Here is a 72,089-nt window from a genome sequence, read left to right as displayed (position 1 = left end):
TAGATTAATTATTTGTATGGTTTGGATATATCTAGACCTTGTTTATCAACTTGAATGCTTACGATATGACATAAGAAGACTATGTGATTTGGTCTTTCATTTTTCTGTTTTTTTTTTAATTTTGTGCCCACCCATTTGTATCTAGGTCAAATCCTAGATTTGATAATGATTTAAACAAGTTTAAAATATGAAATGCAAAGCTAAGCATGGATCCTTCTTAGTCACTCTAAAATGAAGCTTTTGGGAGGTTTTTGAAATTTCCATGTTTGAAACCCAAAACCACTTCTCTTCATGCTTGACTTCATAAGACAGAGTTTAGGGTTAGGGGTTAGATACATGATTTGTATGATTTGAATATGTCCAAACCTTGTTTATCAACTTGAATATGCTTACTATATGACATAAGAAGACTATGTACTTTGGTTTTTCATTTTTCTGATTTTTTTAATTTTCTGCCCATTTGAATCTTTGTCAAATCCTAGGGTTGACCATGATTTAAACAAGTTTATAACATGAAATGAAAAGGTAAACATGGATCCTTCTTAGTCACTCTAAAATGAAGCTTTTTGGATGTGTTCTTGAAATTTCCATGTTTGAAACCCAAAACGACTTCTCTTCATGCTAGACTTCATAAGATCGACCGAGTTTAGGGTTAGGGGTAGATACATGATTTGTATGGTTTCAATATGTCCAAACCTTGTTAATTTATCAACTTGAATGCTTGCTATATGACATACGAAGACTATATGATTTGGTTTTCATTTTTCTGTTTTTTATGAATTTTATGCACATTTGAATCTTTTGGTGAAATCCTAGGTTTGACAAAGATTTAAACAAGTTTAAAATATGAAAATGAAAAGGTAAGCATGGATCCTTCTTAGTCACTCTAAAATAAAGCTTTTGGGAGGTTCTTGAAATTTCCATGTTTGAAACCCAAAACCACTTCTCTTCATGATTGACTTCATATATAAGACATAGTTGCGTGGAGGTTCAAACGTAGGACTAAACTATGTAAGATAAAATCAGATGATCGGGGATCGCCAACTACGGAGTACTAGTTTTTATTCCAAATTGTATCCATAGTTAGTGATGTATATGTGCAAAAAAAGTAAAGTGTCCGTTTTGTGCAACAATCACAGCAATAAGTGGTGTGTCGTGCAATTTCCTCGGGCCCTTACTAAGGGCCTAGTTTGCTTTTTCTTTTTTTATATCTTGAGATACTCTGAGCACTCCCTCCATCCCAAAATTACTACTACTCAGTACTGTACATAGTACCCCCTCTATAGGAATCTGATTCCACGGAACTTTTTCGATCAGTACATAGTCTCCTCCTTAATTCCCATGCCGACTTAACTCCCCCAGCGAGAAAAATCTCCTCTTCGCTCTCTAGTCTCTACCAAGCCGGCCGCCTCGCTACTTCCCTAGCTTCCTCCCTACAGCACACCTCGCCCCCGTACGCGAGCTAGGTCCAGCCGGAGATGGGGCATAGCCGCCCCCGCTGGAAGAATGCTCAGAGGAAGTCCGGGCAGGAGGACAAGGGTGACGCCATCCCGGATGAACTTCTCGGGCTGGTGTTCCTGCGCCTCACCTCACCTCTGGATCTCGTCCGCGCCGCGTTCACCTGCAGGAGCTGGCGCAAGGTCATCGCGTCGGAGAACTTCCGTGTCGTCTCCGCTCTCCACGGCGCGCCATCCTCCATAGTCGTCGGCCACTACCACATCAGCTTCTCCCATTGTCACTATCGTCCGTCTGGCTTGCTGCCCCACTTCGTTCCCTCTTCCTCGTCATGTTGGGCCGGGGTCGCCACAAATAATCTCGCGCTCGACTTCCTCCCACGGGCGCCAAACGGCAACCTCAGCTTGGAGCTCGCCGACTCTCGGGGCGGCCTCCTACTCCTTGCGGACATCGACCACACCGAACACGGGAAGCCTTTCGAGCAGCCTTCACATCTCGTCGTCTGCGATCCCCTGGCAGGTTAGTACGTGACGGTCCCTCCACCCCCTGCTGTTTCGAGCACAACATTCGTAAGCTTGTTCGTGGGCGCCGCCCTCCATGGCGAGGACGCTGCGGCGCGCATCAGTCTGTCAAATTATAGGGTAACGTGCCTGATCTATCATGACGGCATCTGCAAGACCTGCGTGTTCTCGCCTGGCCCTGGTGGCCACGCTTGGACCTCCTCCGGCGCCACCGTGCCTCTCGACACCACGCACACAGGCCTGTCGGATATCCTCTTTGTGGGGTGCAACGCCCGTTTCTTCCAGTGGTACGTGTTCGGTGCGCTCGGAAACTTCATTCTTGCTCTCGACAGAGAATCCGGTGAGCTCTCACGCTTCCAGATAGCTCGAGACGAGCACTGGCTTCACACCGTGCCGATTGAGATGCTGGGCGGGCCCTCGCGCGTGCTGAATTGGTACGTGCTAGAGCTGCCGTGGCCACCTACCTTCCGAGCTTGCTTATCCTAGGATTCTGGCTTCCTGGGTTGGATTAGTGTCGGCCATGGTGCTGTCGACACGGTCTGGAGGTTGAAGACGAAGGGCATCTCAAGGATTTTGTTGTAATTTCGTTTTTGTTAAGGTGTTTTGTACTATTTGATGTTTCTCTTAATGTCAGAGGGTTTATTTGCACTAGTCAAACTTGACATAGCTGTACGTTTTGAAGATTACATTTAACTTGTTCATCATGATCCGAACTTCTAACATAATATGGTATAGTACTAGAATAGGAGGAGTAACACTTTTCGCATTTGGGCCAAATATAAAGTACTACATCCATTTCAAGGAATAAGGCGCACGCGTAGTCCAAGACGTATATTTTGGTCAGATTACCATGACCATTGAATTGACAAGACAATACACACAGCATTGGGGCGTGCTCGATGGTGCTAGCTACAGACATGTGATAGGCATCGCGGAAGCGTCGCAAATAGAAAACAAATCGTATTTTCTGGGGGAGTGATGTTTTGGCTCCTGGGTGCGTATGCTCCCTTTAGTTTGAACTGCAACATCTATATATTTTGAAATGTCAAAAACTTCCAAACAAAAAATTAATCTTTTCATCTTCACATGCTAAGAGCGCATAAAGTCTTTCCATAAAAAACTAAATTGTCATTTGGGCTGTGTAAAAAAGATAAAATTTATTGCTAAAAATAAAGCTGTTTGTAATACTTGCTTTTGTCTTCTTACATCAACCACAAAAAGTATCGGCTTTTCACGAAACTACACGAACACACATAGATTATCGAGGAGTACATGCGAATTTTTTTGTTAGAATTTTTCGAAAATTAAAAATACTATGTTTTTTTGGGTCGAGGTAGCATATCCGCCCAAGAGCCGAATTAAATTTCCGATTTTTTTGGACTGACAATTTCATCGGGAAGACATGGATGCGCGCAGGCGGCGTGCAAGGCAAGGCATCGATTTGACCGGACGTACTTAGGGCAGGTCAGGCTGCCAGCGTACTTTTTTCGGGCAGGTGAGGTACCAGAACTCGAAGTCCTCTTCAGCGTCTCTCTCTCTCTGTCTTTTCTGAGTGTACTAATGCGTGTTCATACTGCACTCTATCAAATGTTCACGGTCAGCGAGAAGACCCACAGCCCGCTCTACCCGAAGGGGATTCTCTGGCTTGGCCTTTCCTGACTTTGGGTCATTGACAGCCGGGTCCCCCAAATTGTGGGATCTGCATTTCAGGGACTCAAAGTTAGGGAAATGTTTGAGATGCAAAGTAAGAGAATATTTACCGGTATAATTTGTTGATTAGATGATCAAATGGTGGAATCACAACAGATGGGAGCAGTACATGGTGGAAACCGCAAAATATCCGTCCAAATGTTTTTTTTGTGCAACATACGAAGTATGCGGTGGTGGAACTTGAGGCCAGTGACTTTACTTACTCCAAAATGCAACTTTACGTACATGAGCCATCAGATCAAGATCCAACGGACACATTTGATCCAGAATTTGAAGTCACAATTTAAGTTGCTCGGAAAAAATCGAAAACATTACAGTAAGATATATATCTTTCCTTAAGTATTCTGGTAAAGTTATACTACCTCTGTCCATAAATAGATGCTAAAAGTTTATCTAAATTTGAATGTATCTAGACATGATTTAGTGTATAGATACATCAGAATTTGAATAAATTTTTTGCATCTATTTATGGACGGAGGGAGTACTTCATTTCAAAATTGAGTTTAATTTTAAGTTCAAAATCTGGATCAACAATGTGCGTTAGATCTTGATCGAATGACTCACGTACAAGTCGCAAGTGAAGTCACTGGATCTCTGTCCGTGGTGGAATCTGCAATTCCCTCGCCTATATATATATACAAGTCGAAGACTATGACCCTCTATTCCCATCTCCTTCCCATGCTCTAAATTCATATTTCATTTAGAATCGTTGGGCATGGAGGTTCCCCCTGGTAGCTTTAGAGCTCTTTTTGACGATGCTAAATTGAGAAGACTGCTCACCTGCGGTTTGTGCTCTCAATCCGCACAACCTCCATTTTGGCAGGTTAGTACTTTCTTCACTAGGTTCATCCAGTTGTATTTTAATTTGGGCCAACAGTCGTGTTAATTTCCTTGTATTAAGCAGTGCTATTCGTGCAAGAAGTTTGCATGCGACATCTGTGCTAGGAACCTGCCCGGTGGCGCGTGCCCGGGATGCCAGGGCGTCTTCCAAGGTGAAAGTCCTCCATTTGAAAGTATGGAATTTTCCCGTGAATGTGTTATGGAAAAGAATGGGGTGAGAAGAACGTTCATCTGCGGTTTGTGCTCTCAAATCACACGACGTCCACTATACCGGGTTAGTACTTTCTTCACTCGGTTGCACCCAGCTATATTTTTTCTTTGGGCCAACAGTCATGTTAATTTTCTTGTATTAAGCAGTGCATTCGCATGGTGGAGCGAGGGCATATTGCATGCGGAAGCTGCTTAAGAAACCTGCCTAGTCTCGTGTGCCCGAACTGCGACGGCATCTACGAAGAGGAAGTAGATTTAATTAGATTTGTCTCCTTGTTTAAGGTGGATTGCAGCAACGATGGTTGCGACATGAGCGGCGACTTGCTCGAATACTTGCAACACGAGGCGACGTGCCCGCATGCGCCAACGAGACGGTAGGTGGTTGATCTTGCCGGTCTCGATGGAGAAGATGATCGCGCTTCGAGGCTAAGATCTGAGCTCGGTGGAGAAGGACCGGATGGAGTTTCCTTTTCTAGATCTAGAGTTCTTTTTGTACTTTTAGATATCCTGTCCGTAGTTTCCTTTTACTTGGAGGGTCCTCCTTGCAGTCTGTAATCCCACCGTCATCATAATATAAAAGCAGTGTCGCCAGGTCCTTCGGGACTTTTCTGTGTTCAAAAATGAGTACTCATTTTAGACATATCGTCTATTTATGTGTGCGATGTTGTATCGTCTATTACCGTCATTAGTTTGAGCGTGTCCATGTCCTAGAACAAAACTTCGGCATGATGTACTTGTATGTTTAATTGAATTCGACCAAGTATAATGTGGAACCGGTCATTGTGAGCATATGGAGATTGCGAACCGGTAATTGATAGGTGGTACATGCTCCTATATTAATCTTGTTTATCTAATGGTAATTGTGATTTATGCGGTACTGAATTAATTAGTTTTAGTTATAAACAGGGACTCTTTGGACGGGGGCTCCTTTTCGAACTAGATAGGGGAGATTTATGAAGTGCTAGAAGGGAACAAATTAGTACATGAGTGTTTTCCGTGAAATGGTAAAAATTTGTAGTGGCAGATTGCCGCCAATGCAATTTTTCACGTGGTTGATATGGTAGGATGGACATTTCCAAGATTTCACGAATTATTTCGGTTTGTGACCATATATTAAATTAGTTTTGGGCTCATTTCCATTTAATCTGAAATTTCAACCGAAGTACACGAAGTACAATTTAAAAAGGGGAAACTATATATACATGATGTGCACTAAAGGTGTGGTACCCCCCAAAAAATGACCAAACATATGCGTTGCATCCAAGTATGTAACACCCATATGGCAAACAAAAGCATTGAGTAGTTGTTTGTGATGTATGTAATCTACATGTATATAAAAAATACCAAACATGGCACACCAAAATATTTTTAAAAAAAAACTTGCCAGATTTTGGCACCATGCATGTTGGAGTTTTTTTTTGACACAATCCTTCTTGGAGTTCGCGTGGCTCTCTTCTGAAGTGAGAGGTGAGTTGGTTAATGCTAGAACCATGGCAAACTTCCGAATGTTAGTAATTTAGCATGGACTCATCATTTGTGATGAACTACCTAGGAACAATGCCAAACATGACACACCTATGTTCTTGAGAATATTCCCTTTCACCGATTTTGGCACCATGTGTGTCTTTAAGTATGTTTGCATGCCTTATTGATTGGATATTGAAATACCATGTCAAACTGTCGATACATGGAAAATTCCTTTGCTATAATCAAATAAACTTCGGGCTCCTTTGATTCAAAGGAATATGGAGGGTGTAGGAATATGAAAGGTGCATGATTGGAATGTTATGCCAAGTTGAATCCTATAGGAACATGATGTGTCTTTGATTGTGGGAAAGGAACTTTTCCATGAGGTATTAGCTAATGTGTTTTTCCTATAGGATTTGCACTACAAGATTTCGATAGGAATAGTTCCTATGAATCAAATGACTTGTATAGGAAATTTTCCCATAAGAACCAAATCCAACATAATTCCTATGTCAATCCTATGAAATGAGCCCGATTCCCATAGGATTCAAGTAGACATGACATCCCAATTCTATTATTTTCCTTTTCCTATACTTTCCATTTCCTATGAACCAAAGGAGACCTAACTACTTGGCCATACTGAAACAATTGCCAAATAAATGTCGTGCATCCTATGGCCCCCGTGAGTTTGACCTAAATTTGAAATCATGGTAAAAGGTGCTTAAAATAGGAAAATAAAAGCATGGAGTCAACTTTTTTTTTGATGTACTAAGGGAAAATACCAAACATGCCATAATGCAAACTGTGTTTTAGAGAGAAGCCCTTCAAAAAAGTTGGCATCCACTTGTTGATTTTACTATCGACATGACAAAATAACTGATCAGATGACCAAGTGGTGAAATTTGCAACATATTAGACCACCACATGGTGGAAACTGCTAAAAATAGTGAAAACTGCAAAGAAAAAGTTAAAGTGGTGGTTTGTGCAGCATATGGAGGATTGAGTAGTAAAAGTTGGATGTGCACTACCGTGGGCCTGTGGTAATTTTTCGATAAAGGATGCTTTATTACTTTTGATAAGCAATTACATCCAGCCTCTGCACAACCAGGGTGCACACAGCCGTTTTAGGGCTCCTTTGATTCAAAGGATTTGCATAGGAATTGTGTAGGATTTGGTTCCTATGGGAAAAATTCCTATACATGTTGTTTGATTCATAGGAACATATCTTTTCCTATAGGAATCTTGTAGTGTAATTTCTATAGGAAAAAAACATTAGCTCATACCTCATGAAAAATTCCTTTGCTACAATCAAACAAACTTCATCTTCCTATAGGTTTCAAGTAGACATGCCATTCCTATCCTATACCTTTCCTATTCCTATACTTTTCCTATCCTTTAAATCAAAGGAGCCCTTAATAGTCTTAGGATCACAAAAATGTCAAACTAAAGGAGAAAATAGGCGAAATACACATCGAAACGATGAATCATATAACGCCTAAAATGCGGGTGGGGCTTCAATCCATAGACTATGCTGCCACCCATGTAGGGATAAAGTATCCCTCGCCGTAGCCTCCAACCGTTTACAGAAATACAACCCATTTGGGCCTGTGGTAATGTTCGCCTATTATGATGATGGCAAGAAAAAATTGATGTTTTCTCTGCTGAAACTGTCCCGAGCTGATTTGACGAGACAAAATACAGCTACACGGCGTGCACGGGACAGCTATACAGTACATTAGCTTCTTCACGGGTCACACGCCTGCACCACAGGTGCAGTAAGTGCAGCAGAGACCAGAGAGAGAAGGAACGCCCATAGTATTTTTGATTTCAATTCACAATGTTTTTTTCCTTGCCTCTCCGTCTTCTTCACCTCCATCTTCTCGGTGTTTTCAAGAGTGATTATCAAAAACTCGTGGGGAAGGGAGACGCAAATGCCGCACCGCATCATTAGTAGCAGTATACCTTTCTCTCCTCGCCCCGGATGGCCGCCCGCCGCAAACATTCCTTCCATAGCGCTTGCCGTCTCCTCCAACCCCCCCCCCCAGCGCACTTGCATCCGCCATCCACCTAAATCCATCGCCGAGTACCTTTCTTTCCTCACCACCGCCGCTGCGCCTATTCCCCTGTCCAGCAGATCCGCTCCGCTACCTGCTACACACTTCGAGCAGACGACTGCGGCGTTGCGTGTGTCGCCGCCGTGTCAGATGGAGGCGGAGCCGCTCAACTCCCGAAGGCGGGTCGAGCCAGATTGGGCAGAGCCTCCGTCGAGCCTCGACCTCGTCAGCCGCCTCCCTGACGAGATGCTGCACATCATCATCTCCCTCCTGCCCATGATATCCGCTGTAAGGACAACCTTGCTCTCCAAACGGTGGCGCCACCTCTGGCGCTCCGTCCCACTTAACCTCCTCGTCGACGACAACGACCTCATCAGCCGCCTCCCCGACCAGATTCTCCACATCATCATCTCCCACCTGCCCACTATATCCGCTGTAAGCACAACCTTGGTCTCCAAACGGTGGCGCCACCTCTGGCACTCCGTCCCACTTAACCTCGAGATCGACGACCAACTCGCCAAGCAAAACCTCAAACGCATCGCCGCGGTCTCCAGTATCCTCGCCGCTCACCCTGGCCCCGCCAGAAGCGTATCAATTGACCCCTTCAGAAGCACTTGCAAGGTCGACACCACGCTCGACAGCTGGTTCCGGTCCACCACCCTATCTTGCGTCGAGTACCTCAGATTCGATGGTGGAACAGTGATGCGCTCCTTCCCGCTGTCCGCGCTCCGCTGCGCGCCCACGCTGCGCATTGTCAGCATTTGTACTTGCTATTTGCCCGAGATTTATGCCAACTCCATGCTTCTTTTCCCCCAACTCAAGAAGCTGATGCTCTATGACGTCTACATCTGTAAGGCGGCGAACATCGACCGCCTGTTCAACCGCTGTATTGTGCTCGAGGCACTTCACCTTGAGGGGGTCCACGGGTTCACCCACCTCAACATTCACATGCCAAATCTTCGTACAATTAGTGTGGCTAGCTATTGGAAACGCAACACCACCGAACTTATTCAGTTAGACACGGTGCAAATTATGGATGCATCTTGCCTCGAGAGATTGGTCATATGTGTTCATGATGTTCCACTACTAATCCAGGTCGCCAACGCACCAAAGTTGATGGTGTTGGGCTTTGCGTCGTACCCTGGCTGCCAGCTTGTTATTGGACGCATAAACTTTTTGGTAGAACAGCCTTCTTCTTGTTGAATTAACTCACATTTTTGTTATTTTTTTGACATATGTACCATTGTCCTGTAGAGGATGATGCCCATAAGCTTGGAACATTCTCTGTGCACAGTGAAGAACTTGGTTCTAAAATCTGACGGCCCTAGTCTGAATCAACTACTTGCATTTCTTAGATGCTTTCCCTGCACGGAGAAGCTATATATCAAGGTAAATTCGTTGTTGTTAACTGTTTACCACTATGAGCAAAAAGTGTAGAGTTACATGGAGTTAACCTGTTATTAGCCTAGATTAGTTGAACAATATTTTGTACTAGAAGAACATCCACAATGGAGTTATATTATGTTGGTTCAAAACTAAACTTCTTGTCATACAATGTGTTGTATCTTGTGCATCTGTGAAGTTTCATATAAACACATGATAATATGTGATCTGTGTAAAAAAGATTAGACATATGTAAATAGTGTGACTTACTATTTACACATCATTTGTTCTTTTTTGTGTAGATCACATATTATCATATTTTTGGATGAAACTTCACAGAAGCACATGATAGAACACAATGTATGTCCAGACTTTTAGTTTACATTTTTTTTTGGAAACTTGGAAGTGTCAAAAGAAAAATGGGGTGCACCCGCAACTAGTTGCGGATTGGAGTTTCCCATGTTGGTAACCTTTCCCCAACTTTACAATGACAATAACATATGTAAAAAAGTGCATCTATCAAATTGGAACGTGTCAGGGGATTATGTTGTTCCACGGTCCTCAGTTAACACATGATTCAACTCACCTGAGATATTCATTAGTTGACAGCTATGAAGTACTTTGTTATTGTACTGACTACTTAATTTGACTTCTTTGCAGTTTTATAGAACCGGCGATAAGGTTCATGTGCTGCATAATGAGCCAGCCTGTCCCATTGAATGCCTTGATCTCCATGTCAAAGAAATTTCGATTTCTGACTACCGAGGAAGGAGAAATGATGTTATTGTCTCCAGGTTCTTTATGCAGAACACTAGAATGCTCAAAGTAATGAAATTTGGTGTAACAAATTATCACAATAAGATCTGGTGGGATACCCAGTTCAAGTGCCTAGACCTGAAGAACACCGCTTCTAGAGATGTTGATTTTCAGTTTGGATATTTACCATCCTTAGATAAGTTCAGCTCGGACGGTGTTCGTAGCTGCTTGATACATGACTTGTCAGTGGCTATCCCTTTGCTAGAGAGATATATGCAAGATTTGGGCCAATTTCTGCATAGTGTTACTTTAACTCCCTATATTTTGTACTGGTCTGAACAATATACTTCATCACTTGGTTAATGTACTTCAGACTTGATGTTATTCTTGTGAACATGGTCTAATATTCTAATGCTTTCGGGATGTATGTACTACTAGTGATATATATAGAAGCTAGCAATTGGTTGACAGAATCTACTAAAAAAAGCCTGTAACGGATGTTCACATTCAGTTCGTCAATGCTATATCATGTATGCTTGACGAAGGCGATAATAGAACCGCCGCAGAACACCGACTGAACAAAGATAATCAAAGATCCACATCTTGGGAGAGGCAAAATTCTTACAGATTAGGTGAATACCATAGAAGCCATTAACTTCAGACCACACCTCATGTGCATCAGCGTCCTCTTAGTTTCAAAGGCGGCAGGGGATCGAAAAAATGCAAATAGCCAGTAATTACTGTAAAAAATAAACCCAAGAAAGGAAACTTTTATTGTTCATAGAGGCTGACATGTGGGACCCATGAGCCAGCAGCGTCTCAAGGTTTCAAAGGCGCCATGTGATCGAAAGAAAATGGCAAATAGCCTGAAATTATTGGTCAAAAATAAATCCAACAAAGGAAAGGTTTATTGTTCAAAGAGGCTGACATGTGGGACACATGAGCCAGCAGCGTCCTCGACGTTTTAAAGGTGGAATGAGATCGAAAGAAAAAATAAGCCAAACTTCAGTTGGTAAAAAAACAAGAAAAAACACATTTATCGTTCTGAGAGGATGACATACGGGACCCATGAGGCAGCAGCATCCTCAACGTTTCCAAGGCGGCATGGGATCCAAAAAAAAGGCAACTAGTCAGAAATTAGGGGTCAAAAATAAATCAAAGAAAGGAAAGGTTTATTGTTCACAGAGGCTGACATGCGGGACCCATGAGCCAGAAGAGTGCTCAACGTTTCAAAGGCGGCAGTGGATCAAAAAAAGAGGAAGTAACCACAAATTAGGGGTAAAAAATAACTCCAAGAAAGGAAAGTATTTTTAGGACGACATGCGGGTCACATTTTGCAGCAGCGGTCTCAGCGTTACAAAGGTGGCACGGGATCGAAAGAAAAAGGCAAGTGACCAAATATCACGAGCCAAAAATAACTCCGAGAAAAGAAACTTTACTGTACATAGAGAATGACATGCGGGTCCCATTTTGCAGCAGCGGTCTCAACGTTTCCAAGGTGGCACGGGATCAAAAGAAAAAGAAGTAGCCAGAAATTAGGGGTAAAAAATAATATATCCAAGAAAGGAAACTTTTATTCTACATAGAGGATGACTTGCGGGACCCACAAGCCAGCAGCTTCCTCAACGTTTCAGATGCAGCATGAGATCGAAAGAAAAAGGCAAGTGACTAAATATCAGGTGCCAAAAATAATCCAAAAAAACTTTTATTGTACATAGAGGATGACATGCGGGTCCCATTTTGCAGCAGCGGTCTCAACGTTTCAAAGTTGACATGAGATCGAAAGAAAAAGGTAAGTGACCAAATATCAGGAGCCAAAAATAATCCACGAAAAGAAATTTTTATTATACATAGAGGATGACATGTCGGCCCCATTTTGCAATAGCGGTCGACACAGGACCAAAATAAAAAGGAAGTAGCCAAAAACAAGAAAGATTTCAATTGAGCTGCATCTGGACATCTGAGCCTTCGAACTACCCTGTTGGAAGCCTTTTGACTCGTACAATTTAAGCCCACTCCAAAACAGGAAAGTCCTATGCTTGGCAAAAACAAAAAACAAGGAGATTCAACATATAAGTTTGTTTACGTAAAAACAAAGATTTAATTTATCCCTTTGCAATAGCTCAGAGCGAAATACACTGTTTATGTTCTGCAAAATAATCAAGATATCACATGTTTTTTGTACGGGGAGGCTGACATCGGGGCCCGATGAGCCAGCAGCGTCGTCAACGTTGTAAAGGCGGCAGGGGATCGAAACAAAAAATAAAGCAAAAATCTGTTGGTAAAAAAATCAAAGAAAATAAACATTTATCATTCTAAGAGGATGACATGCGGGACCCTTGAGGCAGCAGCTTCCTCAACGTTTCCAAGGCGGCACGGGATAAAAAAAAGGCGAAATAGCCAGAAATTAGGGGTCAAATAACTCCAAGAAAGGAAAGGTTTGTTGTTTATAGGCTGACATGTGGGACCCATGAGCCAGCAGGTTCCTCAGCGTTTCAAAGGTGGCATGAGATCGAAAGAAAAAGGCAAGTGACCAAATATCAGGACCCGAAAATAATCCAAGAAAAGAAACTTTTATTGTACATAGAGGATGACATGCGGGACCCATTTTGCAGCAGCGGTCTCAACGTTTCCAAAGGCGGCACGGGATCAAAAGAAAAAGGAAGTAGCATCTGGCCAAAATAATCCAAGAAAAGAAAGATTTCAATTGGGCTGGATCTGGCCATCTGGGCCTACGAACTATCCTGCTCGGCCTTTTGTCTCGTACAATTTCAGCCCACTCCAAAACATGAAAGTCTTTTTTTTCGATAAAAAACATGAAAGTCCTATGTTTCGCAAAAACAAAAAACAAGGAGATTCAACATATAAGTTTGTTTATGTAAAAATAAAGATTTAATTTATCCGTTTGCAAAGCTCAGAGCGAAATACACTGTTTATTGTCTGCAAAATAATCGAAATATCACATATTTCTTGTACGGGGAGGCTGACATCAGGGACCCATGAGCCAGCAGCGTCGCCAATGTTTTAAAGGCGGCAATAGATCGAAAGAAAAAATAAGCCATAAATCAGTTGGTAAACAAAATCCAAGAAAAGTAACATTTACCTTTCTGAGAGGATGACATGCGGGACCCATGAGGCAGCATCATCCTCAACTATTCCAAGGCGGCAGGGGATCAAAAGAAAAAAAGGAAATAGACAGAAATTAAGTAGGGTCAAAAATAAATCCGTCAAAGAAAACTTTTATTGTTCATAGAGGATGACATGTGGGACCGACCTGCCAACTGCGTCGTCATCGTTTCAAAGGGGGCAGGGGATCAAAAGAAAAAGGCAAATAGCCAGAAATTAGGGGTAAAAAATAAATCCAACAAAGGAAACTTTTATTGTTCATAGAGGATGACATGCGGGACCCATGAGCCAGCAGCTTCCTCAACGTTTCAAACTCGGCATGAGATCGAAAGAAAAAGGCAAGTGACCAAATATCAGGAGCCAAAAATAATCCAAGAAAAGAAACTTTATTGTACATAGAGGATGACATGCGGGTCCCATTTTGCAGCAGCGGTCTCAACTTTTCCAAGGCGGCACAGGACCAAAAGAAAAATGAAGTAACCAGAAATTAGGGGGTGAAAAAAATCCAAGAAAAGAAAGATTTCAATTGGGCTGCATCTGGATTCTGGGCCTTCGAACTATCCTGCTTGGCCTTTTGTCTCGTACAATTTCAGCCCACTCCAAAACAGGAAAGTCGGATTTATCTAAAAAAAACAGGAAAGTCCCATGCTTCGCAAAAAAACAAAAAACAAGGAGATTCAACATATAAGTTTGGTTATGAAAAATAAATATTTAATTTATCCATTTGCAATAGCTCAGAGCGAAGTACACTATTTATTGTCTGCAAAATAATCAAGATATCACATGTTTCTTGTACGGGGAGGCTGACATCGGGGACCCATGAGGCAGCAGCATCGTGAATGTTTTAAAGGCGGCAGGAGATCGAAATAAAAAATAAGCCAAAAATCAGTTGGTAAACAAAATCCAAGAAAAGAAACATTAACCTTTCTGAGAGGATGACATGCGGGACCCATGAGGCAGCATCCTCAACTATTCCAAGGCGGCAGGGGATCAAAAGAAAAAAGGAAATAGCCAGAAATTATGTAGGGTCAAAAATAAATCCATCAAAGGAAACTTTTATTGTTCATAGAGGATGACATGTGGGACCGACCTGCCAGCTGCGTCGTCATCGTTTCAAAGGAGGCAGGGGATCAAAAGAAAAAGGCAAATAGCCAGAAATTAGGGGTAAAAAATAAATCCAACAAAGGAAACTTTTATTTTTCATAGAGGATGACATGCGGGACCCATGAGCCAGCAGGTTCCTCAACGTTTCAAACTCGGCATGAGATCGAAAGAAAAAGGCAAGTGACCAAATATCAGGAGCCAAAAATAATCCAAGAAAAGAAACTTTATTGTACATAGAGGATGACATGAGGGCCCCATTTTGCAGCGGTCTCAACTTTTCCAAGGCGGCACAGGACCAAAAGAAAAATGAAGTAACCAGAAATTAGGGGGTGCAAAAAAATCCAAGAAAAGAAAGATTTCAATTGGGCTACATCTGGACATCTGGGCCTTCGAACTATCCTGCTAGGCCTTTTGTCTTGTACAATTTCAGCCCACTCCAAAACAGGAAAGTCAGATTTATCTAAAAAAACAGGAAAGTCCTATGCTTCGCAAAAAACAAAAAACAAGGAGATTCAACATATAAGTTTGTTTATGAAAAATAAATATTTAATCTATCCGTTTGCAATAGCTCAGAGCGAAGTACACTCTTTATTGTCTGCAAAATAATCAAGATATCGCATGTTTCCTGTACGGGGAGGCTGACATCGGGGACCCATGAGCCAGCAGCGTCGTCAACGTTTCAAACGTGGCATGAGATCGAAAGAAAAAGGAAATAGCCAAAAATCAGAGGGTGAAAAAAAACCCAAGAAAATAAACTTTTATAGCACATAGAGGATGACATGCGGGTCCCATGAGCCAGCAAGGTTCCTCAACGTTTCAAACGTGGCATGAGATTGAAAGAAAAAGGCAAGTGACCAAATATCAGGAGCCAAAAATAATTCAAGAAAAGAAACTTGATTGTACATAGAGGATGACATGCGGGTCCCAATTAGCAGCAGCGGTATCACCGTTTGAGAAGCGGCTGGGGATCGAAAGAAAAAAGGCAAGTGACCAAATATGAGGTGCCAAAAAGAATCCGAGAAAAGAAAGTTTTATAGTACATAGAGGATGACATGCGGGTCCGATGAGCCTGCAGGGTCCTCAACGTGGCATGAGATCGAAAGAAAAATGCAAGTGACCAAATATCAGGAGCCAAAAATAATTCAAGAAAAGAAACTTGATTGTACATAGAGGATGACATGCGGGTCCCATTCAGCAGCAGCGGTATCACCTTTTGAGAGGCGGCAGGGGATCGAAAGAAAAAGGCAAGTGACCAAATATGAGGAGCCAAAAATAATTCAAGAAAAGAAAGTTTTATAGTACATAGAGGATGACATGCGGGTCCCATTTAGCAGCAGCGGTATCACCGTTCGAGAGGCGGCAGGGGATCGAAAGAAAAAGGCAAGTGACCAAATATGAGGTACCAAAAAAAATCCAAGAAAATAAAGTTTTATAGTACATAGAGGATGACATGCGGGTCCCATTTAGCAGCAACGGTATCACCGTTTGAGAGGCGGCAGGGGATCGAAAGAAAAAGGCAAGTCACCAAATTTGAGGTGCAAAAAAAAACTCCAAGAAAAGAAAGTTGATTGCTGATAGAGGATGACATGCGGGTCCCAATTAGCAGCAGCGGTGTCAACGTTTCCAAGGCGGCAAGGGATCAAAAGAAAAAGGAAGTAGCCAGAAATCAGGGGGTCAAAAAAATCCAAGAATAGAAAGAATTTTGGTTCATAGAGGATGACATGCGGGACCCATGATCCTGCATCGTAAACGGCTCGATCGGAGAGCGTTGAAGTAGCCAGAAATCAGGGGGAGAAAAAAATCCAAGAAGAAAGATTTCAATTGGGCTGCATCTGGACATCTGGGCCTTCGAACTATCCTGCTTGGCCTTTTGACTCGTACAATTTTAGCCCACTCCAAAACAGGAAAGTTCCGAATTTTCTAAAAAAAACAGGAAAGTCCTATGCTTCGCAAAGACAAAAAAACAAGGAGATTCAACATACAAGTTTTTTTATGTAAAAATAAAGATTTAATTATCCGTTTGATATAGCTCAGAGCGCAATACACTGTTTATTGTCTACAAAATAATCAAGATATCATATGTTTCTTGTTCGGGGAGGCTGACATCGGGGACCCATGAGCCAGCAGCGTCGTCAACGTTTTAAAGGCGGCAGGGGATGGAAAGAAAAAATAAACCAAAAATATGTTGGTACAAAATCCAAGAAAAGAAACATTTTCGTTCTAAGAGGATGACATGCGGGACCCATGAGGCAGCAGCATCCTCAGCGTTTATTGTTCATAGAGGATGACATGTGGGACCCGTGAGCCAGCAGCGTCCTCAACGTTTTAAAGGCGGCAGGAGATCGAAAGAAAAAATTAGCCAAAAATCATTTGGTAAACAAAATCCAAGAAAAGAAACATTTACCGTTCTGAGAGGATGACATGCGGGACCCATGAGGCAGCAGCATCCTCAACGATTCCAAGGCGGCAGGGGATCAAAGAAAAAAAAAAGGAAATATCCCGAAATTAATTAGGGGTTCCAAATAAATCCATCAAAGGAAACTTTTATTGTTCACAGAGGATGACATGTGGGACCGACCTGCCAACAGCGTCCTCATCGTTTCAAAGAGCGCAGGAGATCAAAAGAAAAAGGCAAATAGCCAGAAATTAGGGGTCAAAAATAACTCCAAGAAAGGAAACTTTTATTTTTCGTAGAGGATGACATGCGGGACCCATGAGCCAGCAGCTTACTCAACGTTTCAAAGGCGGCATGAGATCGAAAGAAAAAGGCAAGTGGCAAAATATCTGGAGCCAAAGATAATCCAAGAAAAGAAACTTTATTGTACATAGAGGATGACATGCGGGTCCCATGAGTCAGCAGCTTACTCAACGTTTCCAAGGCGGCATGGGATCAAAAGGAAAACGAAATAGCCAAAAATCAGAGGGTGAAAAAAAACCCAAGAAAATAAACTTTTATAGCACATAGAGGATGACATGCGGGTCCCATGAGCCAGCAGGTTCCTTAACGTTTCAAACGTGGCATGAGATCGAAAGAAAAAGGCAAGTGACCAAATATCAGGAGCCAAAAATAATTCAAGAAAAGAAACTTGAGTGTACATAGAGGATGACATGCGGGTCCCATTTAGCAGCAGCGGTATCACCGTTTGAGAGGCGGCAGGGGATCGAAAGAAAAAGGCAAGTGACCAAATATGAGGTGCCAAAAAAATCCAAGAAAAGAAAGTTTTATAGTACATAGAGGATGACATGCGGGTCCCATTTAGCAGCAGCGGTATCACCGTTTGAGAGGCGGCAGGGGATCGAAAGAAAAAGGCAAGTGACCAAATATGAGGTGCCAAAAAAAACTCCAAGAAAAGAAAGTTGATTGCACATAGAGGATGACATGCGGGTCCCATTTAGCAGCAGCGGTATCAACGTTTCCAAGGCGGCAAGGGATCAAAAGAAAAAGGAAGTAGCCAGAAATCAGGGGGTCAAAAAAAATCCAAGAATAGAAAGAATTTTGGTTCATAGAGGATGACATGCGGGACCCATGATCCTGCATCGTAAACGGCTCGATCGGAGAGCGTTGAACGAGATGGCGCGATCGAGAAAAAAAACAATGCCAGAGAGGCTGCCATCTGGGCCCTACATCCCTCGGCGGTGCGGATTTGCGTTGACTCGGCCGGCGAACCTGAGAATTCGAGATGCACCATGTCCCGGGCCACCATATGCAACGTTTTGGCCGTTTTCGTCGGGCTAGGTGGCCTCAAAAACGAGAAAAAAATGTTTTGACATGCACAACGGACAGACCCAAAATCGTCGGCCATGGTACACCAGCAACCACGGCGCGACTTCAACTTCGTCGGCCATGGCAACTTTTCTTGTAGTGTGAGTTGGTTCCCGGAACTGCCCCTGTTTCCCGGAGACCATATCGTATGCCTCCGGAAGAGTTGGTTGAACTGAAGAAGCAGTTAGAGGAGTTAGAAGAGAAGAACTTCATAAAACCCAGTACTTCTTCCTGGGGTTGCCCTACCCTCTTTGTCAAGAAGAGAGATACAAACATTCTGTGGCTGGTTGTTGATTACCGTCCGCTCAACGCAGTGACAATCAAGAACAAATACCCTCTTCCTATAATCAATGATCTTTTTGATCAGTTGTCCGGTGCCACAGTTTTCTCCAAGATGGATTTGAGATCAGGGTACCATCAAATCAAAATCCGCAAGGAGGACATTCCAAAGACAGCGTTTACAACTCGTTATGGTCTTTACGAGTACACTGTCATGTCCTTTGGCCTTACAAATGCTCCAGCCACTTTTATGCGGCTCATGAACTCTGTTTTCATGGAGTATGTTGACAAGTTCGTCGTGGTCTACATCGACGATATTCTGATCTACTCCAAAACCGAAGATGAACATGATGAACATCTCCGTCTGGTGCTAACCAAACTTCGTGAGCACCGTCTCTACGCCAAATTCTCCAAATGTGAGTTCTGGTTAAAAGAGCTCATATTCCTTGGTCATGTTATCTCTGAAAAAGGTGTTGCAGTCATTCCAGATAAAGTTCAAGCCGTTCTTGACTGGAAGACACCTAAGTCAGCTAAGGAGATTCGGAGTTTTCTCGGTCTGGCGGGTTATTACCGCCGATTCATTGAAAATTTCTCCAAGATTGCCAAACCAATGACCGATCTTCTCAAGAAAGATAAGAAGTTCGAATGGTCAGAAAAGGCTGAAGAGAGTTTCCCGGTTTTGAAAACCAAGCTGAGTACTGCTCCGGTGCTCGTCCTTCCGGACACAAGCAAAGACTTCGTTGTCTATTGTGATGCCTCTCTCCAAGGGCTCGGATGTGTGTTGATGCAAGATGGCCATGTGATGGCCTATGCCTCTCGACAGTTGAAACCACATGAGCTCAATTATCCTACTCATGATCTCGAGCTTGCAGCTGTGATCCATGCTCTTAAGCAATGGCTACCTTACCTTTATGGTAATCGTTGCGAGTTATACTCAGATCATCAAAGTCTGAAGTATCTTTTCACCCAGCCGGATCTGAATATCAGACAGAGAAGATGGCTAGAAGTCATAAAAGATTATGACTTGGGTCTCAACTATAAACCCGGCAAAGCCAATGTCGTTGCTGATGCGCTAAGTCGGAAGTCCTATTGCAACAATCTTATGGTTAAGCAAGCGCAACCTTCTCTCTATGAGGAACTTGCAAAACTCAACCTTGAGATTGTTCCTAGTGGATTCCTTGCTAATCTAGAGGTGAAGCCCTCTCTTGAAGACCAGATCAATAAGGCTCAGAAGCAATATTCTGGCATTACCGAGATCAAGAAGAGCATTGCTAGCGAAGTTGCTAAATGTTTCTCCATTGATGATCAAGGTACCGTTTATTTCGGTAAGCGTCTAGTCGTGCCGGATAAATCGGATCTCAAAGAACTAATCGTTAAAGAAGCTCATGAATCACCACTCTCCATCCATCCTGGTAGTACCAAGATGTATCGGGATCTTCGCCAAAGATTCTGGTGGTCTGGGATGAAACAAGAGATCGCTAAGTTTGTTGCTGAATGCGACGTTTGTCGTCGCGTAAAAGCTGAACATCAAAGACCTGCTAGCACTCTGCAACCTCTATCAATTCCAGAGTGGAAATGGGATGAAATTGGCATGGATTTCATTACCGGTCTCCCCAAGACCAAAAATGGAAAAGATGCAATATGGGTAGTGGTTGACCGTCTATCCAAGGTTGCTCATTTCCTTCCTATTCGGGAAGATATTCGTGCTAATCAACTGGCCGATCTATACACGTCCCGGATAGTCACTCTTCATGGTGTTCCCAAGAAGATCATCTCTGATCGTGGAAGCTTGTTTACTTCCAAATTTTGGGAAAGTTTTCAGAAAGCTATGGGAACTCGTCTTTCCTTCAGCACCGCCTATCATCCTCAAACCGGTGGTCAAACCGAAAGAGTGAATCAAATTCTTGAAGACATGCTCAGGGCCTGTGTTATATCCTTCGGTAAAGATTGGGAAAAGTGCCTTCCATTTGCCGAGTTCACCTATAACAACAGCTTCCAATCTAGCCTGGGCATGGCACCTTTTGAAGCTTTGTATGGCAGAAGGTGTAGAACTCCTTTGAACTGGTCCGAAATTGGAGAAAGAAAGTTCTTTGGACCAGATATAATCAACGAAGCAGAAGATCAAGTTCGCATCATACGCGAGCATCTGAAAACTGCTCAGTCACGTCAAAAGAGCTATTATGATCGCCATCATCAAGAAGTGAAGTATGAAATTGGTGATCAAGCTTATCTTCGGGTCACTCCTCTCAAGGGTGTCCGTCGTTTCGGTATCAAAGGCAAACTAGCACCTCGCTACGTTGGTCCTTTCCGTGTCCTTGCCCAGCGTGGTAATGTTTCCAACAAGTTGGAGTTACCTTCCAATTTTCCTGAAGTTCATGATGTCTTCCATGTGTCGCAACTTAAGCGTTGCTTCAAAGATCCTATCCGTGGTGTTGATCACGAGACTCTTGACCTTCAAGAAGATCTAACTTATCGAGAACATCCTGTTCGTATCCTTGATGAAGCCGAGCATAAAACTCGACGTCAGAGCATCAAGTTCCTAAAAGTTCAGTGGTCTAATCATTCTGAGCAAGAAGCAACCTGGGAACGAGAAGATCGTTTACGATCCGAGTACCCTTCCTTCTTTTCTAAAATCTAGGAATCTCGAGGACGAGATTCTTGTAAGGGGGTAGAGTTGTAACATCCCAACCTTGTTATCATAAATAAATGAGTGTTCATGTGCATCTCATGCATGTAGTTTGAGTTTGAACAAAGTTTGCATCTCCATTTTTGAATTATGCAAATCCCTCTCTATCTCTTTCTCATTCAAATCTTCCATGTTTTTAATACTAAGCAACATGGTTTTGTTGTTTCTCAATAAGGCCATGTGTGTTTAGAAATATCACTGAAAATTTTGAGTTTCCAAAGCAAATTTAAACAGATTCAAATTTGAATTGAATTGGAGAAATAGAAAAAGGAAAAAAGGAAACAAATAGAGGGAGAACCCTCTCTCTCCCTCTCCCTAGGCGCAGCCCATCTCTCTCTCTCTTTCTCCCTGGCTCGGCCCAGATAGCCCAGCAAGCAAGCAAACCCAGCCCAGCAATCTTTGCAGGGGGCTTTCTGCAAAATGGTCATCGTCCCCGCGGCTCAAAGCAGCTGCCTGGCAGCAGCGCGGCCACCCGATGGTCGCCGGCGCGCCAAAATCCCCGCCGCCGCCCCCGGTGGCCTATAAAGTCTTCTCCACCGCCGCCCGGAAGCCCTAGCTCCACTTCTCCCCTTCCCCGCGCTCTCTCGCGCCCCCGAGAGCAAACCCTAGCCGAGCATCTGCGGGCCGGCCACCGTCGATTCCGGCGCCGGCGAGGCTCCCCGGCCGCCGCCGACCTCTCCATCGCGTCGAGGGTGAGCCGCTGCACCTCCCTATCCCCTCGCCTTGCCCCCGCTCTCTCCCTAGCATCGCCGCGCCGCACCACCTGCCCCGGCCGCCGCATAAGCTCGCCGCCGGCCAAGCTCCGGTGGCCTATTTTGGGCGGCGCCGACACCAAATAGTTCGCCTCGTCGAGCAGCCCAGTTTCCCCTCTGCACGCGCTCGATTAGTGGCCGAATCTCCCGATTGCAAGCCGAGCAGAGCTCACAGAGAGCCATGCCGCCGCTGACGTCATCATGACGTCAACGTGACGTCATTAAGTGTTTTTCTATTTTCTGTAATTTCAGTAAATCATTTCTGTATTTCTTTAATTAGGAAATAATATGACATGTGGGTCCACTGGTCAGAATTTTAATAATTTCATAAATGTTTAGAAAAGAATAAAATTATGACATGTGGGTCCAACTTTTATTATTTTATATAATTTTCAGAAATTGTTATAAAATGAATTAAACTTTGGAAATTCATAATTAATTCATTTTAAATCAGAAAAATGCAAATAATATATCAAAATAACCAGAAAAACATTTCCTAATTGCTTATCCATGTTTCATACATGCTTGAACCAATTAATTATGAGCCCTAGTAGAAACCCTAAATCGACCCCTCTCATGTGCCGGAGTCGATGCCGAACCCCTCTTTTTCAGTCGATGCACCTAGGGTTTAACCGAATCCCTTTAATATGACATGTCATCATATTGTATGTGCATTGCATTATACCATGTCTTGATTGTGCTCTTCCTTTCCGGTATTTGGTTCTTCTCGATAGGGACCGAACGCGAGCCTGAGATCAACGCCACCGAAGAGCAGCACCAGAACAATGAGGGACAAGGCAAGCCCTAACCTGGTTCATATATGGTTTCAAAATGCTTTTACTTCTGGTTCTTACATATTGCCTCCGCTTCAAATATGTTTTATCAGCAGTGGTAGATATCCTATGTGTGCATATTCCATCTTTGTAGCCCAAAGTTCCTGATCCACCGCTCCCAGCAAAACTAGGTTGAGCTTTGTTTGCATCGCTAGAGCCATATATATAATATGCTTAGCCCTGCTTAGCTGTTGAAGTCTGGTCCATCCGGTTGATGAATCAGAGCTACGAATGAACCTAGTTTGACAGGATGACGTGGTAAGATCAGTGATGATGTTAATAAACATGCTAAAGGCTTGGATGGGCCGCCACATGGGGATGTGGTGATTTGACTCGTTCTCGCCGATACTAGGACCTGAGTTCTTGCCTCTGGAACCAAGACTGAGCGTACAGCCACACGGGGCCCATGGGAACCCCTTGGCCCGAACTTACCTAGCTTACCCATGAGTCAATCAGTTTGCGAGTTCCATTTGCCATACGCATGGGGGAAAGGTGGAAAAGGTTTTCAAAGTGCATCATACAGGGCGTGGCTAGGGTGAAGGATGCTGGAGGCATTGAACTGGATCCCCTGCGCATAATGACCGGGACCGCCTCGGAGAGTGGCTACCTACGATGACGGAGCTCCCCAGTTAGTTTGACTCATGGAATAGGCGAAGTAAGGGAAAGGTTTTGTCGACCACCCTCTGCCAGCACACCAAGGAAGTGTGTTATACTAGTGGCGCTAAGAGTCGGTCGGCGCGTGTGGGTAAAGTTGTACACCCCTGCAGGGTAAATCTTTTCGAAAAGCCGTGTCCACGGTTAAGGACGACTTGGGAAAGGACGTGATGATCATAGACAACTTGAACCTGATCGTAAAACTTGATATCTATGTGTGAATAAGGATCCCTTCTCAGGGTGTCGAGGGGGTGATCCTAGGTAACAGGTTCAGGTGATGATGAAGATTCGGTGGATTCAACATGATGATCGTAGAGCTAGAGTTGATATCGCTCTCTTATCCCTTTTGAAAATGGTCTGAATAGACGAGCTTCTGCTCCCTCCTGTTTACAAAGGAAAACTGGCTTTCCGCAAAATAAGCTCCACATAAAGCCTCGCATACCCGCTTTGCTAACAGGTTGTACTAAGTCTTGCTGAGTCCATGTACTCAGCCTTGCATGCTTTGTTTCAGAGGAAGTCCTTCCAACTGATGGCGGCTTCTACCTTGACGTCGACGAGTAGTTCGGAGTTCCTCAGGCGGCAGCCTGAGACTTATGGGCTGGGACGTCGCCTTATGTTATGGCCTCTTAGGCCCTTTGCAGTCTTGTTATATAGATAACATAATTTGCTTTCCGTTGCTTGTTAGATTGTGGTCAGTGACCTCTGCGTGTAATAAATTTGGATCTTAACTCTGCTAAGAGTTGTAATATATTTGCTTTGAGTCGTAGAGTCACTGTTGTGTTACCGATTCTCACCCTGTAGGCCCTAGAGATCTAGGTTAGGCTTATGCCAGATGTGATATCTGGGTTTGTCTAGCCCTGACCTCCGGGGTCGCGACAGTTTAACCCCAACTGTGGCACTTGTTCAGAACTTGGGATATACATGGATCAAAGTCGCTGTAAAGAAATCTTATACGGTGGTCATGGGACGGATTAATTCTGTAAAACTCCTCATGTGAAGAGTGACTTTAAACAATCAATATATTTGTTCTCAAAATCCGGACCACTAGTCTAGGAGGCGCTGTCTGAAGGATACACACTGTCCCAAGTTTACCAGCACGATTCACTAAACTATAGCCAATGTTCTTTATATAGTATTTTGGAGGAATATAGCCAAGCTTGTGCCAATAAAATCGTGGCAAGGGAGCTAAGACATCTTTGGTTTCCTTAAGCCTTTGACCAGCCGGTCAGTGGGTCTCATCCTAGTTCAGAAAAAAACTGATCAGAAGAAAATGATCAGCTGACCAGTGTAGAAACCACTTCATGGATCTATGCATTGTAGGAACCACTTCATGGATCTATGCATAGTTCAAAAGTTGGAGTCAACTAGCATTGTAGGAACGCACCCAATACATGCATGAAAGCATGTGTTCTGAATAAAGTTGCCTTGATTTGATTCTCAAAGAACAAAGTCTGATTTGGTGGTGTGATCGGTGCTATTTTTGTTTTCTGTCCCTTTGCAACTAATAGTCAAGGCCTGAAAGTTTCAGAACATGTGTAGTCCTTCCAATCATGTCTGAGCTGAGATAGAAATGTAGTACTATTCCAATTTCCAAATTGGTTCATACTGCAAATGTTGGTACTGGTTTTGCAACTTGCAGCAATTGCATGCGTATGTGTGACATACCCTACTTGTTTTAGCTTATTTTTAGATGGATCTGCTCATTCATTTAATTTCACATTTTCTAGGTCAGACCATTGATATTTGACAAAGCTACAGATGACAAACTGCATCAGGAAGAACAGTCTGTGTGTTGCAATACTTCAAGCAAGCTCAGTACATGTTGAGCAATGGGCCATATTTAGTATGATGCTTTACATGTCGAAAGATAATTCAGGACTAGCTAATTATCAAACATTTATAGCTATATCTTAATACTATGTAGTTTAAACTGAAACAACTCAGATTTTGCTATGATATTGCTCTGTTGATTGTTTAGATCATGAGATGCATTACAATGTGAATATGATTGGAACCTGATATTTTACTCTAGTATTTGAATTTGGCATGAATAGCAACCTGCGATATTGGGGAGAATCGCTCCCTCATGCCTTTAGTCACCAAGGTCCATAATTTCTTGGTTATAGAAGTGTCTGGTCATCAACTAGTACACGGTGACTAAAGCTTTTAGTTACCAACTTACCATGCATCCATTGGTTTGAAGAGATGGCTAGTCATGGACTACCACACAGCGGCTAAATACTTTTAGTTATCATGCAGCTAGACCTTCATGAAGAAGTTAAGAAGAGCCATGTGAAAGTAGATTTCCCAGCAGGAAATATGCAGAGGGAGCATCTCCATTCGTTGGTCACATGAATGCTGCGGCTCAAGTGTTGAGCCTAGATAAATGGCTATATGCCTATATCATTCATGAGAAGCCAAGCAAATGTCCAGATCCAAGCCTGGAAGTTCCACGGGCTAGGATTAACATTCTGAAGAAAAAATAACCTGGCATTTCCGACTCAACATATTCCGTGCAGCCGCAATGAAGATTTCCATGGAGAAGCCAAAAAGTACCATGTGAAAGGAGATCTTTCATCAGGGAGACTGCAAATGTAGTTATTGGTGACATTCCCGTAAAAAAGTTATTGGTGATATGAAGACTCCACACGCTCCTCCGTTCTATAATTCTTGTCGTGATTGTAGTTTAAGATTGAACTAGAACCATGACAAAAATTATGGAACTAAGAATAACTGAACCCAGGGAGTGCTAATTTTTTTTCCAATGATAGGTGGGAGTCCCAAATTAGAGGTCCAAATCCAGTTGATCGAGGTAAGAGTTTCCATGTGCTGAAAAGCCAAAGAGTAGTAGTACTTCCGGTAGGAGTAGAAGACGCTGGGAAAACTATAATCTGAACCTGGCCTTAAAATCCGGGCTACTAGTCTAAATGGTGCTGTCCCAAGCATACCCACTGTCCCAAGTTCACTCCGAGGAGTCACTGCAAATAGTCAAGGTTGTGTTGATAGTATATTGTGAAAACTGAGCCAAGGTTGTGATGATAATATTGTGGATACTAGCCAAGGCTTGGCTGCCAAGGCATCTTTCATTTTTTATGAGCATCCGGCCGGTCGATCACGTCATACTTTCAAATAAAAGGACGAACGTGGAGTCATTTTCAGCATTCCAGTATACCAACAACCACACCCTGGATTCTATGGACAAGTGACATACGAATAGTAGAGTCAACTATCATGGAATGGAACGTCATAGAATGTGTTTTCAATGAATTTGCCTTGACTTGAATGCCTATTAGCTAGAGAGAATGGAGTCCTACAAAAGACAGAGAAGAAACGGACATTCTCTCCAGACTCACCTCGATCGGTCTTGTTTACTGACCAAGCTCTTCGCCGGCTATTGCTTCATCGCCATCGGAGTCTCCACCGTGCCGCCGTAGCTGCCGGGTGGCCGTCCGTTTTGTCTCTAGCCGCTGATATTGATCACCCAGCCATAGGCAAGTAAGCTTCTCTCGTTTAATCATCTGTTCTTGCTATTCTCTTTTGCTTTTCTTCACGAACTGCATCCATCGTCGTTCTCTTCTTTTACATAGGGACGTGAAAAAAAGTCATGAGTGTCGCACATATGTACAGTAGCAAAGTCTTCCATTTATTCTGAATGAAGCTTCCCGAAGAATCTTGACAAAGGGAGGTTTAGCTGCAAGTGAAACTAAATCATTTTCAGGTAAACTACATATAAAATTAATCATGTTATTTGGATGTTCGAATGTTTTTTCTGACTATCTAAATATCACCCTTAATCTATTTCATGTTGTTTATGCATATGAATATTTATGCGTATGAATATTGTAGAGATCCGGCCAGAGTAGCATATACAAGACAATGAAGGATACTGTCGTTGGGCAGCTTCTCATGCTGCTCATAGCTTCCGGTGCTGCACAAGCCATCGCCAGCTCCACCCTTGGGAATGAAACAGACCGGATTTCCCTGCTTGAATTCAAGAAGGCCATCCTCCTCGACCCACAGCAAGCCTTGGTGTCCTGGAATAAGAGCACTCACCTCTGCGACTGGGAAGGCGTCTCCTGCAGGACCAAGGATCCACGCCGTGTCGTCTCTCTTCGCCTTGCGAACCGAGGACTGGTTGGGCAAATCTCTCCTTGGCTTGGCAACCTGACGTTCCTGAGAAATCTAGCCCTGCCGACGAACATTCTTACTGGGAAAATCCCTCCGTCCCTTGGCCGCCTTCGTCGCCTTCAAACACTCTACTTGAGCAACAACACTCTCCAGGGGATCATTCCCAGCTTTGTCAACTGTTCCGGACTCAAGGTTCTGTGGCTGAACAACAATGGTCTGACTGGCCAAATCCCCTCAGATTTCCCTCCAAACATTCAACAGCTGCAGTTTTCGTCAAACGATATTAGTGGAACTATCCCCCCTTCTCTCACCAACATCACAGTGCTCAAGAAGATTAGCTTTGCGTTTAATCGTATCCATGGCAGCATCCCTGATGAGCTCGCAAAGTTGGACGGGCTAGAGATTCTGTACGTGGGCAGTAATAATTTGGTTGGCAGATTTCCAGCAGCCATCCTTAATCTTACCAGTCTCATTGGCCTGGGACTCAATACCAATATGTTAGGTGGTGAGCTGCCTCCTGATCTCGGCAACTCTCTACCTAATCTCCAAATACTCTCGTTTGCCCAGAACTTCTTTCATGGCAAAATCCCACATTCGTTTGTAAACATGTCCAATGTACAAGTATTCGACATATCAACGAATAATTTTACCGGGGTTGTGCCAAGCTCCATCGGCAGACTCTCTAAACTTGTCGAGTTCAGTATTCAGATGAATAAACTCGAAGCAAGCCACAAGCAAGAGTGGGAGTTTATGATTAGCTTATCCAACTGTACTGAGCTACAAGTTCTATCGTTAGCAAGCAATCACTTACAAGGTCATGTGCCAAGTGCGTTGAGCAACCTTTCCATTCAACTTCAGCATCTATATTTGGGACAAAATCAATTGGAGGGAAGTTTTCCTTCCGGCATAGCCAACCTCCCAAATCTGATCATTATGGGATTGGATTACAATCGATTTACAGGCATGGTGCCACCATGGCTTGGATCTTTCAAAAAATTGCAAAAACTAAGCTTATCCACTAACATGTTTACAGGCAACATTCCTTCTTCCCTTTCCAACTTGTCTCAATTAACAGAACTCCTTCTAGACACAAACCGATTCAGTGGGCACATACCCACAGGCTTGGGAAACTTTCAATCGCTTGCAACACTAAGCATTTCCAATAATAATCTTCATGGTGGGGTACCAGAGGGGATCTTCAGAATCCCAACAATCGCGCAAGTTGGGTTATCGTCTAACAACCTTCATGGGCAACTTCCTGCCGAAGTAGGCAAAGCCAAGCAGCTCATGATTTTGTTGCTTTCATCCAACAAGTTATCTGGAGATATTCCTAGCACTTTGGGCGATTGCAGAAGTTTGGAAGACATTGAGTTGGACAACAATATTTTCAATGGAAGCATCCCGACTTCATTTGGCAACCTATTTAGCCTAAAAATTCTCAACTTGTCATACAATAACCTAACTGGACCAATACCAGATTCTCTTGGCAAACTTGAGCTTCTTGAACAACTAGATTTTTCATTCAACCATCTTGAGGGTAAGGTTCCAATACATGGAATATTCATGAACACAACTGCCACGCATATTGATGGAAATAAGGGCCTTTGTGGTGGTTCAGCAGACTTACACTTGCCTGCATGTTCTGTACTGTCTTTAAGTTCATCAAAACACAACCTATCTTTAGTACTCAAAGTAGCGATCCCACTCACCTGTATCCTTTCACTTTCTATGGTGATCTTTCTCTTATTTCAATGGAGGAAAAACTATATGAGAAGATCTATGCATATGTATTCGCCCTCATTCGATAGCAAATTCCCAAAAGTTTCTTACAAAGACCTTGCCACAGCAACAGATGGATTCTCAGCATCCAATTTGATTGGGAAGGGAAGATACAGTTCTGTGTATAGAGGGGAAATACTTCAAGATAAAAATGTGGTTGCCGTAAAAGTATTTTGCTTAGAAACAAGGGGAGCCCAAAAGAGCTTCATTGCAGAGTGCAATGCGTTGAGAAATGTTCGACACCGTAATCTAGTCCGTATCTTAACTGCATGTTCTAGCATCGATTCTAGTGGAAATGATTTTAAAGCACTAGTGTATGAGTTCATGCCAAAAGGGGATTTGCATAACTTTCTATACTCAATGGAAGACGATGGGAACTCTTCAAAATTACGCTACATATCACTAGCTCAAAGGTTAAGCCTTGTGGTAGATATATCAGATGCAGTTGCGTACCTGCACCATAACCACCACGGAAGTATTGTTCATTGTGATCTCAAACCTAGCAACATTCTTCTGGATAGTGACATGGTAGCTCATGTTGGAGATTTTGGACTTGCAAGGTTGCAAGTCTATCCCGAACCATCATCCTCTGGTAACTCGACATTGAGTTCTTCGGTTGCGATAAGGGGAACCATAGGATATGTTGCTCCAGGTATTCTCAAATTTTGTATCGCTGTGTTTTGCTTCCTATTCAACTTGAAATCTGGTGATTTAACCGATATCTTAATATGTGCAATCTACAGAATATGGCGGGGGTGGTCAAGTTTCTACTGCCGCAGATGTTTACAGCTTTGGGGTCATTCTACTCGAAATATTCATCCGAAAGAGCCCAACAGATGACACGTTCAAGGATGGATTGAGCATTGCAAAGTTTGCAGAGATCAACTTCCCTGACAAGATGTTGCAGATTGTCGATCCACAATTGGCACAAGAGTTGTACCTACGCCAAGAAGCTCCCGTGGCTGATGACAGTGCAGTACATTGTTTACGTTCTGTGCTTGATGTTGGCCTTTGCTGCACCAAGTCATCTCCAAGAGAACGCATCAGCATGGAGGAGGTGGCTGCCAAGCTGCATCGGATCACGGACGCATCATGCATATATGGGAACTTGAGAGGAACCTGAAGTAGTTGAACGGTTGCAGAACTGGGCCCCAAAAATTTGCAAAAGAATTGTCTTGTGGACCTTTTGTTCTCTTCGAATGACTAGCCACTCTCTGTTTTTTAATATGTAAATGGTCTAGTTCAAGAAAACAAAGATATATATATATTTATATATATATATATATATATATATATATATATATATAGAGCAAGACTATTCTCGAACCCCCCTTAAGAGTGGTTCTAGAATAGCTATTCTAGAACCCCCCCAGGATGTTATAGACTAGTTATTCTACAACCCATCTCTAAAGACCTTCTAAACCCGACACAACCACCCAATCCCATCCAACCTTCCGCCGGCCCAACCCTCCGACCTCCCGCCAACCCCACCCCACCTAGCTACGACCCGCCAACCCCACTGCCCATCGACCCCACCCTACCTCTCGTCGACCCTACCCCACCACCACCACCCACCAACCCCACACCTCCAACTTCCGAAGATCCCACCCACACCACCTCTCGATGACCCCACCCTACCTTACCTCCCGCCGACTCCATCCCGCCTACTATCAAACCCACGCCACATACCGCCGAACTCATTTTTGAAAGTTCGCTTCATTTTTTGGAAGTTCGCTTCATTTTTCGGAAGTTCACTTCACTTTTTTGGGAAGTTCACTTCATTTTTCGGAAGTTCACTTTTCTTTTTTGGGAAGTTCACTTCATTTTTTGGGAAGTTCACTTCATTTTTTGGGAAGTTCACTCATTTTTCGGAAGTTCACTTTACTTTTTTGGAAGTTCACTTTACTTTTTTGGAAGTTCACTTCATTTTTTGGGAAGTTCACTTCATTTTTGGAAGTTAACTTTACTATTTTCGGAAGTTCACTTCATTTTTTTGGGAAGTTCACTTCATTTTTCGGAAGTTCAATTTACTTTTTTGGGAAGTTCACTTCATTTTTTTGGGAAGTTCACTTCATTTTTCGGAAGTTCACTTTACTTTAGTCGGAAGTTCACTTCATTTTTTTGGGAAGTTCACTTCATTTTTCGGAAGTTCACTTTACTTTTTTTGGAAGTTCACTTCATTTTTCGGGAAGTTCACTTCATTTCTCAGAAGTTCACTTTAGTTTTTTGGAAGTTCAGTTTACTTTTCCCGGAAGTTCACTTCTTTTTTGGGAAGTTCACTTCATTTTTCGGAAGTTCACTTTACTTTTTTGGGAAGTTCACTTCATTTTCGGGAAGTTCACTTCATTTTTCGGAAGTTCACTTAACTTTTTTTCGGAAGTTCACTTTACTTTTTCCGGAAGTTCACATTACGTTTTGTCAAACAAGCTGAAATACTTTTTTTTGTCAAAATTCACTTAGGTTAAAACAGTAGTTCACTTTGTATACTACGAGGAAGTTCACTTGGCACCACGTAGAAGTTCACCTTTTTGCACGCCGATAAAATTACTTCTTGTGGGAATTCACTTTTGTAAAAAAAATGAATTTCACTTTGTACCGCGTGGAAGTACACTTTCCATCTCATGGAAGTTCACTTTAAAATATGTCGTACAACTACATTCTGTTGAAATTCACTTTGGTCAAAATGACAGTTCACTTCGTAACGTCCTGAAGTTCACATTGTACCTCGAGGAAGTTCGCTGTAAAAAATTCAAAACGAAAAAGTTGCACCTAATCAATATCTTTTCAACAAAATTTCAGTTGGAACATTCCGACAAGTGGTTCGGAAATAAATCCCCAAAAACAGTAAATAAAAATAAGAAATAAGGAAAGTAGAATCATGTTTTTTTCAAATCTGCTCTTAAACTGTGAATAATTGGTGAAAAAATTATATATATAAAAGTTGCGCCTAGTCAATAGCTTTCCAATGGCATATCATATGGATCAATCCAATAAACCGTTTGGAAATTAGACCTAAAAAACTGCACGAAATTAGTGAAATCCACGAAAATGTTATTTTGTATATTCGAAATTATTTTTAAACAATAAAGAATTTGGAAAAACAATGAACACGAAAAAGATGCGAAATTACAATACGAATCCAATAGTATATTATATGCATCATTCAGATAAGCGATTCAAAGATTAAATTAAAAATACTGTCCGCATAAACATTTAATTCTAATGTTCCGGAAAGTAGAATTATGTTTTTTCAAATCTGCTCTTTAACTGTAAATAATTGGGGAAAATGATCTATATGAAAAAGTTGCGCCTAGTCAACAGCTTTCCAATGGCATATCATATGCATCAATCCGATGAACCGTTTAGAAATTAGACCTGAAAAACTGCACGGAATTAGTGAAATCCGCGAAAATACTGTTTTGTATATTCAAAATTATTTTTAAACAATAGAAAATTTGGAAAAACAATGAACACGAAAAAGATGATAAATTACTGTACGAATCCAACGGTATATTACATGAATCATTCCGATAAGCGATTCAAAGATTAAATTAAAATTACTGTCCGCATAAATATGTAATTCTAGTGTTCCGGAAAGTAGAATCATGTTTGTTTTTCAAATCTGCTCTTAAACTATAAAGAATTGGAGAAAACGATCTATATGAAAAAGTTGCGCCTAGTCAATAGCTTTCCAATGGCATATCATATGCATCAATCCGATGAACCTTTTGGAAATTAGACCTCAAAAACTGCACGGAATTGCTGAAATCCGCGAAAATATTGTTTTGTATATTCAAAATTATTTTTAAACAATAGAGAATTTCGAAAAACAATGAACAAGATAAAGATACGAAATTACTATACGAATCCAACGATATATTATATGCATCATTCCGATAAGCGGTTTGAAAATCAACATGAAAATATTGTCTGCACGAATATGCAATTCTGGTATTCCGTTGAGAAGTTCACTTGTGAAACACGCGGAAGTTCAGAAAGGGTTCGAGAATAGTTATTCTCGAACCGGTTCGACAATAGCAGACATATATATATATATATATATATATATATATATATATATATATATATATAGGAAACATGCCCGTGCGTTGCAACGGGTTAAAAATATTAATCATTTAATGAAAAGCTTTGGCGTCACCCAAATTTTGCCGAAAGTCGATCGATATGCACGTGAACCTAGCCTCAATTCACCATTTTCCCCATTATATCTTCGACATCGTATGTGCAGATCAATTCCAACATAAGCTTAAAAATAAACTATCAATGTGTTAATTTCAATAGCTTTTTCTAAAAAAGGCTCTTTAGTTTGTACTTACACTTTAATGAACTCTCCAATCGAAATACTTGGATTCACGGGTCAGTAAATTTTTTTTTTTGAATTTTTTTTTAGTGATTTCCTGTAACTACAGAACGATACAACACAAATATTCACATACGCATAATAATAATTCATACAACATACTTAAAATACACATTTTTTACTTACTTGGATGGAAGGGTTCATAAGGATGTCGAAAACAGATATTGAACGTACCTTATGGGCTTATGGCTCGCTGTGTTTAAGCGTTGATACCGTCTTGCGTTGAAAGGCGACTTGCTAAGCAGTCTAATGGTTCTTTTTTCCATGAAAAATTGCATATCCCAGCAGAGTCGATCCCAGCTTATGCAAAAGAAAAATCCTTACTAAGCAATAATGGTTCTGGCAAGATTCACACTTCCTGGTCGTGGCCCAATCCAAAAGAAAAAGAAAATGGCTTGCCAGTTGCCACGGAAGAACCAAAACTGCAGTGCCCCTCGCCTCCTCGCTCTCGCCGAGATTTCCCCTTTCTGCAGATCTCCTCAATCACGGCCCTACTTCTGATCTCTCTTCTCTCGCTCCGTTACCACGGCTAAGTTTCCCGGGTCCGAATCAAACGAGGTTACCCCCATCACTCCATAAGCCCTGCCTCCCATAGCAAGATCTGTACCTGGAGTTCATGCCGGTGATGTTCTACACCTAGATTCGAAAACAAGTGAAGAGTATAATTTTAAAGCGGCCGGCGGCAGCGGCGAAGTCGCCAGAGAAGTGCACAGCAGTGTCATCAGCGCGTGCGACAACTCGACGGTCAGTCGACGAACGACAAACACGAGAACTCCAACGAACTTTGAAACCCCATGCGACGCTGCCGCTGGGGAGGAGGTCGAGCCCCAAGGTTCGACGAGTTCGTCCGCCGAACGGAAGCTCTAGGACCCCTGCACTGCGACGTGGGCCTCGCCGTAGGAGTCGAGTCTGCCCTCGCGGCGGATGAGTGAAAGGTGTGCTCGCGGCAAAAGTCACGGGACGGACTCGGTGCTTGTCATGTCCTGGCGTGGTTCTCGACGACGGCGCTGAGGAGCTGCAGGTTCCGGAGAAATCCGTCCGCGTCGCCGGAAGGTCTGGGAGTATGGAGTGGTAGAAGATACAAAATCGGGATCTCGACGAATAGCTCGATTGAGCTTCCATGGCTAGCGAACTCCGGAAAATAATGCTATTAATTTGGCGGAAAATTTTCTATGATTTCTGTGGTAATCGTGTGCAGGGGAGAGATACTATATATGGACAGATTCTAGCGAGGAGGTGGCAACAAGAAGTTTGGATTGATTTGGTAGGAACTCTGGTTTGCATAGGAATCGAGTTCTTTACGAATTCTTGTTCGCGTGCGGGACAGGAGAAAGGTAACGAACGGTTTTTTACTAAGCGGTGGCAATGTCCTGTAATTATGATAGAAAAATAGGGGCAAGAAAAAACGGACGAACAAGAAACCTTATTTTCTTTACTAATGGTTCTTTTTTCCATGAAAAATTGCATATCCCAGCAGAGTCGATCCCAGCTTATGCAAAAGAAAAATCCTTACTAAGCAATAATGGTTCTGGCAAGATTCACACTTCCTGGTCGTGGCCCAATCCAAAAGAAAAAGAAAATCGCTTGCCAGTTGCCACGGAAGAACCAAAACTGCAGTGCCCCTCGCCTCCTCGCTCTCGCCGAGATTTCCCCTTTCTGCAGATCTCCTCAATCACGGCCCTACTTCTGATCTCTCTTCTCTCGCTCCGTTACCACGGCTAAGTTTCCCGGGTCCGAATCAAACGAGGTTACCCCCATCACTCCATAAGCCCTGCCTCCCATAGCAAGATCTGTACCTGGAGTTCATGCCGGTGATGTTCTACACCTAGATTCGAAAACAAGTGAAGAGTATAATTTTAAAGCGGCCGGCGGCAGCGGCGAAGTCGCCAGAGAAGTGCCACTACAGAAATGTTACTCTACGCCGACGGCCGGCTGCCCTCGGCGTAGCCACGCCTTGCCCTCGGCGTAGGCTACGCCGACGGCAGCCCTCGGCGTGTCGCCTCGGCGTCTGGGTCCCTCGGCATAGGTAGGTGGGCCGTCGGCGTAGAGCTAACCCTCGGCGTCCTGGCTTTATGCCGACGGTGAAGAAGCCCCTCGGCGTTGACGCCGTCGGCGTAGCGTGGCGGCGCGCCGTCGACGTTAACGGAGCGGCCAGAGACACCGACGGCCCAACCCCTCGGCGTAGAGAGACGGGAGAGGCGACGTGGCGCACGGAGGCGCACCCTAGCCAGAGGCTATGCCGAGGGCAACCCCCTCGGCGTATGCATGCCCCATGCAGCGCCACCGTGGACACGCGGCAGCACCTGGCGCGTCGGGCTACGCCGAGGGCAACCCCCTCGGCATAGACCTGACCATATGGCCCTATGTCAGGGTCAATGCCGACGGCATTACCCTCGGCATAGGAGCCTGCCATTTTTTTTCTGTTTTCCAGTTCCAGTTCCAGTTGCAATGCAATCCAGTTCCAGTTCATATAATCGACCAAATTCGACCAAATTCACATAAATATCATATAATCGACCAAATTCATCCAAAATCAACCAAATGTACCATAATTCATCCAAAATCACCATAATTCACATAAATAGCATGAAATCCACATAGTAGCATACATGGTGAATGTAGTAGCATACAAGAGGAGAGTGCCATGTCATCCAATACATAGTAGTAGCTAGCAAATGATGGCAAGCAAGAAGCCCGGTGCTGACTAGCGGAGGAAGGACCCGGGCGGGGTGTGTCCGCCCACATCGTTGGCGAAACGAGCAGCCCGGGGTTTCGCTCCGGTAGAAGCTGCAGAAGAACCACCTGGAGAAGGACCGGTAGCACGCCCAGGAGAAGTCGACGGAGAGGCACCGGGAGTAGTCCCAGGAGTAGTCAACGGAGAGACACCAGCAGAACGCCCAGGAGACCGACCACCTTCATGAACCGGTGTGACCTCGCGCCCACCCGGCGATGCCTGGTTCCCGGACCATCCCGTTCCCTACGTGTTCCCTACATGTTAGCAACTTGCGAGGCAAAGGAAAGTGGTAACTACCGGTTTGGCAAAGAACTTACCTCCGGTGTGGATCTGTAGTAAGTCGCAGCGAAAGCTGCCCTCGATGGCATGATAGGCATGTCCCCCGCCACGGTAACTCGAGCCGGTGGCGGTGTACCAGTAGACATAGAGATCATCATTTCCTGCAAGATAGGTTACAAGTTAGGCTTTGCAGAAATAAAGCATCAAACTGAGACTTGTCATCTACTTGCGCGAGAAGGAAGATTCAGACTTACTGATATATACGTCATATAGGCCGTATTCTGCCTATTCCACTGGGCAGCGGCCTGCTGATACGCTTCATTGCAGGCTTCGAAGGCCGCCTCGAAGTCAGGCTACAATTTCAGAAACAATGAATCTCGTAAACACTTAGCCATGTAGGAAGGAAAACCGGAAAGAGGATGAAAATGAGGAAACTTACATCGTAGGCGGGTGGACGAGCAGGCCGTGGACGAGGCTGGGGGCTGTCGGCGGTGAGGGTATGCTTGAGGCGCGTGTAGCTCGTGGAGTGGGTAGGCTTGACCGCCTTATTCATCCAAGGGAAACGGCCATGCGGACGCCCGTGCCCCGACAGGACCAACGACTCCTCGTCGACCGGAATGGTCAAGGGGTCATCCACCTCGGGGTGACGAGACTTGACCATGTCGCAGTAGTCCTCCTTGGCGGCCTTGGCATTGCCGTAGTACTGTGGCTGAGGCAATGCGGGATTGGGCTTCTGCTTCGTCCGCATCATGTCATATATCCGGGCATCATGAAGCACCACCCCTGTGGTGCCTCGGCCACCTGCATCGCGAAAAGAAAAGTTAAGCGTACCACAAATGAGACATGGCGGGAAATGAATGAAGGTCGTTCCATGTATATACATACCTTTTTCCCCTTGAAGCGGGTGTAGTCGCGGTTTCCCGCGCAGTGTGTGCCACCGGTGCCTCGGTTCTCCATGTTACGCCTCGACACGGCTGCAAACTCCTCGTCCTGCCTGAGCCACCTCGCCCTAATCAGCTCCTCCCATGCCTCCCTATGCTGCTCGGCCCACTCCGGACAAACCTGAAAACGCAATACTCAGCTCAAGATAATTCAATGAAAACTTAGCAGCAATGTAGAATCTCATTGACATTTTACTCACCGACATGTACTCCTCAATGGTCATTGCCCATTCCTCCGTAGGCTCGTTACCAACATAGTACTCCTTCTTGACCCTCTTACCCTTGTTAGCCCAGAAGGCACTAGCGCTGGTGAACTTTTGGTTGTACCACTGCTGCGGTGTCAACCTCTCGCAAGCGCCACGCAAAGTGAGACGCGCCTGCGTGTCATGCTCCGGGTCCACACGATAGAAGCACTTCAATCATGCATAAATCAGTTGTGAAAGTCATGAGTTAGCACATTAGGGTCATCAACTATGAACGGTGCTCGAGAAATATATGCCTTACCCAGAACTTGGTGGTCACAGCCTCAGCAGCTGTCGCGAAGCCTACGGCAGGGGCATCCTCATAGTCCGCCCAAGTAGTGGCTAGCTTCGTCGGGCCACCGGGGACCGTGCTAAGGGGAGTGTATCTGCCGGGCCAGAACTTCTTAATCAGAGCCCCAAGCAAGCTGTTAGGCATGCGGGGGGGCTTGGCATCTGATGGCGTGTATTTCACACGTTCGTTGGGCAACCCCAAGAGGAAGGTATGATGCGCACAGCAGCAAGTTTTCCCTCAGAAAGAAACCAAGGTTTATCGAACCAGGAGGAGCCAAGAAGCACGTTGAAGGTTGATGGCGGCGGGATGTAGTGCGGCGCAACACCAGGGATTCCGGCGCCAACGTGGAACCTGCACAACACAACCAAAGTACTTTGCCCCAACGAAACAGTGAGGTTGTCAATCTCACCGGCTTGCTGTAACAAAGAGTTAAACCGTATTGTGTGGAAGATGATTGTTTGCAGAAAACAGTAGAACAAGTATTGCAGTAGATTGTATTTCAGTAAAGAGAATTGGACCGGGGTCCACAGTTCACTAGAGGTGTCTCTCCCATAAGACGAACAGCATGTTGGGTGAACAAATTACAGTTGGGCAATTGACAAATAAAGAGAGCATGACCATGCACATACATATCATGATGAGTATAGTGAGATTTAATTGGGCATTACGACAAAGTACATAGACCGTCATCCAACTGCATCTATGCCTAAAAAGTCCACCTTCAAAGTTATCATCCGAACCCCTCCGGTATTAAGTTGCAAACAACAGACAATTGCATTAAGTATGGTGCGTAATGTTACTAGTTACTACATCCTTTAACATAGCTGTAATGTTTTATACCTAGTGGCAACAGCACAACACAACCTTAGAACTTTCTCACTTGTCCCTGTGTCAATGCAGGCATGAACCCACTATCGAGCATAAGTACTCCCTCTTGGAGTTACAAGCATCTACTTGGCCAGAGCATCTACTAGTAACGGAGAGCATGCAAGATCATAAACAACACATAAGCATAACTTTGATAATCAACATAACAAGTATTCTCTATTCATCGGATCCCAACAAACGCAACATATAGAATTACAGATAGATGATCTTGATCATGTTAGGCAGCTCACAAGATCCGACAATGATAGCACAATGGGGAGAAGACAACCATCTAGCTACTGCTATGGACCCATAGTCCAGGGGTAGACTACTCACACATCACACCGGAGGCGACCATGGCGGCGTAGAGTCCTCCGGGAGATGATTCCCCTCTCCGGCAGGGTGCCGGAGGCGATCTCTGGATCCCCGAGATGGGATCGGCGGCGGCGACTCTGGAAGGTTTTCCGTATCGTGGCTCTCGGGACTGGGGGTTTCGTCACGGAGACTTTTTATAGGCGGAAGGGCAGGTCAAGAGTCGGCACGGGGGCCCCACACTACAGGCCGGTGCGGCCAAGGGGGGGGGCCGCGCCGCCCTATAGTGTGGCCCCTCCGTGGCCCCTCTTCGTCTCTCCTTCGGACTTACGGAAGCTTCGTGAGAAAATAGGCCCCTGGGCTTTGATTTCGTCCAATTCCGAGAATATTTCCTTACTAGGATTTCTGAAACCAAAAACAACGTAAAAACAGAATCGGCACTTCGGCATCTTGTTAATAGGTTAGTTCCGAGAAAATGCACGAATATGACATAAAGTGTGCATAAAACATGTAGATAACATCAATAATGTGGCATGGAACATAAGAAATTATCGATACGTCGGAGACGTATCAGCATCCCCAAGCTTAGTTCTGCTCGTCCCGAGCAGGTAAAACGATAACACGGATAATTTCTGGAGTGACATGCCATCATAATCTTGATCATACTATTTGTAAAGCATATGTAGTGAATGCAGCGATCAAAACAATGTATATGACATGAGTAAACAAGTGAATCATAAAGCAAAGACTTTTCATGAATAGCACTTCAAGACAAGCATCAATAAGTCTTGCATAAGAGTTAACTCATAAAGCAATAATTCAAAGTAAAGGCATTGAAGCAACACAAAAGAAGATTAAGTTTCAGCGGTTGCTTTCAACTTGTAACATGTATATCTCATGGATATTGTCAACATAGAGTAATATAATAAGTGCAATAAGCAAGTATGTAGGAATCAATGCACAGTTCACACAAGTGTTTGCTTCTTGAGGTGGAGAGAAATAGGTGAACTGACTCAACATTGAAAGTAAAAGAATGGTCCTCCATAGAGGAAAAGCATCGATTGCTATATTTGTGCTAGAGCTTTGATTTTGAAAACATGAAACAATTTTGTCAACGGTAGTAATAAAGCATATGCATCATGTAAATTATATCTTATAAGTTGCAAGCCTCATGCATAGTGTACTAATAGTGCCCGCACCTTGTCCTAATTAGCTTGGACTACCGGATCATCACAATGCATTGTTTTTACCAAGTGTCACAAAGGGGTACCTCTATGCCGCCTGTACAAAGGTCTAAGGAGAAAGCTCGCATTGGATTTCTCGCTATTGATTATTCTTCAACTTAGACATCCATACCGGGACAACATAGACAACAGATAATGGACTCCTCTTTTATGCATAAGCATATAACAACAATTAATAATTTTCTCATTTGAGATTTGAGGATTGTTGTCCAAAACTGAAACTTCCACCATGGAACATGGCTTTAGTTAGCGGCCCAATGTTCTTCTCTAACATATGCATGCTTAACCCTATGGTGGTAGATCTCTCTTACTTCAGACAAGACGAACATGCATAGCAAATCACATGAAATTCAACAACGAAAAGTTGATGGCGTCCCCAGTGAACATGGTTATCGCACAACAAGCAACTTAATAAGAGATAAAGTGCATAATTACATATTCAATACCACAATAGTTTTTAAGCTATTTGTCCCATGAGCTATATATTGCAAAGGTGAATGATGGAATTTTAAAGGTAGCACTCAAGCAATTTACTTTGGAATGGCGGAAAATACCATGTAGTATAGGTAGGTATGGTGGACACAAATGGCATAGTGGTTGGCTCAAGTATTTTGGATGCATGAGAAGTATTCCCTCTCGATACAAGGTTTAGGCTAGCAAGGCTTATTTGAAACAAACACAAGGATGAACCGGTGCAGCAAAACTCACATAAAAGACATATTGAAAACATTATAAGACTCTACACCGTCTTCCTTGTTGTTCAAACTCAATACTAGAAATTATCTAGACCTTAGAGAAACCAAATATGCAAACCAAATTTTAGCATGCTCTATGTATTTCTTCATTAATGGGTGCAAAGCATATGATGCAAGAGCTTAATCATGAGCACAACAATTGCCAAGTATCACATTACCCAAGACATTTATAGCAATTACTACATGTATCATTTTCCAATTCCAACCATATAACAATTTAACGAAGGAGAAACTTCGCCATGAATACTATGAGTAGAAACCAAGGACATACTTGTCCATATGCTATAGCGGAGCGTGTCTCTCTCCCATAAAGTGAATGCTAGGATCCATTTTATTCAAACAAAACAAAAAACAAAAACAAACCGACGCTCCAAGAAAAAGCACATAAGATGTGATGGAATAAAAATATAGTTTCAGGGGAGGAACCTGATAATGTTGTCGATGAAGAAGGGGATGCCTTGGGCATCCCCAAGCTTAGACGCTTGAGTCTTCTTGATATATGCAGGGGTAACCACCGGGTGCATCCCCAAGCTTAGAGCTTTCACTCTCCTTGATCATGTTGCATCATACTCCTCTCTTGATCCTTGAAAACTTCCTCCACACCAAACTCGAAACAACTCATTAGAGGGTTAGTGCACAATATAAATTGACATATTCAGAGGTGACACAATCATTCTTAACACTTCTGGACATTGCATAATGCTACTGGACATTAGTGGATCAAAGAAATTCATCCAACATAGCGAAAGAGGCAATGCGAAATAAAAGGCAGAATCTGTCAAAACAGAACAGTTCGTATTGACGAATTTTAAAATGGCACCAGACTTGCTCAAATGAAAATGCTCAAATTGAATGAAAGTTGCGTAAATATCTGAGGATCATGCACGTAAATTGGCTTAATTTTCTGAGTTACCTACAGGGAGGTGGACCCAGATTCGTGACAGCAAAGAAATCTGGAACTGTGCAGTAATCCAAATCTAGTACTTACTTTTCTATCAACGGCTTAACTTGGCACAACAAAACACAAAACTAAGATAAGGAGAGGTTGCTACAGTAGTAAACAACTTCCAAGACACAAAATAAAAACAAAGTACTGTAGGTAAAAACATGGGTTGTCTCCCATAAGCGCTTTTCTTTAACGCCTTTCAGCTAGGCGCAGAAAGTGTGTATCAAGTATTATCAAGAGACGAAGTGTCAACATCATAATTTGTTCTCATAATAGAATCAAAAGGTACCTTCATTCTCTTTCTAGGGAAGTGTTCCATACCTTTCTTGAGAGGAAATTGATATTTTATATTACCTTCCTTCATATCAATAATAGCACCAACAGTTCGAAGAAAAGGTCTTCCCAATATAATGGGACAAGATGCATTGCATTCAATATCCAAGACAACAAAATCAACGGGAACAAGGTTATTGTTAACGGTAATGCGAACATTATCAACTTTACCCAAAGGTTTCTTTGTAGAATGATCAGCAAGATTAACATCCAAATAACAATTTTTCAGCGGTGGCAAGTCAAGCATATTATAAATTTTCTTAGGCATAACAGAGATACTTGCACCAAGATCACATAAAGCATTACAATCAAAATCTTTAACCTTCATCTTAATGATGGGCTCCCAACCATCCTCTAGCTTTTTAGGAATAGAGGCTTCGCGCTCTAGTTTCTCTTCTCTAGCTTTTATAAGAGCATTTGTAATATGATGTGTAAAAGCTAAATTTATAGCACTAGCATTAGGACTTTTAGCAAGTTTTTGCAAGAACTTTATAACTTCAGAGATGTGGAAATCATCAAAATTCAAACCATTATAATCTAAAGCAATGGGATCATCATCCCCAATGTTGGAAAAAAATTCAGCGACTTTATCACGACGATTTCAGTTTTAGCAGTTTCAGGCAGTTTTTCGCGCTTTGCATTAGAAGTGGAAACATTGCTAACACCAATTCTTTTATTAGTATGAGTAGGAGGTGCAGCAACATGTGTAGCATTAGCATTACTAGTGGTGGTAATAGTCCAAACTTTAGCTATATTCTTTTCTTTAGCTAGTTTTTCATTTTCTTCTCTATCCCACCTAGCACGCAGTTCAGCCATTAATCTTATATTCTCATTAATTCTAACTTGAATGGCATTTGCTGTAGTAGTAATTTTATTATGATGATTCTCATTAGGCAAAACTTTTGATTTCAAAAGATCAATATCAGCAGCAAGGCTATCGACTTTAGAAGCAAGTATATCAATTTTCCCAAGCTTTTCTTCAACAGATTTGTTAAAAGCAGTTTGTGTACTAATAAATTCTTTAAGCATGGCTTCAAGTCCAGGGGGTGAACTCCTATTATTGTTGTAAGAATTCCCATAAGAATTACCATAGCCGTTGCCATTATTATAAGGATATGGTCTATAGTTGTTACTAGAATTGTTCTGGTAAGCATTGTTGTTGAAATTATTATTTTTAATGAAGTTTACATCAACATGTTCTTCTTGTGCAACCAATGAAGCTAATGGAACATTATTAGGATCAATATTAGTCCTATCATTCACAAGCATAGACATAATAGCATCAATCTTATCACTCAAGGAAGAGGTTTCTTCGACAGAATTTACCTTCTTACCTTGTGGAGCTCTTTCCGTGTGCCATTCAGAGTAGTTGATCATCATATTATCAAGAAGCTTTGTTGCTTCACCAAGAGTGATGGACATAAAGGTACCTCCAGCAGCTGAATCCAATAAATTCCGTGAAGAAAAATTTAGTCCTGCATAGAAGGTTTGGATGATCATCCAAGTAGTCAGTCCATGGGTTGGACAATTTTTAACCAAAGATTTCATTCTTTCCCAAGCTTGAGCAACATGTTCAGTATCTAATTGTTTAAAATTCATTATGCTACTCCTCAAAGATATAATTTTAGCAGGGGGATAATATCTACCAATAAAAGCATCCTTGCATTTAGTCCATGAATCAATACTATTCTTAGGCAGAGATAGCAACCAATCTTTAGCTCTTCCTCTTAATGAGAAAGGGAACAATTTTAATTTTATAATGTCACCATCTACATCCTTATGCTTTTGCATTTCACATAATTCAACAAAATTATTAAGATGGGCAGCAGCATCATCAGAACTAACACCAGAAAATTGCTCTCGCATAACAAGATTCAAGATAAGCAGGTTTAATTTCAAAGAATTCTGCTGTAGTAGCAGGTGGAGCAATAGGTGTGCATAAGAAATCATTATTATTTGTGGTTGTGAAGTCACACAACTTAGTGTTTTCAGCGTTGGCCATTTTAGCAACAGTAAATAAAACAAACTAGATAAAGTAAATGCAAGTAAACTAATTTTTTTGTATTTTTGATATAGCAAACAAGATAGCAAATAAAGTAAAACTAGCAACTAATTTTTTTGTATTTTGATTTAGTGCAGCAAACAAAGTAGTAAATAAAACTAAGCAAGACAAAAACAAAGTAAAGAGATTGAGAAGTGGAGACTCCCCTTGCAGCGTGTCTTGATCTCCCCGGCAGCGGCGCCAGAAAAAGAGCTTGATGGCGTGTATTTCACACGTTCGTTGGGCAACCCCAAGAGGAAGGTATGATGCGCACAGCAGCAAGTTTTCCCTCAGTAAAGAAACCAAGGTTTATCGAACCAGGAGGAGCCAAGAAGCACGTTGAAGGTTGATGGCGGCGGGATGTAGTGCGGCGCAACACCAGGGATTCCGGTGCCAACGTGGAACCTGCACAACACAACCAAAGTACTTTGCCCCAACGAAACAGTGAGGTTGTCAATCTCACCGGCTTGCTGTAACAAAGAGTTAACCGTATTGTGTGGAAGATGATTGTTTGCAGAAAACGAGAGCAAGTATTGCAGTAGATTGTATTTCAAGAAAGAGAATTGGACCGGGGTCCACAGTTCACTAGAGGTGTCTCTCCCATAAGACGAACAGCATGTTGGGTGAACAAATTACAGTTGGGCAATTGACAAATAAAGAGAGCATGACCATGCACATACATATCATGATGAGTATAGTGAGATTTAATTGGGCATTATGACAAAGTACATAGACCGTCATCCAACTGCATCTATGCCTAAAAAGTCCACCTTCAGGTTATCATCCGAACCCCCTCCAGTATTAAGTTGCAAACAACAGACAATTGCATTAAGTATGGTGCGTAATGTAACTAGTGACTACATCCTTGAACATAGCACTAATGTTTTATCCCTAGTGGCAACAACACAACACAACCTTAGAACTTTTACATCCTTTGTCCCGGTGTCAATGCGAGCATGAACCCACTATCGAGCATAAGTACTCCCTCTTGGAGTTACAAGCATCTACTTGGCCGAGCATCTACTAGTAACGGAGAGCATGCAAGATCATAAACAACACATAAGCATAACTTTGATAATCAACATAACAAGTATTCTCTATTCATCGGATCCCAACAAACGCAACATATAGAATTACAGATAGATGATCTTGATCATGTTAGGCAGCTCACAAGATCCGACAATGATAGCACAATGGGTAGAAGACAACCATCTAGCTACTGCTATGGACCCATAGTCCAGGGGTAGACTACTCACACATCACACCGGAGGCGACCATGGCGGCGTAGAGTCCTCCGGGAGATGATTCCCCTCTCCGGCAGGGTGCCGGAGGCGATCTCCTGGATCCCGAGATGGGATCGGCGGCGGCGGCGTCTCTCGGGAAGGTTTTCCGTATCGTGGCTCTCGGTACTGGGGGTTTCGTCACGGAGACTTTTTATAGGCGGAAGGGCAGGTCAAGAGGCGGCACGGGGGCCCCACACTACAGGCCGGCGCGGCCAAGGGGGGGGCCGCGCCGCCCTATAGTGTGGCCCCTCCGTGGCCCCTCTTCGTCTCTCCTTCGGACTTCTGGAAGCTTCGTGAGAAAATAGGCCCCTGGGCTTTGATTTCGTCCAATTCCGAGAATATTTCCTTACTAGGATTTCTGAAACCAAAAACAGCAGAAAACAGCAACTGGCACTTCGGCATCTTGTTAATAGGTTAGTTCCAGAAAATGCACGAATATGACATAAAGTGTGCATAAAACATGTAGATAACATCAATAATGTGGCATGGAACATAAGAAATTATCGATACGTCGGAGACGTATCAGCATCCCATGTCCAGTTGCTGCAAATAAATCACACATTAGTACACATGCCAAATTGTTTATTATGCCCAAGATGAAAATACATGTTCGAAATTTCTGAAGTAGTACACTTACTCATCGCTCGAAGGAATGATAAGGGCCTTGTCATCATGGGTCTTCGGCTCCTTCCTCGCATCGGGGACTCTAGCTTCTCCACGAAGCTTCAAGGGCTTCGGCGCACCCCCATCCTCCATCACCTCCAACTCAGCCCTAGAGTCCGACTCGTGTGTAGACTCCGTCTCCATCTCCACCTCCCCACTAGACGGACCCTCTAGGTACAACTCAGGAGCCACGTCACCAGAAGCGGAGGGTGGCTCGTCAAAGTCCATGTGTACCCCGCCGCCACCTCGTCCTCCACCTCGTCCTCCTCGTCCTCGTCCTCGACCTCCACCTCGTCCTCCTCGTCCTCGTCCTCCATCGGTACCATCGGCGTAACGCGGATTTTGCACCGGGGCTCGATCACTCCGTCTAGTGGGTCTAGGAATATTCCTCTTCACCTGCGCCAGCGTCTTAAGCAAGCTCTCGGAGTCTGCCTTGCCGCTGCTCATATTGTCCGATCACCGCATTGAGAAGAATAAAACAGTTAAGCACAAAGACATATTATATGAAGATACTAAGAATAAAAGGCACAATGCAATTAAGAAGCATGTTGACATAATAAAATGAAGATACTAAGAATAAAAGGCACAATGCAATTAAGAAGCATGTTGACATAATAAAATGAAGATACTAAGAATAAAAGGCACAATGCAATTAAGAAGCATGTTGACAAATAAATACTAAGAATAAAAGACCCTCACCAGCCATCATCGCTCTCACGCTCACTCTCATACTCCATCTCTTTCTCTTTCTCTTTCTCTTTCTCTGTCCCACTATCACTATCACTATCTTGTGAGTACAAAGTTGAAGGGTCGACGGGTGGAGGCTCATCATAATTGTCATTCGCCTCAAGTAACTTCTCGAGCATAGATATGTCCTTTAGATCCACCACTGACTCACCACGAGTTTCTGCATCGTTCCCGAGGTCTTCTTGAACAAACGGTTCTAAAATATATTCCCCGAAGTCCTGTTCCTCTTGATAGAAAATCCTCTCGTATGTCACGGGGTCAATGTTGTTGTAATCATCCTCAGAGGGAATCGGTAGGTTACCATGTGGCGATACCTGGAAGACGACTTCCCAACCCTTGAGTTCCGCTTTCTGGCATGGGTAGGGCAAATAATAAACTTGCTTGGCTTGGTGAGCCACAATAAAGACATCGGCTCCGCTATAGGTGGTTGAAGGCTTAACTTCAACTAACCCAATGGACTTATCACTTCTCTGTCCACCTATTGGGTCGAACCAATGACACTTGAACACGACGATATTGAGTTGCACGTTCGTACGATTGAATGTCAACGCGTATACACTTTGTAACCTTCCGTAGTAATCAAAGTTGTTGGCTCCTTTGGTGAAGACCCCAGTATTTATCGTTTTGGGATTCGCCCGGCCCTTCTGGTGCGTCTCTGTGTGGAAGCGAAACCCATTCACATCATACTTCTCATACTTGGTCACCTCACGGCTACAACCTTGGGAAACACATTTCAACTCATCTATCATATCAACGTTTCTCTCACGGCCCTACAAGAACATTTCAAATTTGTTGTGTGCATTAGTTACGTGTAATAAGAGGGACAAGTCACGTGTTGCAATGTAAGAGGAAAGGTTAGAAATTACTTTTTCCATGAACCATGTCACAAAGTTTTTATTAATTCCGGGAGCACCGTCTTTCGAGAGTGTCCATCTCCGAGGTTTCGGGCAATTCATCATACGGCCACATTTCATCCGTGAATTACTGAAAGGAGAAAATAAGCATTAGACCGAGACGAGGTTACTAGCTGCAAAGTAATTTGTTCACCATTTTACCTTACGAATGGGATCACTTCCTCCATGTTCATAAGCACATATAGCATTATACAATCCTTCTCTTCGTTCTCCAATTTATATTTTGTTCCTTTACCAGCCTTGCCACCGGGGAATTGGAATAGTTTTAGCTTGGGGTCATTCTCGGGCACGTCGACATTGTAACGAGTGACCGGGTTATGCTGAGTGGGAACATCATCGGGATAGTACGTTGTCGCGGCATCTGCCATCTCCCGAAGGCATATTGCCTCGGCTATGCATGCTTCAATCTTGGCCTTGTTTCCAGTTATCTTTCGAATATACTTAAACTCTCTCTCAATACAGAACTGCCAACGAAACTGCACCGGACCACCCAAGAGTGCCTCGTTGGCGAGGTGCACAATGAGATGTGCCATCGGAGTAAAGAAGCCTGGCGGAAATATCATCTCCAAATTGCATAGCAACTCCGGCACTGTATGTTGTAGCTTTGCAATAACCTCGGCACCTATCTCCTAAGCACAGAGCGTGCGGAAGAAATGGCTCAACTGCGCAAGCACTCGCCAGACTTTCTCGGGGATATACCCTCGAAGCATCACCGGCATGAGCCGCTGAATCCATATATGATAGTCGTGACTCTTGAGCCGGGTGACTTTTCCCGTCGAAAGATTAACTCCCTTACTCATATTCGAGCAATAACCATCCGGGAACATCACGACGTATTTGAGCCACCCGAATGCCTCCTTCTTTTGGATGGAATCAAGGCAGAAGTTGGCATGCGGCTTGAACCATTTCTTTTGACGGCCAATAGGACGCTTCATGTGTAATTTTTCCCTATCACAGAGGATCTCAATATCGACTCTAGCCTTGACATTATCCTTTGACTTCCCGGGAATGTTCAGGCATGTGTGAAAGACGGACTCCACGACATTCTTTACAGTGTGCATCACATCGATGTTATGGGGAAGTTCGAGGTCCTTGTAATACTCGAGCTTCGTTAAAGCCGCCTCGTGAGTCCAGTTGTGCGTTACACCATATCCCTCAAATTGATGGCCAGTTGGCGTCGCTGCCGGCACGAGAGCACGTAGCTCGGCTACAACAAGTGTACCATCAAACTTCGGCACATCTTTTTTTTCATGCACAACTTTGCCCTTCTTGAAGTTCTTTTTGTCTTCTCTAAACGGATGCCTCCTTTTGAGGAACTGTCGATTCGTGTCAAACGCAACATACTTGCGACCCTTCTGTAGCCAAAGGAACTCAAGTCGATGCCTGCACACTGGGCATGGCCACTTACCAGCTGTACACCATCCACATGTTAGGGCGTACCCGGGCATGTCATGCATGGTATACTGCAACCAAACTCTCATGCAGAAGTTTGTCTTCGATGCTCGGTCGTACGTCAATGTCCCGTGGTGCCAAGAGTGGTTCAAATCTTCCACAATCGGCTGCATGTAGACACTCAAATTCTTCCCCGGGGAATGAGGGCCTGGAATGATCAGCGACAGAAACATGGTCTTCCTCGTCATTAGGACTCCGGGAGGGAGATTGAGCGGAATAACAAACACGGGCCAGCAACTGTAATTGGCATTGGACATACCATATGGATTGAAGCCATCTGTTGCTATCGCAATTCTGACATTCCGAGCCTCGGCTGCCTTAAGGCGGTGTTTTGTATCGAAGTTCTTCCATGCCGTACCATCGGATGGATGTCCCATCTTCAACTTCTTGTTTTCGTCCACGAATCTCTTCCCATACTTGTGCCACGTCATCTGTTTGGCTGTCTCCTCGTGCATGTAAAGCCGCTGGATTCTTTTTATGAATGGGAGATATCGAAGAATCGACTTTGCGGTGCTTGACTGCCTCACCTGACCATCCTTTCCCGTTACCTCTTCATACCTAGACTGCTTACAGATGGGACAGTACTTGTCCTCCGCATACTGTCTCCAAAATAGAACGCAGCCTTTCGGACAACGAGTCTATCCTTTGATAATCCATGTTGAGGTCCTTCATAATTCTCCTCGTCGCGTGCGAGCTTTGAGGCGGACAATGATCTTTGGGCAACATGTTACCCGTTGTTTTCAGACTTGCTTCAAAGCCCTCACGGGTGGTGTTGTACCGGGTCTTGTCGGCTAGACATTGGGAGATGGCATCGAGCTGAGAAATCGCGGCGCCCTCGTACAGAGGCCTCTTAGCCGCGGCAATCATATCATAGAAGGCCTTCGCGGTTGGCTCTGGTTCCTCCGGTTCTGGCGGCGCCTCCGGTTCTGGCGGCGAATCCGGGACATCGGCATGGACGAGATCATCTAGAAAGTCTCTAACTCCATCGTACGCATTGCCATTGAGCCGCTGCCGCATCACCTCACCTCTGTCACGTTCGCGCTCATCAAAGTCGATTTCCGTGACGTACCCATGCATATACCCATATTGCAGAAGGTGTCTATACATTTCATCCTTCCCACGACGTTGACGCTTCACGCAGCGAACACAGGGGCAAAGTGCCCGAACCAGCCCCTTTGTACCACGCGCTAACTCATTCACTAGAAAATGGGTCTTCCTTGTCCACTCATCTGTTTTCTCAGTCGCACTAACACGCTCATTGTACATCCATCCATTATCAGCCATCCTCTGCTTTATTGGGAGCCAAACCACAGACATAGCATTTATATCAAATAGGAAATTAAATGCATCATATTTTTATTTATTTTACCGGGTGAAACGCATGCATCAACCTACATCTCTACTAGGTGGGCTCCTAGCAGCCGCCGGATCCGTAGTTGGCTACGTTCTCCATGCTCTACCCCGGTCCAAGTCAGAATTTCGGCAGCACCTCCCCGCTGCTCTCCCGATACACGTCTCGGCAAAAAGCCGAGAGGATGTGCATCCGGAGAACAACGGGGAGGCGCCGCCGAAATCCTGACTCGGACCGGAGTAGAACATGGAAAACGTAGACAACTACGCATCCGCCGACTGTCCCGTAAATGCCGCAAGCGTTACGGTTCAAAATATGCGGACCACTAATGCATATTTATCCGCGTAACGCTCGCGGACGGGAAGTGACACATAGGTTACGCAACTGGACTTGGAAAATGAATCTAGTGACATAAGAAAATGCGGAGAAGAAGTTGGAAATTTAGCTCACCCTCGGCTGAAGAGGAAGTAGTCCAACAACGGAGTGTCGATGTCGGCGAACGTCGAGAAGCGCGTCAAAGATCCGGGATCGTCACGCCGGGGTGCTCATGACGAGGCGGTCACCACATGGCCTATTACAAATTCACATTATTAGAACAAATTCACATTTGCATTTCTATTTCCATTATTAAACAAATTCATTTCTATTTCTATTACACATTTCCATTTCATTTCTATTTCTTTCCAATTTTCAAATCAATTTCAATTTCAATTTCTATTTCTTTCAATTTCAATTTCAATTTCAATTACTATTTCTTTCTTTCTATTTCAAATCAATTACACATTTCAATTACTATTTTCTTACACATTTCAATTTCAACAACTAAAACCAATACACAAATATAAAAAAAGAAATCTTACCGTGGGCGGGGGCGCGAGGAGGAGGCCGGCCAGGGAGCTCGGTGGGCGGGGGCGCGAGGGGGAGGCGGCCCAGGGGACGGCGGGCGGGGGCGTGAGGAGGAGGAGAGCGGCTGCTGGCGGCGGCGTGAGGTGGAGGGGAGCTCGGTTGCGGTGGAGGCGGCCGCGGCGCGAGTGGGAGGAGGCGCCGGGGAGGGCGGCGGGGTGGGGTAAGGCGCAGGCGGCGTCGCGGTGAGGAGATGGCGGCGGGAAGCGGCTCGGGAGGCGCGAGCGACGGCGGGCGGGCTGCTCGGGAGGCGCAGACGGCGGCGGGCAGGCGGGAGGCCGCGGCGGGCAGGCGGGAGCTCGGGCTCGGGGGAGGGCGCGTGGTGGTTAGGGTTAGGTGCTGGTCTGGCTCGACCATCACATAACTGACCCGGCCGACCGACCGTCCCTATGCCGAGGGCCAGGCATATGCCGAGGGCAGCCCTCGGCATAGCCCCTTTTTTTATTTTTCAATTTTTTTGTATTTAAATTTTATTAATGTCAATTATATTTATTAAATTATATATTTCCATGCAAATTTGTTTTAATCTTCTACATTCCCAAGCTATGCGTATAAATATTTTTACCATATCTTAACTTAATATTCCCCCTGGTAGACGAAACCCTAATCCGGGAGCCCCGCAGATCTACCCCTTTGACCGACCTCCGATGATAGCTGACCCATGGACTTTTCTCTTCCCTTGTGTTGTGTTAGGTCATCGGAACATGTAGTATCAATAGTTACCCTATCGGCGCATCAATATTCCCACCGGTGGAAGAAACCCTAATCTGGGAGCCCCGCAGATCTACCCCTTTGACTGCATCCCATCGGGGGTCCCCCGGTGGGCATATGCCTCCACTTGAGCTTGGTTAGGTCATAGGTACATGTGGAAACAAGGATCATCCCATATGATCTCAAGTTTCTCTCCGGTTCAACTCAGATCCAGTAACCCCATATACATGCAGAATCTGCCTAAGTGTAGGAACCCCCTGTCCGAGAAGCCGGACACACCTGGGGGGGTAGCCTTGGATATAGAACCATCTCAAATCACTTTTGTGCATTCCATGTGGACACACACAAGTTTTGGGGCCATTCCCTAGATCCGATGCTCGATTTCCGACGAAACCCTAGTTCTGTTGACCGCGCGGTCTACCCCTTTGACTGCATCCCATCGGGGGTCCCCCGGTGGGCATATGCCTCCATTTGAGCTTGGTTAGGTCATAGGTACATGTGGAAACAAGGATCATCACATATGATCCCAAGTTTCTCTCCGGTTCAACTCCGAGGGAGTTCCCCCCTATACATGCAGAATCTGCCTAAGTGTAGTAACCCCCTGTCCGAGAAGCCGGACACACACGGGGGTAGCCTTGGATATAAAACCATCTCAAATCACTTTTGTGCATTCCATGTGGACACACACAAGTTTTGGGGCCATTCCCTTGATCTGATGCTCGATTTCCGATGAAACCCTAGTTCTGTTGACCGCGCGGTCTACCCCTTTGACTGCATCCCATCGGGGGTCCCCCGGTGGGCATATGCCTCCATTTGAGCTTGGTTAGGTCATAGGTACATGGTAAAACAAGGATCATCCCATATGATCTCAAGTTTCTCTCCGGTTCAACTCCGAGGGAGTTCCCCCCTATACATGCAGAATTTGCCTAAGTGTAGGAACCCCCTGTCCGAGAAGCCGGACACACCTGGGGGGGTAGCCTTGGATATAGAACCATCTCAAATCACTTTTGTGCATTCCATGTGGACACACACAAGTTTTGGGGCCATTCCATAGATCCGATGCTCGATTTCCGATGAAACCCTAGTTCTGTTGACCGCGCGGTCTACCCCTTTGACTGCATCCCATCGGGGGTCCCCCGGTGGGCATATGCCTCCATTTGAGCTTGGTTAGGTCATAGGTACATGTGGAAACAAGGATCATCACATATGATCCCAAGTTTCTCTCCGGTTCAACTCAGGGAGTTCCCCTATACATGCGGGAATCTGCCTAAGTGTAGTAACCCCCTGTCAGAAGCCGGACACACACAGGGGGTAGCCTTGGATATAAAACCATCTCAAATCACTTTTGTGCATTCCATGTGGACACACACAAGTTTTGGGGCCATTCCCTAGATCCGATGCTCGATTTCCGACGAAACCCTAGTTCTGTTGACCGCGCGGTCTACCCCTTTGACTGCATCCCATCGGGGGTCCCCCGGTGGGCATATGCCTCCATTTGAGCTTGGTTAGGTCATAGGTACATGTGGAAACAAGGATCATCACATATGATCCCAAGTTTCTCTCCGGTTCAACTCCGAGGGAGTTCCCCCCTATACATGCAGAATCTGCCTAAGTGTAGGAACCCCCTGTCCGAGAAGCCGGACACACCTGGGGGGGTAGCCTTGGATATAGAACCATCTCAAATCACTTTTGTGCATTCCATGTGGACACACACAAGTTTTGGGGCCATTCCCTTGATCCGATGCTCGATTTCCGATGAAACCCTAGTTCTGTTGACCGCGCGGTCTACCCCTTTGACTGCATCCCATCGGGGGTCCCCCGGTGGGCATATGCCTCCATTTGAGCTTGGTTAGGTCATAGGTACATGTGGAAACATTTAGGATCATCACATATGATCTCACATATGATCTACCCCTTTGACTGCATCCCATCGGGGGTCCCCCGGTGGGCATATGCCTCCATTTGAGCTTGGTTAGGTCATAGGTACATGTGGAAACAAGGATCATCACATATGATCCCAAGTTTCTCTCCGGTTCAACTCCGAGGGAGTTCCCCCCTATACATGCAGAATCTGCCTAAGTGTAGGAACCCCCTGTCCGAGAAGCCGGACACACCTGGGGGGGTAGCCTTGGATATAGAACCATCTCAAATCACTTTTGTGCATTCCATGTGGACACACACAAGTTTTGGGGCCATTCCCTTGATCCGATGCTCGATTTCGATGAAAACCTAGTTATGTTGACCGCGCGGTCTACCCCTTTGACTGCATCCCATCGTGGGTCCCCCGGTGGGCATATGCCTCCATTTGAGCTTGGTTAGGTCATAGGTACATGTGGAAACAAGGATCATCACATATGATCCCAAGTTTCTCTCCCGGTTCAACTCAGGGAGTTCCCCCAATACATGCGAGAATTCCTAAGTGTAGGAACCCCCTGTCCGAGAAGCCGGACACACCTGGGGGGTAGCCTTGGATATAGAACCATCTCAAATCACTTTTGTGCATTCCATGTGGACACACACAAGTTTTGGGGCCATTCCCTTGATCCGATGCTCGATTTCCGATGAAACCCTAGTTCTGTTGACCGCGCGGTCTACCCCTTTGACTGCATCCCATCGGGGGTCCCCGGTGGGCATATGCCTCCATTTGAGCTTGGTTAGGTCATAGGTACATGTGGAAACAAGGATCATCACATATGATCCCAAGTTTCTCTCCGGTTCAACTCCGAGGGAGTTCCCCCCTATACATGCAGAATCTGCCTAAGTGTAGTAACCCCCTGTCCGAGAAGCCGGACACACCTGGGGGGTAGCCTTGGATATAAAACCATCTCAAATCACTTTTGTGCATTCCATGTGGACACACACAAGTTTTGGGGCCATTCCCTTGATCTGATGCTCGATTTCCGATGAAACCCTAGTTCTGTTGACCGCGCGGTCTACCCCTTTGACTGCATCCCATCGGGGGTCCCCCGGTGGGCATATGCCTCCATTTGAGCTTGGTTAGGTCATAGGTACATGGTAAAACAAGGATCATCCCATATGATCTCAAGTTTCTCTCCGGTTCAACTCCGAGGGAGTTCCCCCTATACATGCGAGAATGCTGCCTAAGTGTAGGAACCCCCGTCCGAGGAAAGCCGGACACACACAGGGGGTAGCCTTGGATATATAACCATCTCAAATCACTTTTGTGCATTCCATGTGGACACACACAAGTTTTGGGGCCATTCCCTAGATCCGATGCTCGATTTCCGATGAAACCTAGTTCTGTTGACCGCGCGGTCTACCCCTTTGACTGCATCCCATCGGGGGTCCCCCGGTGGGCATATGCCTCCATTTGAGCTTGGTTAGGTCATAGGTACATGTGGAAACAAGGATCATCACATATGATCCCAAGTTTCTCTCCGGTTCAACTCCGGGAGTTCCCCCTATACATGCGAGAATCTGCCTAAGTGTAGGAACCCCCTGTCCGAGAAGCCGGACACACACAGGGGTTGCCTTGGATATAAAACCATCTCAAATCACTTTTGTGCATTCCATGTGGACACACACAAGTTTTGGGGCCATTCCCTACATCGATGCTCGATTTCCGACGAAACCCTAGTTACGTTGACCGCGCGGTCTACCCCTTTGATCGCATCCCATCGGGGTCCCCGGTGGGCATATGCCTCCATTTGAGCTTGGTTAGGTCATAGGTACATTTGGAAACAAGGATCATCACATATGATCCCAAGTTTCTCTCCGGTTCAACTCCGAGGGAGTTCCCCCCTATACATGCAGAATCTGCCTAAGTGTAGGAACCCCCTGTCCGAGAAGCCGGACACACCTGGGGGGTAGCCTTGGATATAAAACCATCTCAAATCACTTTTGTGCATTACATGTGGACACACACAAGTTTTGGGGCCATTCCCTTGATCTGATGCTCGATTTCCGATGAAACCCTAGTTCTGTTGACCGCGCGGTCTACCCCTTTGACTGCATCCCATCGGGGGTCCCCCGGTGGGCATATGCCTCCATTTGAGCTTGGTTAGGTCATAGGTACATGGTAAAACAAGGATCATCCCATATGATCTCAAGTTTCTCTCTGGTTCAACTCCGAGGGAGTTCCCCCCTATACATGCAGAATCTGCCTAAGTGTAGGAACCCCCTGTCCGAGAAGCCGGACACACCTGGGGGGGTAGCCTTGGATATAGAACCATCTCAAATCACTTTTGTGCATTCCATGTGGACACACACAAGTTTTGGGGCCATTCCATAGATCCGATGCTCGATTTCCGATGAAACCCTAGTTCTGTTGACCGCGCGGTCTACCCCTTTGACTGCATCCCATCGGGGGTCCCCCGGTGGGCATATGCCTCCATTTGAGCTTGGTTAGGTCATAGGTACATGTGGAAACAAGGATCATCACATATGATCCCAAGTTTCTCTCCGGTTCAACTCCGAGGGAGTTCCCCCCTATACATGCAGAATCTGCCTAAGTGTAGTAACCCCCTGTCCGAGAAGCCGGACACACCTGGGGGGGTAGCCTTGGATATAGAACCATCTCAAATCACTTTTGTGCATTCCATGTGGACACACACAAGTTTTGGGGCCATTCCCTAGATCCGATGCTCGATTTCCGACGAAACCCTAGTTCTGTTGACCGCGCGGTCTACCCCTTTGATCGCATCCCATCGGGGTCCCCGGTGGGCATATGCCTCCATTTGAGCTTGGTTAGGTCATAGGTACATGTGGAAACAAGGATCATCACATATGATCCCAAGTTTCTCTCCGGTTCAACTCCGAGGGAGTTCCCCTATACATGCGAGAATCTGCACAAGTGTAGGAACCCCCTGTCCGAGAAGCCGGACACACACAGGGGGTAGCCTTGGATATAGAACCATCTCAAATCACTTTTGTGCATTCCATGTGGACACACACAAGTTTTGGGGCCATTCCCTTGATCCGATGCTCGATTTCCGATGAAACCCTAGTTCTGTTGACCGCGCGGTCTACCCCTTTGACTGCATCCCATCGGGGGTCCCCCGGTGGGCATATGCCTCCGTTTGAGCTTGGTTAGGTCATAGGTACATGTGGAAACATTTAGGATCATCACATATGATCTCACATATGATCTACCCCTTTGACTGCATCCCATCGGGGGTCCCCCGGTGGGCATATGCCTCCATTTGAGCTTGGTTAGGTCATAGGTACATGTGGAAACAAGGATCATCACATATGATCCCAAGTTTCTCTCCGGTTCAACTCCGAGGAGTTCCCCTATACATGCAGAATCTGCCCTAAGTGTAGGAACCCCCTGTCCGAGAAGCCGGACACACCAGGGGGGGTAGCCTTGGATATAGAACCATCTCAAATCACTTTTGTGCATTCCATGTGGACACACACAAGTTTTGGGGCCATTCCCTTGATCCGATGCTCGATTTCCGATGAAACCCTAGTTCTGTTGACCGCGCGGTCTACCCCTTTGACTGCATCCCATCGGGGGTCCCCCGGTGGGCATATGCCTCCATTTGAGCTTGGTTAGGTCATAGGTACATGTGTAAACAAGGATCATCACATATGATCCCAAGTTTCTCTCCGGTTCAACTCCGAGGGAGTTCCCCCCTATACATGCAGAATCTGCGTAAGTGTAGGAACCCGCTGTCCGAGAAGCCGGACACACACAGAGGTAGCCTTGGATATAGAACCATCTCAAATCACTTTTGTGCATTCCATGTGGACACACACAAGTTTTGGGGCCATTCCCTTGATCCGATGCTCGATTTCCGATGAAACCCTAGTTACGGTGACCGCGCGGTCTACCCCTTTATTTGCATCCCATCGGGGTCCCGGTGGGCATATGCCTCCATTTGAGCTTGGTTAGGTCATAGGTACATGTGGAAACAAGGATCATCACATATGATCCCAAGTTTCTCTCCGGTTCAACTCAGGGAGTTCCCCCTATACATGCGAGAATCTGCCTAAGTGTAGTAACCCCCTGTCCGAGAAGCCGGACACACCTGGGGGGGTAGCCTTGGATATAAAACCATCTCAAATCACTTTTGTGCATTCCATGTGGACACACACAAGTTTTGGGGCCATTCCCTTGATCTGATGCTCGATTTCCGATGAAACCCTAGTTCTGTTGACCGCGCGGTCTACCCCTTTGACTGCATCCCATCGGGGTCCCCGGTGGGCATATGCCTCCATTTGAGCTTGGTTAGGTCATAGGTACATGGTAAAACAAGGATCATCCCATATGATCTCAAGTTTCTCTCCGGTTCAACTCAGGAGTTCCCCTATACATGCAGAATCTGCCTAAGTGTAGGAACCCCCTGTCCGAGAAGCCGGACACACCTGGGGGGGTAGCCTTGGATATAGAACCATCTAAAATCACTTTTGTGCATTCCATGTGGACACACACAAGTTTTGGGGCCATTCCCTAGATCCGATGCTCGATTTCCGATGAAACCCTAGTTCTGTTGACCGCGCGGTCTACCCCTTTGACTGCATCCCATCGGGGGTCCCCCGGTGGGCATATGCCTCCATTTGAGCTTGGTTAGGTCATAGGTACATGTGGAAACAAGGATCATCACATATGATCCCAAGTTTCTCTCCGGTTCAACTCCGAGGGAGTTCCCCCCTATACATGCAGAATCTGCCTAAGTGTAGGAACCCCCTGTCCGAGAAGCCGGACACACACAGGGGGTAGCCTTGGATATAAAACCATCTCAAATCACTTTTGTGCATTCCATGTGGACACACACAAGTTTTGGGGCCATTCCCTACATCGATGCTCGATTTCCGACGAAACCCTAGTTACGGTGACCGCGCGGTCTACCCCTTTGACTGCATCCCATCTGGGGTCCCCCGGTGGGCATATGCCTCCATTTGAGCTTGGTTAGGTCATAGGTACATTTGGAAACAAGGATCATCACATATGATCCCAAGTTTCTCTCCGGTTCAACTCAGGGAGTTCCCCCTATACATGCGAGAATGCGCCTAAGTGTAGGAACCCCCTGTCCGAGAAGCCGGACACACCTGGGGGGTAGCCTTGGATATAAAACCATCTCAAATCACTTTTGTGCATTCCATGTGGACACACACAAGTTTTGGGGCCATTCCCTAGATCCGATGCTCGATTTCCGACGAAACCCTAGTTACGGTGACCGCGCGGTCTACCCCTTTGACTGCATCCCATCGGGGGTCCCCGGTGGGCATATGCCTCCATTTGAGCTTGGTTAGGTCATAGGTACATGTGGAAACAAGGATCATCACATATGATCCCAAGTTTCTCTCGGGTTCAACTCAGGGAGTTCCCCCTATACATGCGGGAATGCTGCCTAAGTGTAGTAACCCCCTGTCCAGAAGCCGGACACACACGGAGGGGGTAGCCTTGGATATAGAACCATCTCAAATCACTTTTGTGCATTCCATGTGGACACACACAAGTTTTGGGGCCATTCCCTAGATCCGATGCTCGATTTCCGACGAAACCCTAGTTCTATTGACCGCGCGGTCTACCCCTTTGACTGCATCCCATCGGGGGTCCCCCGGTGGGCATATGCCTCCATTTGAGCTTGGTTAGGTCATAGGTACATGTGGAAACAAGGATCATCACATATGATCCCAAGTTTCTCTCCGGTTCAACTCCGAGGGAGTTCCCCCCTATACATGCAGAATCTGCCTAAGTGTAGTAACCCCCTGTCCGAGAAGCCGGACACACACAGGGGGTAGCCTTGGATATAAAACCATCTCAAATCACTTTTGTGCATTCCATGTGGACACACACAAGTTTTGGGGCCATTCCCTTGATCTGATGCTCGATTTCCGATGAAACCCTAGTTCTGTTGACCGCGCGGTCTACCCCTTTGACTGCATCCCATCGGGGGTCCCCCGGTGGGCATATGCCTCCATTTGAGCTTGGTTAGGTCATAGGTACATGGTAAAACAAGGATCATCCCATATGATCTCAAGTTTCTCTCTGGTTCAACTCCGAGGGAGTTCCCCCCTATACATGCAGAATCTGCCTAAGTGTAGGAACCCCCTGTCCGAGAAGCCGGACACACCTGGGGGGGTAGCCTTGGATATAGAACCATCTCAAATCACTTTTGTGCATTCCATGTGGACACACACAAGTTTTGGGGCCATTCCATAGATCCGATGCTCGATTTCCGATGAAACCCTAGTTCTGTTGACTGCGCGGTCTACCCCTTTGACTGCATCCCACCGGGTTAGAGTTAGGGTTAGGTTAGGGTTAGAGTTAGCAATGTATGTGGAAACCCTAGGGTTAGGGTTAGGGCTAGAGTTAGGGTTAGGGTTAGAGTTAGCAATGTATGTGGAAACCATAGGGTTAGGGTTAGGGCTAGAGTTAGGGTTAGGGTTAGAGTTAGCAATGTATGTGGAAACCCTAGGGTTAGGGTTAGGGCTAGAGTTAGGGTTAGGGTTAGGGTTAGAGTTAGGGTTAGAGTTAGGGTTAGAGTTAGGGTTAGGGTTAGGGTTAGAGTTAGGGTTAGGGAAACCGTAGGGCGGGGACCCCGCGGATCTACCCATATGTACATCGATAGCAAATGTTGGGCCTAGTGGCTCCGGTTGACCCGTCTGCGAAGAGCGTCACCCGTGGGACCTACATATGCCATCTACGAATTCTTAAAAAATAGAACCATTTTTTACATAATTCATACTAGTAAATAAATAATAGAAACATATTATAAAGTAATATGAGAGAGAAAAAAAATTAAAAAAAACCCTATATGCCGAGGGTGGCCGTCGGCATAGGGTGGCCATGCCCTATGCCGAGGGTGGCCCTCGGTGTCTGGCTGACGCCGTGAGCGGGCGGTGACGGCGCGGACTGGGGCAGGGGCGATGCCGGTGCTACGCCGAGGGCCAAGTTGACGCCGACGGCTGCCCTCGGCGTAGCCTCCTCTACGCCGATGGTATGTGTACGCCGACGGTCGTGTTCCGGCGGTGCCCTGGCGAGGAGGTACGCCGACGGCCCCGATAAAAAGCCCTCGGCATAGAGCTTGGCCGTCGGCGTCTGGCTCCATTCCTGTAGTGTGCACAGCAGTGTCATGAGCGCGTGCGACAACTCGACGGTCAGTCGACGAACGACAAACACGAGAACTCCAACGAACTTTGAAACCCCATGCGACGCTACCGCTGGGGAGGAGGTCGAGCCCCAAGGTTCGACGAGTTCGTCCGCCGAACGGAAGCTCTAGGACCCCTGCACTGCGACGTGGGCCTCGCCGTAGGAGTCGAGTCTGCCCTCGCGGCGGATGAGTGAAAGGTTTGCTCGCGGCAAAAGTCACGGGACGGACTCGGTGCTTGTCATGTCCTGGCGTGGTTCTCGACGACGGCGCTGAGGCGCTGCAGGTTCCGGAGAAATCCGTCCGCGTCGCCGGAAGGTCTGGGAGTATGGAGTGGTAGAAGATACAAAATCGGGATCTCGACGAATAGCTCGATTGAGCTTCCATGGCTAGCGAACTCCGGAAAATAATGCTATTAATTTGGCGGAAAATTTTCTACGATTTCTGTGGTAATCGTGTGCAGGGGAGAGATACTATATATGGACAGATTCTAGCGAGGAGGTGGCAACAAGAAGTTTGGATTGATTTGGTAGGAACTCTGGTTTGCATAGGAATCGAGTTCTTTACGAATTCTTGTTCGCGTGCGGGACAGGAGAAAGGTAACGAACGGTTTTTTACTAAGCGGTGGCAATGTCCTGTAATTATGATAGAAAAATAGGGGCAAGAAAAAACGGACGAACAAGAAACCTTATTTTCTTTACTAATGGTTCTTTTTTCCATGAAAAATTGCATATCCCAGCAGAGTCGATCCCAGCTTATGCAAAAGAAAAATCCTTACTAAGCAATAATGGTTCTGGCAAGATTCACACTTCCTGGTCGTGGCCCAATCCAAAAGAAAAAGAAAATCGCTTGCCAGTTGCCACGGAAGAACCAAAACTGCAGTGCCCCTCGCCTCCTCGCTCTCGCCGAGATTTCCCCTTTCTGCAGATCTCCTCAATCACGGCCCTACTTCTGATCTCTCTTCTCTCGCTCCGTTACCACGGCTAAGTTTCCCGGGTCCGAATCAAACGAGGTTACCCCCATCACTCCATAAGCCCTGCCTCCCATAGCAAGATCTGTACCTGGAGTTCATGCCGGTGATGTTCTACACCTAGATTCGAAAACAAGTGAAGAGTATAATTTTAAAGCGGCCAGCGGCAGCGGCGAAGTCGCCAGAGAAGTGCACAGCAGTGTCATGAGCGCGTGCGACAACTCGACGGTCAGTCGACGAACGACAAACACGAGAACTCCAACGAACTTTGAAACCCCATGCGACGCTGCCGCTGGGGAGGAGGTCGAGCCCCAAGGTTCGACGAGTTCGTCCGCCGAACGGAAGCTCTAGGACCCCTGCACTGCGACGTGGGCCTCGCCGTAGGAGTCGAGTCTGCCCTCGCGGCGGATGAGTGAAAGGTGTGCTCGCGGCAAAAGTCACGGGACGGACTCGGTGCTTGTCATGTCCTGGCGTGGTTCTCGACGACGGCGCTGAGGCGCTGCAGGTTCTGGAGAAATCCGTCCGCGTCGCCGGAAGGTCTGGGAGTATGGAGTGGTAGAAGATACAAAATCGGGATCTCGACGAATAGCTCGATTGAGCTTCCATAGCTAGCGAACTCCGGAAAATAATGCTATTAATTTGGCGGAAAATTTTCTACGATTTCTGTGGTAATCGTGTGCAGGGGAGAGATACTATATATGGACAGATTCTAGCGAGGAGGTGGCAACAAGAAGTTTGGATTGATTTGGTAGGAACTCTGGTTTGCATAGGAATCGAGTTCTTTACGAATTCTTGTTCGCGTGCGGGACAGGAGAAAGGTAACGAACGGTTTTTTACTAAGCGGTGGCAATGTCCTGTAATTATGATAGAAAAATAGGGGCAAGAAAAAACGGACGAACAAGAAACCTTATTTTCTTTATTATTAGGTATAGATATAGGGTTGCACTATTCTGAAACCGGTGCTCAGAATATTATTCTGAGCACCACCGGCCCCTATATAAGGTTTATGGCCGAACGGCCCCGCTCCGACCGAGCCCCCCCGCCCCGACCAAAATCCACCTGCCTCGATCCCGCCCCGCTTCCACCCCGTCCTCCGCCGCCACCCCGCGCCCGCCCCCCGCCTCCCCCCCCCCCCGTCTCCGCCCCGCCTCCCGCCTCCGGCGCCGTCGCGCGGCGACCGAGCTCGCGCGGCGACCGAGCTCGCGCGGAGCACACGGGATCTTCTTCTCCGGCGAGCCAACTTCTTCTCCGGCCGAATTCTTCTCTGGCGCGCCCCCCTCTTCTCCGGCGAGTCTCTTGAGGGATCCTTCTCTGCATCCTTCTCTGCAAATTCAAGAAATCCAAGCAAATGGATCCTCCAAAATCTAAGAAGATGCAGATTCGACGGAAAAGAGTTGAAGATGTCGTTCCTACAAGATCTTCACCTCGATTTGCTCACAAATCTACTTTGCTCTCAGATAAAATAAGGGAAACTTGCATATCTGCAGCAGTTACACCTTTGAAACGAAGTACATCTGAACAAAATGAGGTGAGACAATGTTGTACAACTAGAAACTATAATCTTGAACTTCTCAGTGTACTTCTCTGCTTGTACTTGACGAATATTGAAATTGTACTTATTCTGTATGCTTATTGTACTTCTCTGCTTCTACTGCAACTCCAATACTTCTTTTTGAACTTAGTAATCCTTTTGACCTGTACTGCTCTGTTTTGCTAGCTGGACTTAGCAAATTGAACTTAGTAATGCCTGTGTACTGTACTTCTCTGTTTTGCTAGTTGTACTTAGTAATCCCTATGACCTGCACTTCCCTGTTTTGCTAGTTGAACTTAGCACTTGAGCTTAGTAAATCCTTTTGTCCTGTACTTAGTAATGCCTGTGTACTGTACTTCTCTGTTTTGCTAGTTGTACTTAATAATGCCTATGACCTGCACTTCCCTGTTTTGCTAGTTGAACTTAGTAATGCCTGTGTAGTGTACTTCTCTGTTTTGCTAGTTGTACTTAGTAATCCTTTTGACCTGCACTCCTCTGTTTTGCTAGTTGTACTTAGTAATCCTTTTTACCTGTACTTAGCAAATTCAACTTAGCAAATTGAACTTAGTAATGCCTGTGTACTGTACTTCTCTTTTTTGCTAGTTGTACTTAGTAATCCCTATGACCTGCACTTTTCTGTTTTGCTAGTTGTACTTAGTAATCCTTTTGACCTGTACTTAGCAAATTCAACTTAGCAAATTGAACTTAGTAATGCCTGTGTACTGTACTTCTCTGTTTCAGCACATGAACTTTAGTAAAAAATTGAACTTAGTAATGCATGTGTACTGTACTTCTCTGTTTAGCTAGTTGTACTTAGTAATCCCTATGACCTGCACTTCTCTATTTTGCTAGTTGAACTTAGCTCTTGAGCTTAGTAAATCCTTTTGTCCTGTACTTATATGTTATTCTAGTTGTACTTAGTAACCTCTGAGTGTTGTATTTAGTTATCTTGTACTGCTAATGTTGGTTATATTGTACTTCTCTTTCTCCATAATAGTACTTTTTTTTTCATGAACTAGTTATTTGATCCAAGTTATAATTGTGATATGTGTACTGCCATTCCTAATTCGAATAAATCTCTGATATTCTACTATAGCAGGATGAATCAATGGCTAGACGAAAAAAAAGAAGTGAGGTTGTGCTTGATCCAAAACCTCTACAGTGGGTTACTCCTGAAATTCCACGCAACTTCTTTGTCACTGGCTACTCACCTTTTACAAATGGATTGGACTCAGACATGTATAGTCCAGAAACAAATTGTGATACGAACAAAAGTGCTGAAACAGAAACAACGTCACAATTTCCTTACAATCCAGGGCCTGCTGTGCCACCACATATCCTGGATATTGCACGTGTCCTATCAACTAGACGACCTGCTAGAAAGGTTGCTGAGGTTGGTGCTACACATCCTCCAGATCAACATAATTCTAGTGCCTACAAAATGACTAGTAGGGAAACAGAAGTACCTGAAATAGGAACACCTTCATCCTCTGGAATTCCTCCTCCACGTGCACCTGTACGTCCTTCATCCTCTGGAATTCCTCCTCCACGTGCACCTGTACGTCCATCATCCTCTGGATTTCCTCCTCAACGTGCACCTGTACATCCCTCATCCTCTGGATTTCCTCCTCCACGTGCACATGTATATCCCTCATCCTCTGGATTTCCTCCTCCACGTGCACCTGTACATCCCTCATCCTCTAGATTTCCTCCTCCACGTGCACCTGTACGACCCTCGTCCTCTGGATTGCCTCCTCGTGACCCTGTACGACCCTCGTCATCTAGATTACCACGCCGTGACCCGTCAGATCCATTGTTACACAAATCATTGGTGACACCGCCTTGCCCAATACTCCCTGAAGAAGAAGCAGATACCCCAGTGGAGCAACGTCGCTACAGCCATGTGAGTACATTTGAAGAAATTTAGTTTCTAAACATCTTGCTGTATCACACTTGTACTTGTTGCTACATTATACTTGTACTTTCTGTTTTATGATACTTGTACTTATCATTGAAATGCCTAATGTACTATTGTTTTTTGTTTTTGCAGGATAATGATCTTCCAGATTATCTATTACCAAAGATTAAAATGGTATTCAAAGATTTCGAGGATGCCAAAATATTTTACAACAGATATGCAAGGCATGCTGGTTTTGGAGTCAGAACTGGACAGCACAATGGTGCCAATCGATACCTATCTTTGCAACCGCCAAGGTCATTACGAGAGCACCGTTGCGAAACCGACCGCCGTCGTGATAAAACCACTAGTCGATGTGGTTGCCCTGCTGGTATTAGAGTAAAGAAGAAGGAAGATGATACTTATGTAATTGAGAATATAAAATTCGAACACAACCACCATATGATTCAAAGCCCCAGCATGATGAATTTCATACATTCTCATAAAAATTTCGACCCTTCTTTGCTGGAATTTGTAAAGTTCCTGCAGTTTAATAATGTAACTCATCGGATAATTTTGTCGATCCTATATTCATCGGTGGGAGGCGCGCAGTACTTAACATTTCATGGGCGCGACTTACTAAACCGGTAAAGCAACAATCTAACCTTTTTGCTCTTTTCAACTTAGAATTTAAGTTGTTTGTGAACCTCAACTTCCCTTTATGATAACTCTGTACTTAACGTGTGAAAAACATTCCTGTTACTGCATGTCTACCTTTCCATGTACTTTTGATTGTAGTATGGTTGTACTTCATGCTAAAGCAATCTGTACTTTCCATTCATATAATTGCAGGAAGGCAATAAATTCCCAAGAGGATATTAGAGACGACATTAATAAGCTTATGTCTTACTTTGGAGAGATGAAAGCTTGCAACAAAGAGTTTTTCTTCGATTTTCAGCTTGATGATGAAAACCGTATAAAGAATATATTTTGGGCTCCTGCAAGCTGTAGGGGATCATACGAGGATTTTGGGGATTGCATAACATTTGATACAACATACAAAACAAACAGACACAGCATGCCCCTCGGAGTCTTTGTCGGAGTAAACCATCACCTGCAATCCACTATTTTTGCTTGTGCTCTTGTCAGGGATGAAAGTGAAGACTCATTTTATTGGCTGTTCAGAACGTTCTTAAGGTGCATGAATGAGAAGCAGCCCACAATAATTTTAACAGGTCTGTTTACGCACAATCTTTTGCATATTTCTGTGAGAACATATAGCATAGTAAATAATATTACATCTGAACCGAAATTCAAATTTGCCTGCTTCTCTTATGTTCTGATTTCTAGACACCTTCTTTTTATTTACAGACCAATGCCCGTCCATGGCACAAGCAATCCCTCGTGTTTTCTTTAAAACACTGCATAAACTATGCCGATGGCATATGATGAAAAAATTCCACCTACACTTGTCGAGTCTGTACAAGAAGTATTTGACCTTCAAGGCTGAGTTTACAGCAATCCTGAATTGGCCCTCATGCCTACAGAATTTGAAAACGCTTGGCAAAATCTACTTGACAAATACAATCTGCACGATGATCCCATGATGTTGCAGCTCTGGGAAATCAGGGAGGAGTGGATCTCAGCCTATTTCAAGAACGTCTTCTGCGCAAGAATGACATCTACTCAGCGCTCAGAAAGCATGAATGCATCCCTAAAGCGTAGTCTGTTAAATGAGAAGCTCAGTCTGAACCGTTTTGCAGAACAAGTTACCAAACTAATATTCCAAAGGAGACAGGCAGAAAATTTAAAGTCATATGCAATACAGGTACTTAATTTAAAAAACATTTACTACACATCTTGTGCTTCATGTTAGCATTCTTGTTATCTTTTCTTCATAAAAGATTAAAAAAAATGTGTTGTGTCCTCTTTTCAGTCAAAAACAAATAAGAGAACCCATTATGGATTTGAGCATCAATTCCAGCAACTTTATACGAAGACTGTTTTCAAAGAGTTGCGAGCTCTGTGAAGAAAAGCACACTCTTCCGCATAAAACCAAACCCAGACTACCCTGAACTTGATGAGTACAATTATCTGGTGACCTATCACCAACCAACGACCGACTTTTCTTGGTCAAACCATCAGTTCAGAGTACTTGCAGATCCTATTGGATGCGAATACAGGTGCGAGTGTCTGCTATGGGAACACACAGGTACAAAAACATTATAAAAAAAACAAAAAAACAAGAACTTGTACTTCTGTTACCTAGTGACTTAAACTTCTGTTTCACCCATACTTCCACTTCTTACCGTTTCTAATGGATTGAAACTTCATTTTATTACAACAGGACTGTTCTGCCTACATGTTTTATGCCTGCTGGACCACCTGAGGGTTGATAGCATTCCACTCAGTTACATACTAAGGAGGTACACTAATGGAGCGCGACATAGAGGAACTTTTGATAGGAGAGATTACAAGACACAAGCTTCTGATGGAACCTCGTATCTGTACCAGCAGAATGAAGTACTACAGCTGGCTATGAAAGTTGTTAGGAAAGCAACATGCTCAGAAGAACAGCGGGCAAGAGAAAAAGTTGGTCTGCAGTCACTGTATGACGAACTTGATGCAATGGGTTCGTCAACACCAGATAATGATGAAGATGGTTCAGGCCAGTGCCCAGATATTGATGAGTTTGAGCCTGAAGAAACTCACTTTTGGACAGAAAACCAACAGACATATCCTGATTGTCCTAACCAGCAAGATGATCAGCCTGACAACGATGGTAACAGTATGCCGCAGAGGGTTATACTACCACCACCTAAGTCCAAAACTAAAGGAAGCAGGAATAAAGAACCTGGTGGCTCTAAACCTCCAGGAGCTATGAAGAAAAAGGTGCAGAAGACTGTGAAGAGGGAAGGGAAGAACACTTGCAGTATATGCAAGCTGAAAGCGGGACACAACTCTAGATCTTGTCCAAAAGATCCTAGAGTAATGAAACAACTTGCTATAAGTAAAATAAAAGCTCCGAGAAGAAAAATGTGTTCAGGGTGTAAAAAATATGGAACTGGCCACAACTCTCTTACTTGCCCTGTAAAAAATGGCTTGAACCTGAAGGGAAAATCGAAGAAGAAAGTGCTAACAAGAACACAACCAAAAAAGAAGCAAAAAGAAGAGGAAGAAGAAGAGGAAGAAGAAGAGGAAGAAGAAGAGAACGAGGAAGAAGAAGAGGAACAAGATGAAGAAGAAGAGGATGACGAGGGAGAGGAAGAAGAAGAAGAAGAGGAAGAAGAAGAAGAAGAAGAAAAAGAAGAAGAAGAGGAAGAAGAAGAAGATGACAAAGCGGAAGACGAGGATGAAGGAAATGAACCAACGCCACCAACACTAAGAAGGAGCACCAGAAATAAGTTAGCATAAAAAATAGAAATAAATTACAATATTGTAATTAAGTTTACTTCCCATTCAGTAGTGATCTGTAAAAATGGAAAAAATGATCTTGGTTTACTCCATTCAGTAATTTGTTTACTACTATCAAAAGTCTTTACATCAGCAACATCAGCAAAAAACAGTAAGAAAAAACTAGGAAGTACGATATACATTGATATGAAGTACGAGGTTACACAAATAGGAAGTTCGTAGTGTGTTAAAAATTACAAAAAATATACAACAAAAATTAAGACCTGGGTAAGCCCGAGACATCAAGTTCTAGCATGAATTATATAAGAAATTACAAAGCTGACATCGAATGGCAGTACAACACGGAAAATTTGATATACGAAGTACACTAATTTATCTTACAGGTAACAAAACAAAAAGGAAATTCATTGATGAACGACAAAAGGACGTACAAAATAGTTGCGAGAGGAAGTACAAGGTTGAACACAAAAGAAGTACAAGTCCCACCCCGGCAAAAAAACTGCACACATACCGGCATGCTTACTGGGCCAGAAAGCCCGACTGGGCCGTTAACTGGCATGTCAGTTAAAGAAGTACATCCTCAAAACAAAACAAAAGACCAGCAAAAAAAAACATATCACACAAGATAGGAAGTACATAACTAAAGTACAAGTAAGTACAAGCTTAATTTAGACGAATAAAAAGAAAGAATTGTATATATATAACAGATGGATCTGCATGAATACAAGTAAGTACAACAAGTTTACATTCTTGAAACTCCATTAAGAAGTTCATATCATAGCTTTCGTTTTGTAGGGGATACAGAGGAGGATTAAGAAAAAATAGAAGAGGACCAGGAAGTACAAGAGTATAAACAAAAGAAGTACAACTGGAAAAACACAAAAAGTACTAGCTTCGAATCTTCAACTACAAAAAAAATACATATCGCAAATTATTATATGGGAAAATACAGAAGAAGTACAAAACTAAAATCTGCAGGAAGTACAACACTTCACTCAAAAAAAAAACAAAGGCTAATTGAAAAAAGGAAGAACAAAGATATGTATTGTAAGAAGTACAGGATAACATCAGTCAAACAGTACAAGCTTACTCAGTACCAAGTACATGATTGATTAGTATGAAGTACACTAATGTTCCAGTACAAAATGAAAAATACTGATGTTCCAATAGGTCAAACTATATTAAATTACAAATATGAATATCAAATTCAAATTATATACGAATATGAAAATTATGTTCCTATGACATCTAGCTAAGCATCATAATAAGCTCTTCTCCTTGGGTAGACAACACAGAATGTGGAGAAAGGCATTGAATTTCCACTGGCAGATCATGTAGAGGAACCTTGTTGTTGACATGGAACACAGTTGAGTACAAGTACTCTGTCTTCCAATCATCAACGCGAGGCTGCATAAAATAAACAGAAAAAGCAAGAATTATGAAAAAAGAAAAATACAGAAATATAAGAAAAAATTACTTCATCTATGAAGATAAAAACATACATCATCATCTGCAATGTCCAGAACGACTTGGTCACCGTCAAAAGAAGATGCAAACTTCAAACAGTAGTAGCCACACTGGTTGAAACCCTGCTTGGGGACGTGCACATAGTTCGGCTTCTTTGAAACATTGTTCCAATTGGGATGACCACTTTTGGCATAATGTTGTTTGCCATAAACTCCTTCCATGACTAAGGTCAACCTTCGAGCCTGTTTTAACATTGAAATAAAAAAGGAATGACATTAAGCAAAGGGATATTTAACCTAAAAAAATGTCAGAAAATCAAGCAGAAAATTATTAGAACATACAATCTCCTTGACATCTGCAGCATGGAACGAACTCCGAGAAAGTTCTTTGTGGCTACTCCAATCAAACGAATCGAGAACATCAAAGGTTGCACGATACTTGTTCATGACATGATGCTTCTGTTGTGAACCAGGCATCGTCTTACAGTAGGGCATGATGATCTGTTATTAAAAAGTACATCAAAAATAAAATAAAAACATGTGCACAAGTGAAAAAAATACAAATAAAAAGGAAGAACATAGTTAAAACTCAGCAGAAGTGCAGGCAGGTTAGGGCATCAAAGTTTTTATTGAATGTATTACCAGATTTGCAGTCAAGAGATTCTCTGCTGGTTTCAAATAGTCTTGGAAACTCTGCACAGCCCTTACAACATCAAAGTTCTTGCTCACAGTCATGCCGTCCATTTCTAGCAAATACTACATAGAAAAGATTATAGTTAAAAATGTTATGACTATTCAACAAATAACAACTAGCTTATAAAAATAAAGAAGAGAAACTATATTATTCACCGTAAGAAAGTA

General features: G+C 44.4%; 2 protein-coding genes across 2 annotated transcripts; one reads left to right on the top strand and one right to left on the bottom strand.

Moving 5' to 3' along the window:
- Window positions 1-27,114: 27,114 nt before the first annotated feature.
- On the top strand, window positions 27,115-30,760 carry LOC127293957 (uncharacterized). Its single transcript, XM_051323680.2, has 3 exons — window positions 27,115-27,311; window positions 27,440-30,152; window positions 30,244-30,760. Exons 2-3 carry the CDS (start codon window positions 27,470-27,472, stop codon window positions 30,621-30,623), a joined length of 3,063 nt encoding a protein of 1,020 aa, XP_051179640.1. The 5' UTR covers window positions 27,115-27,311; window positions 27,440-27,469; the 3' UTR covers window positions 30,624-30,760.
- Window positions 30,761-37,641: 6,881 nt separating this feature from the next.
- LOC139839129 (uncharacterized) lies at window positions 37,642-38,523 on the bottom strand. Its single transcript, XM_071829174.1, has 3 exons — window positions 38,340-38,523; window positions 38,036-38,248; window positions 37,642-37,956 (listed from the first exon to the last, which is right to left on the bottom strand). Exons 1-3 carry the CDS (start codon window positions 38,511-38,513, stop codon window positions 37,642-37,644), a joined length of 702 nt encoding a protein of 233 aa, XP_071685275.1. The 5' UTR covers window positions 38,514-38,523.
- Window positions 38,524-72,089: the final 33,566 nt, after the last annotated feature.

Source organism: Lolium perenne, chromosome 4, assembly GCF_019359855.2.
Source record: "Lolium perenne isolate Kyuss_39 chromosome 4, Kyuss_2.0, whole genome shotgun sequence".
NCBI classification, from domain to species: Eukaryota; Viridiplantae; Streptophyta; class Magnoliopsida; order Poales; family Poaceae; genus Lolium; species Lolium perenne.
This window is presented reverse-complemented; position numbering and strand designations above follow the sequence as displayed.

Excerpts from the sequence above, each read along its gene's own strand:
- LOC127293957 (XM_051323680.2), top strand. The coding sequence starts at position 27,470 with ATGAAGGATACTGTCGTTGGGCAGCTTCTCATGCTGCTCATAGCTTCC. Across the intron at positions 30,153-30,243 it reads CATAGGATATGTTGCTCCAG|AATATGGCGGGGGTGGTCAA; the intron begins GTATTCTCAAAT and ends TGCAATCTACAG.
- LOC139839129 (XM_071829174.1), bottom strand. The coding sequence starts at position 38,513 with ATGCCTAACAGCTTGCTTGGGGCTCTGATTAAGAAGTTCTGGCCCGGC. Across the intron at positions 38,249-38,339 it reads CTGTGACCACCAAGTTCTGG|TGCTTCTATCGTGTGGACCC; the intron begins GTAAGGCATATA and ends GCATGATTGAAG. Across the intron at positions 37,957-38,035 it reads CCATTGAGGAGTACATGTCG|GTTTGTCCGGAGTGGGCCGA; the intron begins GTGAGTAAAATG and ends TTGCGTTTTCAG.